Here is a 60,985-nt window from a genome sequence, read left to right as displayed (position 1 = left end):
ATTTGAGCAAATTGAAACCCAATACATTTAAAAGTGTAATTCAGTAATTTCTCTCAAAAAAATCCTGTCTTCACTGGTGCACAATGAATTCTGGGGTAGGCAAGGCTACAAAGGGTCCATTTTTTGTATCCTTCATTTCACAGGAAACGAAGGCTGCATTTGGAGGCCGAATTTGAAGGAGCTTTTGGATCCTACTTTCAGAATGTTTAGAAAATATTCAAAAGTAATGTTCCCATAATGTTTACAAAAAGATAAAATGGAATGTTTCAGTATCATTCACATCACCAAGACGAAAAAAAAAAAAAAAGTTCAATTCTTTTTAAAAAAACTGAACGTTTTGAATGTTCAGGGAACATTAAGAAATAAAGTTTTCATAATTTAACATGAATATTATCAAAATGTTCTTAGAACATAGTTTTGCTGGTTATTCAGACTCATGACTAATGCTTACACATTTCTAGATAACTGATCTAGTCACAGACTTAAAAAACATAAAAGGCCAAGACACTTCATCTTGTTTTGTGTGCTAGAACATTGCCTTTATGTCATAAATGAGCAAAAAAAGATCACTCGTGTACTTAGTCACAGTCAGACAACACTGCTGCTCCTCCTCAGGTCAAATGACTGTTAGTAAGAGGCTGTCTCAGCGTCTCTGAGGCAGAAGCACTTATCTACTCCTAGTTATATAAACCATAAAGAGAGGTCAGCTGAGGATGTATGCACTAAAGAGGACAATGTATACAAGGATTAGACAGATATATGCACTCTAATCTGTGAGGGAGTAATGAGATATAGCAAGAGGGAGGGGTCAGAGTAAAGGTTAAAACTGGTGTGGGGTGGAGGACGTTTGGCCGTGTGCCACCCTATCTCTTCCCATGTGGCGTTAAGAGGACGGAGTGTGCTGCTAATCCATCAACAATTCTTGGGGAGAGGAAAGAGAGAGACAGAGGAGGTGTTGTAGATAAAGACACGAGAAGGAGGAAAGGAAACCGGGGGCTTCAAAAGAAATCAGCTATTGATCTTGCAGCTGACACAAATGTGCACTGTGTGTGTGTGTGTGTGTATAAATTTTGATTCTGTGTATACATTACACTTTGTGTGTCTACAGTACATAAAAAATATATTTAAAGGTGGAGTCTGTAATTAATTGTGTCAATATCATCAGAATATGCAAAAAAAAAAAAAATGTAAACAGGTTTTTTGAACACTTCCCCTATCTTCCATTGGTTGGTCAAACAGATGGCCCCGCCCCCAAACTCATGTTATGCAGTAATGTTACTGTGTCAGGCTGGTCGGAGGCCCAAACAAACTGAACAAAATCAGATGAATACCCAAATTGTGCGGTATTCATTTCAATTTGAATGAACGGGTTTAGACCAATGTGGGTATTCTCAGGCCGTCAAGTTTTGCAGCTCTGCTTTGTTTACCGGGGTATCACTGTATTTCTGCTTTTATTTTTATAAGTGCCACATATCACTGCGAGTGACTTTGCATTTTCATTCAGCCCGTCTTTAGTTTTTTTACACATTGGTCTGAACAGACAAAAAAATGTAACCAAATTTTCTTGACAAATATTCGTGTTGGTGTGAACAGACTATGGAGTATTCACTTTAAGCTGGAACAGGAAAGTATTTTAACTCAGAAGAAAATGCAAAACATCATTGCGGTGCAAGGAAAACGGAAGGTGGTAAGTGTCAAAATTTCAATTAATAACAAACAGATCCTGCTCTGTTTAGTAGCGCAATATATTTGTTGTGTGAAGATTAATAATTGCAGAAGAGTGTCTTCTGCAATTATCTGAAATTTGCTGGCATGATTGACATGCAATATAAACAGTGTAATAAGTAGTGTCTTGAATTAGCAAAGCAAAATTGCTTTTGGATTTAGTCAGACCACAGCTAGTCAGTCTTCATGGGTGGGCCTTTTCAGATGACCTTGCATTTGCTACTTAGCATGATACTTTTGGTGCCTTAAATGGAGGAAGGATTTTCAAATCTGTTCAAATCAAATTAGAGCCATATCTCATCTGACGACACACATGGATCGAGACACATATCAAGACTGCTCTGAAGTAATGAAAGAAACTAAGTCAAACACATGGAGGACTGAAAGAGGAAAAAGGCGATAAATAGGAGATATGCTTGCCTGTGGCTCGGTTTAATACGATGACATACTTGGCCACTTTCGTCTATTTTGTCTAAGTGAAGGTCAACGTCTTTTCATGCATTTCTTGCCTTTCAGGGAATCAAGCCAGCCTCTATGAAAAACACAAATCATAGACATTTGCTTTTATCCACAGCTGTGAGGACGAGCTGTGTGTGGTTCTTGTCTTACAAACTCGACAGCAGAATCCCACCCTGCTAAATCTGTAATCTGTAATACGTTCAGCATTAAAGCCATTGACATTTGCCTCCAAGGAGTCAGACCCCTTCCTTCACGCACCGTTCGCCCGTGCCAGATGCGCAGGGAGGCTGGGACTGCCAGACCCGTTTCTCCTCTGGCCTGATTCAAACTCCTCTCCCTCAGAGCTAAGGGGGCTTTATGGAGCACGAAAAACAAATGTGCTCTCGAAGACCCCCTCCAGATGCTTCCCCTGATACTGAGGGCACATAAGCTACATGTGACCGACATCTGGGGTGACATCATGTAAATTTGACCGCTTTGCTCAATCTGTAATGCAGAGGCCACAACGGCATTGACATATGTCACCATATGGTTAGATGCCTGATGTTGTGAAGGGAAGGAGACATTGGTAGCATTGTTGATTTTCACACAGTTAATTGTTTTAGTCATCATCGTTTTTGTGTTTGGTCAATACTTCAAACCACTACTTGGTCAAAAAGTCAATACTTTTTCACTTCATATTCATACACACCAATTTTAGGGATTCATGATTAAGTGGTATCTTATTGATTATTGGTCACACTGTAATTAACTAAATTAAGTTAGATAATTTTACTCAAATATTACTGAAAGTTCATTGAACTTAATATACATAAGTTACATAAACTCAATAACTGATTATACCATATCAAAGGGCTTGTTCACCCAAAAATTCACACCCATCCTTTACTCACCCTTCGGTGTCGTTCCAAATCCGTAAGACTGGTTCATCTTTAGGAACACAAATCAATATATTTTTGATGAAATCTGAGAGATTTCTGTCCCTCCACTGACAGTCTACGCAACTACCAATTTGACGCTTCAAAAAGTTTATAAATGGATCGTAAAACTTATCCATATGTATTGAGCGATTTAGTCCAAATTTTCTGATGAGTCACAATTGCTTTATATGATGAACAGATTTAATTTAAGCTTTTATTCACATCTAAACATTCATCAATGCACACACCAGTTATGGTAAATGGAAGCTCCAATGTTGGCTTGACGCGCAAGAACCAATGGGGTTCAATCTCGTGTTTAGCAGCACATTTGGTTTGTTCTTGTGCATCAAGCAAGTTCGGTTGAGCTTCTGTTTATGTTCGCTGCCCAATGTTTATATGTAAATAAAAGCATAAATTCAATCTGTTCATCATATAAAGCGATCGAGACTCTTCAGAAAATTTTAACTAAACCGCTCAATTCATGGGTGGTTCTTCAACTACGGGCACTTTTGGCCTCGTGAACTTGATGTAAAAAAAATTGTTCAAATCAAAATGGTCACAGTCTAACAGTTAAATATAACTAGTCTAGTTTAATGATCCATAAGAGAACGCACTTACATTATAAGACAAATTGGTGTTTTTTGACATATTTTCCGATCCGCACTGAACAAATGTCATTTCCATCACATGCAAATATTTGATTATTATTTAAAATTCTTATGATATACATAATTTCTTAAAGGGGTCATATAATGGTACATGCACTTTTACAAGTTGATTGCACTGAAATGTCTGTTTGCAGTGCCTGTACACAACCATCCTATCATGATAAAAATCCATCCAGTGGTTTTGTTTTAATCTCCTTATATGTTTGACCCTCTCTGAAATCAAGCCGTTCGATATTGTGACGTCATAATATCCAACGCCCCTCCCGCTATTGTGATTGACAGCCGTGTTTCAACACAAGACCCGCCCTGAGCGAGCTGTGACAGCCGTCATAGTAGTCCGCCATTGTTGTTATGCTGGAGTAGAATGGCGTCTAAGCGATTGTGGTGTTCAGTTCTTAGATGTAATAAGGAACACAGCAGTCATTTGGATGTTCCTAAATCCGAGCCGTTGAAGATGCAGTGGCTGAGTTTTGTTTTTGAAGCGATATGCCCAAAGGATTGACGCGGGGATTCCCTCACGGGGATTCCACCAACCTGTTACTGCTGAACCTCCAGAAGATGTGAGTGTAATGTTTTATTAACCTTTATATTAGTATTTATATTAATCTTCGCGAAATTTGCAAGCCTTGCTGCAGGCTTCACGATGAATGCGTCTAAGGTTTACACTCAGGGTACATTACGGCATGTTTTCTATGTACGACATTCTCAATATATTTCATAATCCCACGTTTATAATGAACAACGCGTGGTTATTGTGTAATTGTGTGTAGAAACGGTGTACGCACAGAGCAGAGGGGCGGGGTGAGCAAAGCTCATTATCATTTAAAGACACATGCACTGAAACGGCGTGCTGAAAACAGAGCTGTTTTTGACCAGGTAAAATGAGTGTTTTCTTACAATACTAATGAGAATTTTTAATTAAAGTATATTACAAACTTTTAATTTAGACCCTAAAGAATCATATTAGCTTGCACAAAAATGGCATTATATGACCCCTTTAACAGTGTAAAACCACTTCCACACATAGTTTTACCAATTTATACCTATATTGCAATTACCATAGATTTGTGGATTAAGTAAATTAATTGTCATGAGGCCCAAACACAAAGCTTACATCCACCACAACCTGAAATATAATATTGCATTGGTTAGATACATTTCAGAAAAATAACTACTTGTGTTATTACATTAAGTGGAACATTATCCCATAAAATATGCAGAATTTTTTAATGAGTGATTAGAATTTTGTACATATTTTTAAAAAAGTTATGAGGTGGTGGAAATGACTGGGTGTTGTGGAAATGGCAATGAATGGACGTCCATGTAGAAAAACAGAAAACATTTAGTTGAAACCCATTTAACAAATCATTAGTCATTAGTCTGTTTGGTTCCATAACCAGATGAACAGTTACAGTCTTACTGTAAACAACTTTAAGCCAAATAGTGAGACCTTTATCCAGTTGACCTCCGCAGCATCTTAAAAATAGATGAAAAGGCATTTATATATATTTGAATAAATACATTAGTGTTGTACATTTCAATAAATAAAATATTCATATGTAGCCACTCAATCTAAGAATTCCACCTTGTAAGCATAAATGTCATTTCCACCACACCTTTGTCATTTCCACCCAAGAAGGTAATGTGGTGGAAATGTGGTGGAAATGACTGTGGTGGAAATGATAATCCTACAGTATTTTGTAAAAAAATCCAAGCTAGTATTACATATTAGCTATGAATTGGTAGTTAGCATTGCATGCATGCAAAATACATCTATTTGTGTTAAAAAATCAATTTATTTACAAACTCATTTATTGTTACGCCATGTTTGGAAATGACATACAATAAAAATATTTTCATTTTAAGCAACATTTACCTTGAGTTTTCTTATCCAAGTTGCTGAAGAAATTTAAAATCTCCTCCATGTCAGACATGTGCTGTGATGTCATTGTTCATCTCCATAGAAACTACCCAAACAATCTTTCAAAAAAACTTTTTAAAAGGACATTACAGCGTTGTGGTGGAAATGACGGCAATACTGTGGGACAACTACATTTTGTATATAAAATCACATTAATAGTTGTCTGACCTTAAATACCTCAATTATGTTTTGATTCTTTTACTGAAACTTTATTCAGTCATAATAAAAAAAAAAAAGATAAATAATTTTTTTACACTTCTTTTTCATTATTGAAGATCAAAAGTCTGGGTGAGGGACAAGCACAAAACAGCAATATTTGCATGTATAATGATGTTTAAAAAGGTGAAAAAATCATCGTAGACTACCGGTAAAAAGTTCCTAAAGTACTTTCATTGTAAATTTAACTATGAAAGTGTTAATTTTTCAAAATTAAATGTTTTTTATAAAATATGATCAAAGGACATGAAAGTGCCCGTAGTCTAAGAATTGCCCTCATATGGATTCATTTTACAAACTCTTTATGAACCTTTTTGAAGCGTCAAAGTGGTAGTTGCGTAGCTGTCAATGGAGAGTCCAGAAAGCTCTCAGATTTTATTAAAAATATCTTCATTTGTGTTCTGAAGATTAACGAAAATCTTACAGGTTTGGAACGACATGAGTGTGAGTAGATTATGACAGAATTTTCATTTTTGGGTGAACTAACCCTTTAAGTTGAATATAAAAATATAGCAGACCAAATAATTAATATAGCCTACAGCACTGGTTTTCAACATCAACACATTTGTAAGGGGGCCTCAGGATGTCTTAAAAGGAATACAAATAATATTTCCAGATGTACAAATCATGAAGTTTTTATTTTATTTATTTTAATAATATCTCCATGTGCATTTTAATAGATTTTATGAAAATACCTTTTTTTTTTCTAATTATGCCAAGCTCTAAAATATTATATCAGGTACAAACTGTGTGCAAACAACTGGAAATGTCATGGGCCCTGTAAATACTGTTGTGTCAAAAAGGAGTCAAAAAGGTTGAGAACCACTGATATTGGATGCTTTGAGTGAATTAGTTTTTAATATTTTAGTGCATTATTAATATATGACAGTTATAGCCATAGTTTTTGTTAGTATATAAAGGCTGTTTTTTGTTCTATAACGGCATACACAGAAATGGGAAGAAGTCCACAATAGAAACACAAGGTACACAATGAAGAGGCGAGGAAATTTGCAGGCTACTGGGTTCACTTTCTCTGAGCTTTCAGAATTCTTCTGTAGTAGCGCTAGCGCCTCTCCTTCTATTGAAATGTAGACATTGATATATTGGAGGGCTGCCTTTAGAAGTTCATTGCCAAACAGGGTACTAATGAGGGGACCGGCGCCTGAAGCACCACACGTTTTGTGCAGATCTAGAGGATGAAAACATATTCAGGTGTCAATCTCATGCTGATTTAATAAAACTCACAGGAGATGGCTCATTGTTAGCGCCTAGCCCTACATGGAGCGCCGCGGCCACTCACGCACTGCTGTTTCTATCCATTTCCTTTTCTCTCTCTGTCTCTTTTAGACCTGCTTTTATGTCTACGCTGTTTTTACAGTCTATCTCGCTCTTTGTCTCTCCTGAGGAAAGAGGAAGCAATCAGAGGCCTTTTATTAGACCTGGAGGCTACAGGGAAGGGGTGTGGTATGATTTTCCTCATTTCTGTCATAGAAGAGCTCAGCGCCTCAGAAACACAAAGCACCAGAAAACAGCACAGCGGGGTCTCCCTGCAGCAAATGAATAAATAAAGGCACATGAGAGAAGTTCAGTCATCAGAGTTGTTCAGGTATTAGTGACCAAGGGCAGGATGCCACTTACAACATCCAAATAACCAACAGAGACTTTAAAGTCAAAGTGAAATGTCGTTTGCCACCTAACTTACTTGTTTTCGTGAGGGAAATAGGATATTTACTCACAACATCATAAGGCGGGGCTTGATTTTATCCACTTGGAATTGACTGGATGTTGAAAAGTGCGTTACACACCAGATTTCATAGCAATTTGACTGTTGGCTAACATGGCCTGCGTGGCCTTAATGACATCAACAGAAAAGGACAGTTGTTTCAGAGGAAACATTTTGATTAAAGATTGTGCAGACATGCAGTTTCTTTGGAATAATGTGCACTGATAAATTGCTCACCTGGAATGTGTGTAAAAAAATTATAATTTCATGTCGAAAAAAAGAGCTACACAAAATGACATTATGGTCATGCTGCTTTTCATCTCTTTTACAGAGTTTTTACATTTATAATGATGTGCTTGGTTGATTCTTTCTTGCCAGAATGACTGGTGTGACAAAAAGGTTTATGTTAAATAGTTATCACCAAAACGAGCAGCTAAAAAGTCAAGTGCCTTAAACCTAACACAGGTTTCAAGTTCTAAAGATGGAACATATAAGAAATTAGTTGAGTCTGTTGTTTCTGCTGAAATTGACACCAGAAAATCTAAATGTGACTGTTGTGCAGGTCAGAGATAGGAAATTTAGCACTGGCGTTGTTTCAGAGTTGGCGTCATCTTGGATTTGGCGCCATCTCTTCACAGGTATTGGGGCATCTGAAATCTTCGTAAGAATCTGGATCCAAACTTGGGCTGGCGTATTCACTAGTTACCTCGGGGCATCCCGGGGCAGAGACAGAAAAGCAAATGGAAAAAATGATTAGTATAGCTGCTGTTCATAACATTTCAAGCAAAAGATAATCATGTGCATTTTATCTGATATAACTGGAGTACAAGTTATGAGGTGCATTATGTGAATGCTTGGCTAAAGCATGTGTCTTTAATTTAGATTTAAACTCGGAGAGTGTGTCTGAGCCTCAAACATTATCAGATACATATTCCAGAGTTTTGGAGCCAAATGCAAAAACGCTCTACCTCCTTTACTGGACGTAGATATCCTAGGTATTACTTAAAGTCCAGAGTTTCATGACCTTAAAGAGCATGATGGATAGTACACTCTCAGAAAAAGAAAAAAAAAGAAGAAAATAACAAAAGCTGTCACTGAATTGGTGCCTTTTCAAAAGGTGCACTTTGTACCTTAAGGGTGCATATTGGTACCTTAATGGTACACATTAGTATCTAAAAGGAACAAAAGTGTGCCTTTTGAAAATATACCGCCACAGTGACAGCTTTTGTATCTTTTTTCTGAAAGTGTAGGGCGATAGAAGATCAGTTAAATGCACAGGAGCTAAGCCATTTAGGGCCTTATGGGTCAGTAGCATTACATTAACAGTTATTATACAGTAAAGCATGTAGCATAAGATGAGCATGAGATATTTTTGTTTGGCTACTTCAGACAAACAAACTTGAGTCATATAAGCCACAAGAAAACAAGGAAATATCAAAATTGTTTTGAATAAACCAAGGCTCAATGGAGTATTTGAATTTCATTTGGGAATATTAACCTTAACTGGTGATGGTGATGGTGATGCATGAAAATGTGCTACACAACAGACTGTGTTGTAAAAACATCTTTTAGGTAAGGTTAATGAACTCATGGGAGTTTGTATGTGTGAATCATGAAGGGAGCCATCTCCTGTTTTGAATAAGTAATCAAGGAAAAATGTTTCTCAATGAATGCTGTAAACTATATAGGGAACCCTGTACATTACTATAATATTAAATCTTAATTCACCTCCCATATGTATACAATTGCAAATAAAAAATGCAGTTTTTCAAAAAAAATATATTATAATAACTTAAATAAGAGCACAGATATAATTATTAGGTAATAAGGTGGTTTCTCTGGTTTATTTTTTTTTTTTTTTTTTGACTAGTTGACCAGTTTACAGTCATTGCTTTCCTGAGGTAAATGTAATGTGACATGTTTTTTATAAGATTTATTGTTTACATCTTTCTGCGGTTGAAACACTGATTGAGTGATTAAATGAGACATGAAACATTTCGGTAAGTCGTATACTGTATCTTTCAACATTCCTTCTGATGTAAATTCATGTTTATTTTGTGCTATAACTAGAGAAACTTGAACTGAGGTTCAACAGCCATCTTTCACGCCACATTAAAGAGCACTAAAATTACATTTATTTTTTTAATTTTGTAATCAAATGAACAGAATTTGAAAGCTGAGACTTTTTTTTCACATCAAAAGTAACCCAGCATTCAAAAGCCATCATTTCACCATCTAGGTTAACTATAGACCTGATATAATCTAGTATGAGTAACCTTGAATTTGGTTATATGTCGTTTTTGCCAAAATAACTTGTGAGATGTATGATATTCCATCATGTAAGCAAAGTAAACTGTTATTACAAGGTGTTTGATTTCATTTCTTTGACATGTTCTCTAATTGATGAATAGTCTATTCTTGGGCTATGGTTTAGACGTCTATTCAATTTTCACTGACAACCCAAATTTTGCCTTGTTTTAGCCTAAACGTCAGGGCTGTGTTTGGATGGCTATTAGACGTCTTTTAAACGCAAAATTGCTTGCTGGGAACCTATTCTGTTTTGTATGTCACCGCATTGTCAGTGCCTAAGCCGTTTAATATATCAGTTTTCTTTCTGATGTGTTTTGAGAATTATTTTAACATTTACAGAACATGAATACAAATTACATTATGTAAAAGATTAAGAAACTTAGCGCACAGAACCTTAGTGATTTAATCATCATAGTAATAAGTAAAGGAGGTTCCAAGAATGTTTGTTGTTCTAAGAAAAATTGTTCTTAACAATATAAGAACATTCCTCAAGTTCAAATAACATCATAAGGAAGTTCAATGAACTTTGTTCAAACAATGTTTTAAGCCAGCATTCTGAAAACATTGAGAATGTTGTTCTAAGAACGTTTTCATTTAACATTTTTAGAACATTCATCAATTACAAATGAAGTTGAAAGGACGTATACATAAACGTTGTTCTCACAACATTTTATGCTAACATTCTAAAAACATTCAGAAAATATTACTAACATCATAAAGACGTTGTGAGAATGCTGCTCTAAAACTTTTTTCCCCACATCATGAGAATGTTCATTTAATAACATTTAATATTTACTTAAATAAAATAATGTTACCCTTTTATCCCAAGGTGTGTAAAAGTATACTTTTTCTGCAGAACAATAGTTGAATCTTTGATGACTGAATAAGTGCCTTTCACCTTTATTTCAAAAGGTGGCAATGTCTTATACACAATGATGAAATGTTGTTTCACTCATAGTTACTGCAGGCAGAAAACAAAAGAATAGGAAGTATCATCAGCAAAACTTAAAATGGCTTAGCGATTTACTGCAGAGCAAGTGCTGAACGCAATAAAATAATGTCACTGTCACTTGATGGTGGATCTGGTGAAGAAGCTATCAGCGATCAAAATAGTTTTGACAATATGTTTGAGATGGTGAATATGAGCCAGATGTTGAATGTACTGGGAATGAGCTTTGATGATATAAAACATCTGCTAAAACTGAACCCTAACAAACTCCAAAAGATAACAAAACATGCTTTATTTTATTCTTCTGTAAATGTTACTCTAATATCAGAAGAGTTTTATATTATAGTGACAGGCAGAGCTCCATGGGTGTTAGATATAGATATGTGTCGCTAAAGACCCGAATATGTAACAATGATTGTCTAAGCATTTATGCATTTAAGGATTCATTCATTAATTTACTGACTTACAAATGCAATAATGAAAACATCTCACTTCCTCATTTTAGGGGATTAACTGGATTATATAGGGTGCACAAGCACCTGTAACTGTACTGTAAGTTGTTATAGTATATGTGAGCATGATGGGTATTGTAGTTCTAGAGAGTGTGTGTCACACTTATCTTATTCTTATTTTTATTTTTATTTGAGGTTTATGTGTTAAAAACATTCAACCAGAAAAATAACATAAATCCATTTGTACTCATTATTTGTAATAAAAAAAAAACGTCTGTAGTCGAGCACACAAATACAGCCACTAAAAAGTGGCTTAATGGATTAAGGTACGGAATTCACACAATCGGGGTGCAGACTTAACATCGGGTTCAGTTGGTCATGCAAATTTGCAACTTGACCAACTGTGGCATGTTGGTGGTGTGAGAAGTGAGGAGAGGGTGCTCTTCTCATGACTCGACATGATCAAGTAAACAAGTTAAAATAAAGTCAAAGTACCGATCCAGAAATACAATCTCAATTAGGAAATTCTGTAAATGTGTGAGAGTAAAGAGTGAATCAGTGTGGAGTTAAGTGAGGGCATTTTGGCTAAAGTAAGCACTTCAGTTGGAGTGGCCTGGTTCCAGCCTGATTAATAAAGGTCAAGCAGATTGTTCTCAGTAAGAAAGTTACACATACCAAACTCAAAAGCTTTTGACATGAAAGGGAAGATGGAGAGCAGCCAGTAGTCTTCATCTGGTATGCCTCAAGTGAGGTCAGAAGTGGATTGGAGTGGAATAGGTCAGCGAGTAGATTGTGTCAAGGTTCTGAGTGACCAATGCTGAATATTTTGTTCTTGAAATGATGAACTCCTCAGTTGAGTGTAATGATATCAGAGGGTGAGAGTGAGATCAGTGAGGTGAGAACTGAAAGTTGGAGATGAAGGAACTACATGAGGGAATGTTCTTCTGAAAATCACCACTGGGTGAGATTTGAAATTTTCATGATCACAAATCTGACCATGAAATAAACACTTTGACCTGAATCTCTGGAGGTTGTGATAGCATGAGATACTGTCCATCCTCAATGGACTCCTGCAGATAGATGCCCTTATCTTTGTTTAACATGATATTGACTACTGCAGAGAGACTCATAGTCCGGTCAAATCTTAACGCGTTGGCTTTGAGGAGGAGGTATCTGCCTCTAAATAATAGGTTTGCTAAATACTGTTGTATAATTGTGGATAATTGGCTGTCAGATGTGGGAGAAGCAGCTAAAAGATTACTTAGAAAGAGATGTAACACTGAGCTGATTTCCTCTGACAAGTAGAGGCCATGCAAAAATAAAGATGCACACTGGTTAACTGACTGAAAACTATTTGTTTATATCAGGGAGCGCTGCTAATTAAAAGCCAAATGAAGACAATAGAGACTGGCCTGATTAACAACATAATACACTGACACACTCCCACGCAATATGTGTCACCAAGTGGAAAACAACACCAATGTTTAAAAAGGGCATACAATAAAGTGAATGTTAAAATATCATGAATATCCATATTATTTATGATTACAGTATGATTACAGAAAGGGTTTACAATGTGTGATCTTCTAAGTCTTGAACTACCAGCTAAATGTTTAATAAATATTGCTCCATTATGGTTTTTCGAATATTCCCTTTCATGCAGTTTGTAATATAGCTGTTTGTGAATGTAAACGTTCTGCAAATTTCGAGTTTTTGTCTCCCAAAAGAAAGAATCTACTCTGAACTGCCTTTACGAGTCGTTTTTGTTTCGAATCCTACTTATTTACGGTTCTACGCCACTAGAAGAAACATTTTCATATAATGCCCGCCTATGTTGTTCGTTGTCCGCCCGCGAACAACTTGACCCGCCCACAACACGTACTGACATCCGCTTCTCAAATCTGAGCGTTGAATGCGGGATTTGCAAAACACCTGCTCTTGAAAGATGGGTCAGTACTCAGTTTATTTGGACCAGCTTGCTCCTCAGAATCACAACCTGTAAGCATGATTAATTATTGATGTATATTTTCTACCGGGTGTTCAAAATATGTGTTTTATATTGTGTAGCCTATGTCTCTGGTTAACTCGCGTTATTACTGTCTTACTGAAAAACTTCTGCTAATCAGCACTAATACCTAAACTGTGTCTATTAATTCAGATTGTCTGTCGTTCTGACTACTTTGTGTAATGATAAAGGATGGAACAAGATTTGTTTTGCAAACTTTAATGTTACATCAGTAATTCACGTTAGTGCTCGGCTAACATATGCACCGCTACTGATACAGTTAATAGTTCCCGCATGTGCACTGCAATAAATTAGAAATACACACACACATGGGTTTATTGATGGACATACACTTGTTAATGCTGATAGTGAGGAATTAACATCTGTACCTCAAACTGAGTAGTGTTTCACTGTGAAGTGTCCTGCTCAAGTCGTCCTTGCGATTGAGGTTCGGGTTGAATAAGTTCTTCAAATGTTTGAGTGAGCTGAAGTATAGTTATGTATAGTTATATTCAAGGTAAATAAATAAAAAAAGATATAACTTATATTTGTTTGTGTTGCTGAGAATAAAGCGAACAAGTATAAAGTGCACAAAATCATCGTGCAGAAACAAAGATCGCTCAAGAATAATACAAACGCAACTACTAAACATTTATGAGAACAGACAAAGGAACAGATAGAAACTCAAATACAAGATGCAAACAAAGTGAACTAATGACAGGCTGAACAAAATGACTAATCAATGAGTAACCATGGAAACAAATGAGAACTAAGACAGGCTTAGTTAAATAAGATCCAACTCATTTTTTTAAGGTCAGTTTAATGTAATTTAAGTTGAAATGACTTAAACATCCAAGCTGATTGTACTTAAAAATTTAAGGTAGTATTTTTTTTTTTTTTTTTTTGTCAGGCCTTAGTTCAATTAGGACATTTATACGTGCCTTAGAAAAAAAAAAAAAAAGGCATTACTGGTGTGCATCTTGAGACAAAACAGTGCAGTAAAATCTTAATATTTTAAGATATGTCAGTGCACGTTGCTTTTAGTTAAAACAGCTCAAACATGCATTTTAGTCTGGGAATATGCAAGTTCTAGAAACTAAACTTTTATTTAGCCTCTTAAAATCACAATAACGTTCCAATCCACTCTGAAAGTCACTAACTTTAATGTAACTATTAAATTCATCCCTTTATAATTAAAAGCATGCCTGAATACATCCTGAGAAATTACATTTCTCAATGTTAATAGCATAAAGACTAAATTGATTTTTTTATAGTCTAGACCTTGACATAATCAGGCTTTGAAAAGCTGAAAATCAAACAGAGATTACATCTCTGGCTCCTTATTAACAAGGAAAAAAGTTAGTTTTGAAAATAACTTTTGAATGCTCACTCTTTAAGTCAATGCTGAAAGCACGCAACACGTTCTTTTCTCAAGACATTTGAGGCTAAAAAAAAACAGCATTAGAAATTCTCTCTGTGTTTCACTAGTTGGACTAAAATTACTGTTGTTAGCCTATGGGCTCCTCAAAATGTGCTTTAAGATTGCTGTGAAAGGCTTGTAAAATAGCTTCATTTCACAAATGGCTCACCGAGCGTTTAAAGCATGCTGTCACCAAAAGTGGGAACATTCTGCAAGTACTTTTATTTGGAAAGGTTAGCATCAAAGAATCAGGCTTGACCACTAAACCGCAAGAAACAAGAAATTCCGTGAGGAACCATAAGAGAAAGAAGTTTAATGATGTGCCCTTTGATTCACCTGTATTGAAATGCAGTGTGCAGATCAAGTCTTGTTTGGGTCATGTAATCATTTGCTGTGTGCCAGTACTTCTGCGGACCATTTTAAAGAAACTATGGAGTGTTCTAGAAGTATAGTGCGTGAGCTAATACAAGCACAGGCCCCAGAGATGCACATCACTATTGATATCAATATATATATAGGCCTATATTTTTTACTTTTTTCAAAGAAGGCTCTTATGGCTACATTTATTTGATCAAAAATTCAGTAAAACTGTAAGATTGTGAAATATTATTACATTTTAAAATAACTGTTCTATTTGAATATATTTTTAAATGTAATTTATTCCTGTGGCAATGCTGAATTTTCAGCATCATTACTCCAGTCTTCTGTCACATGATCCTTCAGAAATCATTCTAATATGCTGATTTTCTGCTTAATAAACATTTCTTATTACTTTCAATGTTTGAAACAGTTATGCAGCTTAATATTTGTGTGTAAACCGTGATACAATGTTTTGTCCAGAATACTTTGATGAGTAGAAAGTTCAAAAGAACAGCTTTTTATCAATGTATTTACTGTCACTTTTAATTAATTTAATGCATTCTTGCCGAATATGTCTTGCAGAATGTCTTATATACGAAATACTGAATAATTTTATAATTATTTTGTACAGTATATGTTTGTGTGAAATATCCCACTTCAAACACAACATGCAGACAGGATCTTAGCTGAAAGAAATAAATTGTTCTTATTCATTAACATAATATTGTTCAAAAACACTTTTAATTCTTAAAATGAAAAACATAGTTAAAATAAGTCAAATGAGCCAGATATGATGATGTAAAATGAAAGCCAAGTTCATTGTTTTCAGTGTACAGTAAGCCTATCTCACTCCGGCCGACAGGACGCTATCATTTGCCTAATGGGACCCGCACTCTCAACCAATCAAATGCAGCCTAACAGAGCAACCCCACACCATGGCAACAGCGGCAACGGTGGCCGTGGTAACAACAGGGAAGAGCTGTCGTCCTCAGTGCCAAAAAAAGGGAGCATGCTCAATAAAGATAATTACGCCTTTTTAAAGTGCTGGTTGCAATCCTTCAGCATAATGTGCTAATTGCTCAGAGATGTAAGGGAAAAAAAGCGGGATACAACATCACTTAAGCGAGAAAAAAAAAGAATGGGGGTTTGATTGGGGGGGGGGGGGGGTGCGAACACACACAGCTTAGCCGCGACACGGACAGGATACAGGACGACCTCCCACACTTCTATCGGAAGATGACAAGAGCCTGTCTGCTCTGAAACGCGCCACCTCCCCACCCCACCTCAACTCCGCATACTGAAAAGGTTACGACTGTCAGTCAAACGCAACTCTTTCTCTGTGTCTCTCACCCGCTCACTCTCTCTCTCTCTCTCTCGCAGCCATGCACATTTACTTAGGACAGGACAATAGAAGAAAACATGCCTTTGCAGCAACAAATGTCAACTGGAAACATTGAGGAATAGTTAAGGCAGCTAGTGAGAAGGGGTGCGACCTATAGATAATCTGTCACGCTTAAATCCGCGTTTTTAAAAAATAACCTACAGGTATTTTGCAGTGAGAACCAGACAAAAGAGCAGATTCAGACAGCGTCTGTCTCGTCCTAGTCTGCGGCGCGCAAACACGCCCTAAGAAGCAGCCTAAAACCTGGCAACAGAAAGCTTTTTTTAGAGCACATTTTTCATTTTCTTGACACACACAGCGTAAAGTTGTTTTCCCCTTTGCCGGTGTTTGTAGAATTCGATTGGCTGAAATGTTGCTAGCCAAAATTTCTCCTCACTCCGGCAACAGCCGAGCACCAGTCGCCCCATGTCCTGTAAAGGGGGGCTTCAGCGCCTGATTGGCTCCTTTATCGTGCCCACCTTCCCTTCTCGCTCCACCAGCCAGTGTGCTAATTTATTCCGAGTGTCACACTCCAGTCTGAGCTGTGTGTCTTACTCCGCCGCTCTGCTTTGGCATGTTCCTCGCTAACAGCAGGGGAAGGTGGGAAAGGTGTGTATGTGTGTGTGTGCAACCCAGTCTCACGGCAGTTCGTGACATAGTCACGAAATTTAATCTATTGATTCGTGTTCGTGGACACGATTTTCCCCATTTTTTCGTGTCACTCAGCACGACTTTCAATCTAATGTATTTCAATGGGACGTATTTTTCGTGCCTGCACCACGTTTTTCTTTCGAGAGCACAGTATTGTTTTTTTTCTCAATTGTTATTCATTTTGCAAACTTTAAGAGCTACATTACTCAATATTTAATCAATAGATTTTAATCCTCGTTTTTATTGCTTTATATTCGGTAGGCTACTCAACATTAATCTATTTATTCGTGTCCAAGGGCACAAATATCCTTATTTTTTTCGTGTCACTCAGCACGACATTCAATGTATTTCAATGGGACGTATTTTTCGTGCTTGCACGTCTTTCTTTCGAGAACACACTATTTTTTTTCTCAAATGTTTGGCTATTCCTTTTGCAAAATTTAAGGGCTACATTGCTCAACATTTAATCAGGAGATTTTAATCCTCGTTGTATTGTAGCCTATTCGGTAGGCTACTCAACACGAATTTATTCGTGTCCAAAGGCATTTCATTTTTTTCGTGTCACTCAGCACGACTTTCAATCTAATGTATTTCAATGGGGCGTATTTTTCGTGCTTGCACCACGTTTTTCTTTCGAGAGTTGTTTTTTCTCAATTGGTATTCATTTTGCCAACTTTAAGGGCTACATTACACAACATTTAATCAGGAGATTTTAATCCTTGTTTTTATTGCTTTATATTCGGTATAGGCTACTCAACATGAATCTATTTATTAGTGTCCATGGGCTCAAATTTTCTTCTTTTTTTCGTGTCATTCAGCACGACTTTCAATCCAATGTATTTCAATGGGACGTATTTTTCGTGCCTGCACCACGTTTTTTTTTCGAGAGCACCGTATTGTTTTTTCTCAATTGTTATTAATTTTGCAGACTTTAAGGGCTACATTACACAACATTTAATCAGGTGATTTTAATCCTCGTTTTTATTGCTTTATATTCGGTATAGGCTACTCAACATGAATCTATTGATTCGTGTTCATAGGCACGAATTTCCTTCTTTTTTTCGTGTCACTCAGCACGACTTTCAATCTAATGTATTTCAATGGGACGTATTTTTCGTGCCTGCACCACGTTTTTTTTCGAGAGCACGGTAGGCTATTGTTTTTTCTCAATTGTTATTAATTTTGCAGACTTTAAGGGCTACATTACTCAACATTTAATCAGGTGATTTCAATCCTCGTTTTTATTACTTTATATTCGGTATAGGCTACTCAACACAAATTGATTCGTGTCCATGGGCACGAATTTCCTTCCTTTTTTCGTGTCACTCAGCACGACTTTCAATCTAATGTATTTCAATGGGACGTCTTTTTCGTGCCTGCACCACGTTTTTCTTTCAAAACACAGTATTGTTATTTTTATTTTTTTTTGTGATTCATTTAGAAAACTTTAGGGGCTACTTTGCCCATCATTTAATCAGGAGATTTTAATCCTTGTTTTATTGCTTTTTAAATTATAATCGGTAGGCTACTCAACATTGTAAACCATCGTCAGTGCTTCCTTACATTAAAAAAATATGTATATTATTCCTGAATGCGAGTGCAAAGTTGAGTTACGGCTATTGCTTCTAAATATTCCTGTTTCTTTGCTGAAAAATACCGGTTTTCCATCGGTTTGGCGTGTCAAATCTAACAGTAACTACATTTCCCACGAGCCTTATCGACCGTTACTATGGATGACGACAGATAAAACTGAGGACCCGCCACCGATTCTCTTTTAATGATATCCTCATCTTTTTTCAACACACACGCGAAAGTGTGCTTGATAATTCAACAATACTATGTGTTATGGCCATCAGTTTTATTTGTTTCCAGTATTACCCATGATCATCAGCTTCCGTTGCTATGGAGACGGAGCCAGCCCGCCCTGTAATTGGGTGATTTCTTCAGTGATTTCTCATTGCGCTCAAACCACTTTCCAGGTAAGTTGCTAGGCTCATTCGTACGTAACGATCACGTTTTGCTATAAATAATTGATGCATTTGCCATATTAGATTCACATGATTTACACGTTAGGGCAACGAATTAAAGCCCGTCCAAGGTTTGCTCATTATCAGAAAAAAATCCTGTGAAATTAGGCTTGCTAAATGGATAGCCAACTTCAACATGCTAACTCTAACGTTAGTTATCTAAAATATGTAATTTTCTCTCGATCATCGTGGTTCACCCACAGTGTCACTGTAATGTGTCAGTAATAACAATATTATCACTTGGTCTAAACTTATACTGCACATAACGCTGCCTTTTAATCTGGGATGTCGAACCCCAGGCACATGTTACGCGCGCGCGCCTTTAAAAAAAAATTACGCGCACAGGAAATAGGAGCAACGTGAATCTGTATTTATTTATTTTAAGTATTTATAAGAAAATGGGAATCACTCACTATTAGGGTCATTAATAGGGTACATAAACACTACATAATCAACATTTTCTGTTGTTCTCCATGCAGATCCTGTCAAACACATCACCTGTCCGAACCTATAGCCACACCTGATTTCAAAACCCAAAGGCACTTTTAAGAGCCAACCTCAATCTCTTCTTTATTTTCTATATCTCACATTCTCTCTGTTCTCAATATCTATATTTCTCTCTCCATCTATCTCACAGTCTTTATCTATTGCTCGTTCTTTTCTCTCTGTCTGTCTTTGTCTACTTGTCTCTTATCCATCTTTGTCTGTCTGTCTGTCTGTCTGTCTGTCTGTATCTGACTGTTATAATGCCGGGGGGGTCTACAAAAAAGAACTGCCCTTTTTGTCAGGGCATTTTATTTTGTGCACAAAAGGTCTGTTCACACTGTAAAAAGGAGCAACCTCAGAAGCAGCGCCTCAAGAAGAAGCTTCAGAGGTTTGATGAGAAGCGAGATGAATGGGTGGTTGGTCGTAAGAAAAACCACAACATTGCATCCATCAAGGATGAAGCCAATATCCTGGTACGTACAATTTCATACATGACATTAAACTTTCCAGATCATCTAGGAAGTACATTCAGTGGTACCATTTGTTATTAAGTGAGCATGCCAGCGCAAGGTCAGAAAGACAGTATTTTTTGCCAATATAGATAAAGTTAAATTATTTTTTTCTAATGATACTTTGTCCTCCCTGTGTCATCAGAACTAATTTAAAAGTACAATTTAACTATCAAATTTGAAGGTAGATGTAATTGTGATTTTTAGTTTTTATTTTAGTGGTAGGCTAATACCCTAAAGTAAACACATCTTCACCATAACACATCACAGACCTTAATGATCTACCAGAGCAAAATTTGAACACACAGCAAATATAATTGATACTCAGGAATTCTTGAGTTCATAACAAATACAGGCATGTATTGTGACAGAATTGCAATATAATAATCAAACTTTCTTATCGAGTGGATGAGAAATAACAAATGAACTGCATTCATACTGTACTACTCAAAACAACAATGTGCACGTGTCTACTGTAAATATGTGCAGCATTCACCCATTTGGTCATGTTATCACTAAGGTTCTGCCTTTTTAAAATAAATCTTTAGATTGTCATTGTCCAGTTGCACAATGGCTACATAATCTTATCAACGTAGGTGCAAAACCCAAGCTCCTAATATTACAAAAAGTTATATTTTAACCTTATTTTCTATATATATTTGTTTTTTTTGCTTCTACTGTATGAGCCTTCCTGTTTGCACATACTTGGTTTTACAAAAGCAAAACTCACTATTAGGTTAAAAATCCTGAATGGCAGTAACCTGGATGCTGTCATTAATAATGTTATATTTTCTTAATAATTAATATTCCTAGTTATTTTTTATGTTGTTTTTCTATTTCATTAAACAGCAAAAATACACAATGTTGTCATTGCAGCTTGAGAAACTCCATGCCATTGGATACAAGCCAGTTCTGCTTCTTGGAAAGGAGACCAAAAAAAAAGAAATGAAGTGTGAAATATTAACCCCTCGCTGCACCCTCTCCGCCTATGCCCAGGACTACCTTCAGAAGATAGGTTCATTTTATGAATACCTTTGTGAAGGTGAGATGCATGCACTGTATCTTAAAGTCACAGTTCACAATTTGTGTTGAGAGCGCAAAAGATTTTATTATCTTAAAGGAGATTTAACATTGAGCTTAATTTTTTGTAAATCACAAAAATCTGGACATACTAATTGAACACATGAAATTCGCAAAGACACGTTTTGGTTACTGGGTCAATGAATTAAATGATAATATATATATATATATATATATATATATATATATATATATATATATATATATATATATATATATATATATATATATATATATATATATATATATATATATATATATATATATTCAATAAAACAATATCAAGGACGGCGCTAAAATGTAGAGCATTACCAGAAATAACACAAAGAAAAAGAAAACAATCAAATGTTGGCTGGATACACCAAAAACTTACACTGCTACTAACTTTGAGGCATAACCCAGACTGTAAACAAACATTATACTTGTCATTTTTTGAATAGATATTATGAGCAGTTTGGGTTTTATTTTCCCGACTTAAAGATATATTGTATTGGTTATAGTCATTGGAAATCAATCAAATATATTGCAGATATCTAATACATCCAGTTGACACTCAATAGTTCTCCTGCAATCAAAAGTGCCTTCAAATCTGGTTGGGCAAAATTTGGACTAGGCCTATATGATTCAAACAGATTAAAACTTAAAACAGGTACAGATCAAGCTTATGGTTAACCTCTATGTTTTAAATAAGCAAAACACAACACTTGTTTAACTTGCACAGGTTGGACCCAGGATTCCAGTGGCAATGATGATCAGCTGATTACGCTGCATCTCACACCCTGTGACCCATTGGAGAACAAGCAACCGGAAGAAGGTGAGCAGGCGAGCCCCGTGGAGGGGCAGGTGGATCAGGCGAGCCCCGTGGAGGGGCAGGTGGAGCAGGCGAGCCCCGTGGAGGGGCAGGTGGAGCAGGCGAGCCCCGTGGAGGGGCAGGTGGAGCAGGCGAGCCCCGTGGAGGGGCAGGTGGAGCAGGCGAGCCCCGTGGAGGGGCAGGTGGAGCAGGCGAGCCCCGTGGAGGGGCAGGTGGAGCAGACGAGCCCCGTGGAGGGGCAGGTGGAGCAGACGAGCCCTGTGGAGGGGCAGGTGGAGCAGACGAGCCCTGTGGAGGGGCAGGTGGAGCAGACGAGCCCTGTGGAGGGGCAGGTGGAGCAGACGAGCCCTGTGGAGGGGCAGGTGGAGCAGACGAGCCCAATGGAGGGGCAAGGTAATTAGAACAAATTTAAAGAGTTACAGTTTATATTTGTAAAGGCCTAAAGTGTTTGACCAATGGGTTACCTTGAATTTACTTGACTTCCAGTTTATTTCCCCCATAGAGCTTGATGCAGGTTAGGGCTCTTTTCAGCATCGACATTGCAATGTGTGCATGTGAAATAGTCACAATGCAGGATGCATGATGTCAAGTAGGGGAAATGAACTCAAACACACCATGCTATAACTTTTTTGCTGGTTGATAAATTAAAACTCACAAGGTTCTCATTTTCCATGGATAATCTGCTAGAAAAGTTGATCTGATATTACATAATTAGATGGTCTATCCGATTCTGTACTAGGGCTTTTGGAAGGAATTTTGTGAGTCTATTATAAATCTAAAAGTAAAAAAAAATGCTACTAATCGAATGCTGAAATTACTTGGCCAAAATTAAAGATTAAAGATATTAGGATAATTTGAATATTCAAAATAATTGGGAATGTCAGTGTCCCATGCACACTAAACTTGAAGGCAACATATCTCAATTTATCAGATTGCTATGAAATTTGATGAGCACATTTCATGCTCACAACCACACCACCATTTTCCCACCCCTTGCGTTCCTTGATCAAGTCAGCGAAGGATCAGCTCTTGTTGAAACAAATTAGGATTATCACAAACAGGATGGACATAAGCGAGAAAGTGAAACACGTGGAGTAAATGGAGCAACCTTAATTCAATCGCAATAAGACTACATGTACTTTACACCTATTAATACATGTACTGCCACACTTGTGCGACGTTGTGGTCTTTCAGTATTTTAAATAATAAGTTAAAGATTTATTTGGTATATGAGTAATTTTCTTTCTCCAAACCCATTGCTGTCTTCACAGGGTCAGCCAGGGGCACAGTTGCAAGTCGCAAAAAGAAAAAGTCAGGTATGTAAATAATGTTTGTTGGGTAATTATTGGTGGTTCTGATAACTGTTACCATAGCTCATTAGTCAAGCAGATTCTCTTAAAGGGTTAGTTCACCCAAAAATGAAAATTCTGTCAGTAATTACTCTCCCTCATGTTGTTCCAACATTCATGTTTACCTCGAAGCTAATACTCCCGCTAGCATACAATAGCCACATTAGCAGTTAGCTGCTGTTTGTTACACACAGTAGAGCAATAAAAACACAGTCTTAAGGCCCGTTCACACCAAGGATGATAACTATAAAGATAACGATAAAGATATAATTCTAAAAATCGTTCTCCATATTAAAGAATAACAGAGTTCACACCACAACTATAACGATAAAGATATGAGGAACGATATCATAGGGATCACTTTCAGAACGATTTTTTTCCAGCTGTCGAACGATAAAACACTGACAGCCAATCAGAATCCATTCTAATTTAAAGGTCTCGCGCATTTAAAATGGATCTGGATCATCCGGGCGCGCGCGTGCTTAGAATAAAAAGTCCGTTATCGGTCGCTGGTGTGGACACATATATAGTTATCTTTATCGTTATCTTTATAGTTATCGTGCTTGGTGTGAACGGGCCTTTACCGTTTCAATTGCAGGCAAGTCTCTGATTGTTGAAAATGGCCCCTTTTTCCCGAGCTTCGATGCCAACTTCGCCTGATATTGCCCCAAATTTGTGAAGGATTCCGGCGTAAAATGTTTAGTTAGCACAGACACCAAACGTTAAGCCAGTGGGAAGGGTTGTAGGAACCGCGTCATTAAAAATGAATTTAATCCACTGGTCCCTGATAGCTAGGTCCGTTCTTGGTAGAGAAAACACATTTACATGTTGATTCTGGCAGTCAACAACAGAGCAACTCACGTGTGCACTACGTTTCTGCATCTTTCGCGACTGAATTGAATATGAGGGGGTAAGGGGCAGGGCAGGCTTCCCGCGGCATAGGTCTGCGGTGTCCATATATGGTATATCCTGCCCCGTCATGACGTCAAGTCGGGGCTGAAATTAAAATCTCGTATTTGAGTGCGCGTGCACGCTTGCTGGTTGATGAATCCTGGGGTAAACAAACGCTTCACTTTTAAATATCGGCTTCCCGGCCAGTGTATAATCGTTAGGCAATCATAACATACATTGATTCTCGTGGAAAAGTGAAAATTACAGGTTATGACTCCTTTAAGATTGAGCAACTGGAGTCACTTGGACTATATTAACAATCTCTTTAATACATTTTCTGGGCCAGCAAGTTTCAATCCCTTAGTAGCCTATGGAAATGTGATCCAGCTCTCAGATTTAATCAAAAATATCTTAATTTGTGATCCGAAGATGAACGAAGGTCTTACGGGGTTGGAAGAACAACATGAGGGTGAGTAATTACTGACAGAATTTTCATATTTGGGTGAACTAACCCTTTAAGTAAATAAATGAATTACGCAAATAGAATTTAAAGGGGACCTATTATGCTAATTTCCAGTTCTATATTTTTGTTCTGATAGTCCACTAGAGTAGCTTTGCATTATCCTTAAAAAAAAATCCTTATTTATCTTGAACTGGTCCTTTATGCAGACCCTGTCTGAAACGAGTCGTTTTAGATGGAGTATTCTATAAGCCTACTATGATTACTATTCTAATGAGCCTCAGCCTGCATGTCATGTAAAATGTGGAGCCAAATATAAACAGCGTGTTTGCAGACACATTAACTGAAATAGAGGATGGTCTTTTTCCATATTTCAGGGGTCTCTACTCTCTAGACACACCAGGGAGTCAGGGACACATATTTATGTTGAAAAGACATTACAAAGTGCATTTTGTCTAATTAATGTAAATGTGTTTTTTTGTTTTTTGTTTTTTCTCACAGGGGGACCAAGGCATATGCCGGAAAGGAAAAGGTCACAAAAGAGTAAGTGCATTGCATGTAAATGCAATGATTGATACTTTGCTATACATTGCAACTTTTACCCCGGTTTATTTGCTATAGTTCCATTGCTTTTTTTTAACTACTTAAAACAGACAATTAGTCAAAATTTTATTTATTTATTTAATCATTTAGCAAAAGCTTTTATCCAAAGCGACTTAGCGACCCGCAACAGGGCAACAATATGTAAATGTCTTGACCAGTCCAGCTAGTCCAGCGTAGCACACATAACCATGATTATTCATAATAGATATAGAATAGTAATAATAATAATAATAATAATAATAGTAGTACATAATAGTAATAGTGAGATTAGTACAATTGACAACCTATAAAATCCAACAGGCTTAATTAGTCTAATTTGACCAAAATGCATTGTAGTAGTAGAAGCAGCAGCAGTGGAGTATTCTCAGTTGTGAGCTGTGGCTTAGCAGTAGTATGGTTATTCAAGCAAGCATACCACATTGGAAATTAGTGATTTGGTTCCATGGTACATGTTTTGATTAGTGATAAACATCACTTGTTGTCATCCTTGCAAGTCTGCTCCCTACTTAAAGGGATACTCCACTTTTTTTGGAAATAGGCTCATTTTACAACTCCCCCATAGTTGTACAGTCAAAATACAGTAATATGTAGCAGCGCCTGAAAATGGTCGACCCTAGTCTACCGAGCTGGGGACTATTTTCAGGCGCTGCGTCATATCATTACGTCTGCTGGACTCATGGTACGGCAGCAAAGTTTCTTGATTATTACGCAGGAATGAGAGTATAGTTCCTAGCCATATCAGCCTAGAAAATCACAAAGTGATTCATAGTTGTAAGTCTTCATAGTTGTGTTTATTTTGTTCCTAAACTAACTAATAAGTATTTGAAACGTGTTTTTGTTCACAGATTGCTCCTACCACACTCGCCTAGAGGCTTTCCCCATCAGGAGTGTAGTAAGAGAAAGAGTGAGAAAGGTTAGACAGTCATAAAGGAACTGCAGAGTGTAGGCAGTATGCAGAGTGCAATATAGGATTTAGAAACTTCCTTGTGAGTTGGCAAATACATATTACAGTATACATACCATAATTGTTAGGTAGATGCTTTTTATGTGTTTGGTCTTTTTTGAATTACAGTTTAGAAAGGAGTGTCTACTGAAAATAATGACCCATTGTATCAATGAAACTCAGTGCCTATAACCAGACATAATAGCCTTATGCTAAGAATGGAATTATTTATTTATTTTTCTTGATAGGGCAAAGCAGAAATGTTGGTTGACTGGGAGCCCTGTCCAGTATGGTAAGTATTTCTCTGTTCTTCTGCTTTATGAATTAGAGATAGGGGGGTTGGCTACAATACTTTTTCTATTAATCCGTTCTGTTTCAGATTAAACAAGCATTATAACAAGTGTAAAGCACACATCATTACAGAACTATAACAGTTTCATTTTCCATCTATGAAGGACCACCACCATTAATGCATGCATGAAGGTGGTGGTCCTTCATAGATGGAAAATTAAACTGTTATTCCCTAAAAATTCCCTTCTGTTTTTAGTGGTGAGCAGTGGGCCCAGTCCTGGCAGCCAAAGGATTCTCTCCGAAATAATGAAAATAAATAAAATGTATGTTTTGAACTCCATTTTGGTTTCAGCGTATTTATTCAATTGTTTCTGTTTTGCATTTGAAGTCGTATCTCATCTTTCTGTAGTAATGAAAAGGTGAAAATCTCCAAGAATGTGACCTGGAGTTTAATCTCGAGAGGGCTGTACTAGAAATGTACTTAATCCAACTGAATTTTCTTCTTCAGATGTTATTCAAAAGCATGTTTTCATATTTCATGATTATACATTGCACTTTTATTTTATTACAGTTGACGCGTAACTTGATTTCATGTTCTGTTGTCTGTGCTTTTCAAAGTTCACTTAACCTCACTGTGCACTGTTAAGAAATACAGCCTTATGGCTTGTTTGACATGAAGCTTAAATATGAAGTTCAACAAATAAGACTGACCTTCTTTATACTCACTCATTACTTTATATCTTTTACATTCTCTCTCACTCTCTTCTACTCCAAACTCATCAGCTGACTGGGCGTTTTACGTCTTAAACCAAATGTATTTTCTTCTCAACCCTCTTGAGCCAATCGTGTCATAGGTCCCTCCGCTGTGCTCATCAGGAGAAGAGCTCCACATTCATCCAGATCTCAGCATTGCTACTCACCCCTTCACCACCACCAGTGTCGGCTCCATGTAGGGGATATCCCTCTTCATATCATGCATTTCTCTACAGTACACCTTTAAAAGAACGATGTTTCGATGTGTTCCAATTGCCAAAGACTATATAGTTTCTACTTGTCATGCACCTTGTCAATAAATTTGTTTGATCACCCTTTAAGCCTCTTGTGAGTAATAAAGCAATACATAAGCATTTGGTGTATTTTCACTTATATTTTTGTGAAAGACCACAAATACACTATGATAACACTTGCAAAAGATGATAATTTTTGTTTTTACTTTTCCATACATCAAATTCAAAACAATATGATGATGTGGTTGAGACAAAAGAAACAACCTTCATTGAGTATATTTATATGTGGAATTTGTTTAACTTTACAAGTGGATTCTTTTTAAATGAAAATGTAGCCTATATATAATTTAATCAGGGCCTTCAAGTTTTATAAAAAAATTGGAGTGAGGTTACATTTGTTTGGGGAGGAGCCCCTCAAATATTTGAAACAGTGACCCCTCGGCCCCAAGTTTTTGCTTGCAGTTCAGTTTTATCTATTGTTCATAATTGACCAGCACAAACAAATTATAACAATTGGTAAATCTGATGAAAAAAACATGCATATTTAATCCAAATAAAATAAATGGTTTTATATATTTCAAAAGATAAAGCATAGAACTGTGCGGAGCCGCTTGTTGGCTGAAGTACCAGTTCCATCTGTCACACTTTGATCTCTCTCACACACGTGATCTCTCTCTCTCTCTCTCTCTCTCTCTCTCTCTCTCTCTCTCTCTCTCTCTCTCTCTCTCTCTCACACACACACACACACACTGATTTAATTATAAAGATACATGGATCACCATGATTTTAGCTTCTAGAATAGAACAGTTTTTGTCACTAGTTAAAAGACAAATATTGATTTATTGTGAAGGTCTTGATCTGGACAGTATATCGCACATTTTGTCTCCTAATGCTGACATATTTATACACAGCAGTTTATTACATTCATCAGGGCAGGGGGCAAAACAAACACGTGGAGGCCATAATTAAATAATAATAATAAAAAATTAAAGGTCGCTCTTTGAAGGACTAAACTCCCGCCGACAAACTCGAATTCATTTCTACTGTAGGCTACAGCCTATAGCCTACCAGCTAAAACCACAGATGTTAAATCCTGGCGATTTTGTTTCACCCTGATCATCTAAATGCAGCATAATGTATGTTTTGGCTGTATAATGTATGTTTCTTGATATATATAATAGTAAAGACACATTTTTATAACCCTGGTCGGGAAACCAGAAGAACTACAAGTATGGTGGCTGATTTGTACACTTTGTAAGAAGTTCTATGGCGCGTCTCTTGTGGGAATTGTAGTTTATAAATAGCGTACATTGGAGATGGCCCTGATGGTTGTCCTACAACTACAATATCAGTTAAATATACTTAATGACCTGAGATCCTAGCGATTTTTTTTTATTTTGATCATTACTATCACTATATACACAAACTGTAGTTTTTTTAGGAGCCATGTAGAATCTCAAAAACAAACACACTCTACAATACACACTGGTGAGATAGGCTACATGCAAACCAATACTACAAAAACTAATGCGGTAATACGCAAGCGATGTTGGTTGTGGTTCTCTCCTTCAAAAACGTTTTCACATGATGAACACAACAAAAATTCAAAAATTCAAAAATTCAAACACAACAAAAATTTTTTTTTTTTCATTCCTTAATACAAAACAATACACCAAATAACACCAATAAAGATGATTCTGCTCCAGCATCCCATCTTTGGTCCTAACCAGTCATTGGGGGTAAAATCCCCTGGGACGCATGAAATGAAATGTGCAGGCAGACTTCTTCCAATCCATCGTGTCCTACAAAATTAGAAGCACTGATAATGCATCCTTTTTATAAAATGGAAGCATATATCTGTATGTGAGGCAATTTGATGCATTTCTTTTCATTAAAGTAGTATAGTGCAACAGCCACCATACATGTACAGTATGTGTAGTCACAGCACAGAGTACAGCACTCAAAAGTTACAGTAGAGAGCAGTCTGACCCCTACTGTACCTTTTTTCCTCCCTGAAGTTTCTGATACAGTTTTTCTTGATTGTTTACACACATTTTCTGAAAGCATGCCTCATATTCTCAGAACTCTACACACAAATCAAAAAACACACACACAATGGGCAAAACCCCTCAATTCTCCTGCAAAATGAAACTTTACATTCAAAACAATGTTATTTCTTCTCAAAATGGTATTTTGTTTTCAAATGACACACACAAACCATCATATGAATAGACATTTATAAGAACCAGTTGAACACTGATGTGTTCAGTGTAAAACACTATGATGAATGGAAAACACTTCTTCTCCATCCATCATAATGACTTAGGTATTTTCTTGTTCAGTGTTACACTTACTACAGACAGTACATACATAAATGTTGTAAAATATCTGAGAATATTGTTTTTATACTCAGAACACACAAATACACGGTAACAAATACATTTTATTGTTCCCACAAAAACAATGTACACAGTGTACATCCCAACCAATTAAAAAGTTGTACATAGAGTTGTCTACATACAAAACAACAGAAGAATTGCCTGTGTACATTTACAGTAAAAAATGTTGGCATCCATTGCCCCATTGAAGAGCTGACCTGTTGCTCTTTTATGCTAAAGCTCTGATTGTTAATTGTAAAACTGTGTGACGGGTGTTTGCCCATATGAAGAGTCAGTGTGCATATTTGAATGGCAGTGTGTTCCTTGTGAAAACAAGAGATTTTCTGCATGAAAATTGTGCCATAAGCAGAGAATTGTGTGTAGTGTTTTGAAAATGGTTTTAGAACTGCAATTTGAGTGTAAAGCAGGAATTGTCCTTGTAGTTTCGCAGAATTGGTTCAGGGGGTTCGTGAATGCGTTACATGTTGTGCTCATTGTGTCTCAAGTACCAGTATTTGTGTGTAAACAATTGAGAAAAACTGTAATGGAAGCGACGGTGAAGTGACTCTCAAGTTTGGCTGTACTCGTCGCCCAGCCTCCTTAGTCATAGCCTACCATGGACAAGAACATGGTCAACTAAAAAGGCACAAATCTCATCTGAGACTGCTTGTCTTTTTGCCCTCCCCCTTCTCCTCCCCCTCTCATCTTATCCCTTTCATCGATATATTGAAGGTTCTCGATTGCTGTGTGACCAGTTTTGACTCTTTGTGTTTCCTCCTGGGTGATTGTGTGCTAATTGAGCTGAAGCTGTGCTGAATGCTAGTGCTTTCTAAATTACAACATTGTGTACGGCAATGATAAATGAAGGGATATGTGTGTAAAGTTTTGCAGTGAAAGTTCAAGAAATCTTACTCATGTGTCAAAACTGGGGAATAGTGTTTATAGTTTGGGGAAAAGGGTGTGCTTTTTGATGAATGGTGTTATGGTTTTGAAATTTTAGGGTTAGGGTTAGTGTTTCAGCAATCGAGTAAAACTGTAACATGCCTTAACACACCTTAGATACACATTACTTATTATACTAGATCGATCTTGTTTAATTACAAGCCAGGTTGGTTTGAAAATAAGTAAAAAGACATGCATTAAAGTAATGAATTAATAATGCAGTGTGATGTTAAATTAAAAAAAATTCCACATATAAATACGTGATGTTTTTTTTCTCCAGCTATTGACTTTTATCAACCATAAAAATATAAAATCTTATTTTTCAATAATAATGGATGAAAAAGAAAAAAACATAAAATGCTCATCTTTGGAAATACTTTATTTCTTGTCTTTTACAACAATACTACTGAAAATACACCAAATGCATATTTGTCAAACAAGCCATAAGGCTGTATTTAAAAAACACTGGACTGTGAGGTTAAGTTCACTTGAAAAGCTCCAGCAGAAAAGAGAATCAAGTCATCTGTAATAATATACAATAAAGAATAATCATAACAAAAAAACAGTGTATTTTTCTGTTACATACTATAATGCATCTGTGCAGTAATATAAAATTACACAACAGTTATATCCTACAGTATAATACACTCAATCAAATAGCGATCCATAGGCAGCCTCTGAAAAAAAAAATGACATAGACAGACACAGACACTGCTGCTGCACCGCAGAATAAGTAAATGTGGAGAAATGCAAGTAATCAAGAATGAGTTTTTACATCATGGCCTAAATGTGATGATAAAGGAATGGTCATGAGGTCACCAAAGTCATCATGTGCTTACAAGATTTCATGGCAATCTGCACAATTAGACAATATCAAATACAATGTCAAATTTTACATTCTGGTCTAATGGTTGTGCTACAGGGAATGTCATGAGGTCAACAAAAATGACATGATTCATTGCTCAGCAAAATACAAAAATTGGTTCATAACATTTGTTGTATGCAAGTCAAAAGTTTGGCCTGATGTTGGTGCAAAAGGAAAGGTCACAGGGTCACCACAATCAAGGGGAGTCTCTCTTAAAAGAGTATGAATACACTACCCAAATATCATGTGAGCCCAGTAATTACATCTGGTAATATCATACATGCTAAGTTGACATTTTTGGCTAAGATTGGTGCACCTATACTGGTAGGTTTGTGCATCTTCATTGAACTGTGCAATGTGCTTACTAAATTTAGGACATACTAGCTTTGGGACATACTACTTTGTCATCTTAATGGACAGATCTGTCGCGTGCATCATGTCACCGTTAACTGCCCTGTCAATCATCTTGTTAAAATTCTCCATTCAATCTAATTTTATTTTCTACCGTTTCGGAGAGAAATGTAGTTGCACGTTGATCTGCCAGTCGTGGGTCTTTCATGCGGAGACTCTCCTCATGTGTTTGCAATTTGAATATAATGATGTAAAAGTTAATGGCTAAAACGTATCTTTACAAAAGTCCACAATGCATCTGCAGATGCAATATAATGTAGACAACACTGAATAAATACATTTTCGTCAGGTTAGATACTGATAATTAATCACTCTAACCCCTTTATCTAAACCTCTCTACATAACCGCTGGATTCACGCGTCCTCCATGTCTGTAGTTTTTTAACACTTTTCACTCGTGTTTGTAGTTCTAACCGAATCCTCGTCCAACGCGCGATGGGTTGTGGGCAATATTAGCCGTTATAGTGTGCATCGATCTGCACTTCGGATTCTGACCGGAAATAGTAGACCATCCGGGTATATTTGGAACACTCATTTCAACGATTTGGGACGTACTAATTCTATTTTCGAATGCTATTTAGGATGGATAGTATGCGAATTGGGACGCACCTACAGTTTGAATTTTCAACAAGATATAATGCACACAGATTTTGATGAGGTAAATCAGCATACTAATAATACACAGATATAGGGCAAGTCCATTTCCTTCAACACAGTCCTTCGTTCAGCTTCCATCTGGGGAAATACAGAAAACAATAATAAGAGGCTGAATTTCAGCTGTTTTAGCATAAATAAAATACACAAATAAATTACTAAGAATAACAGTATTAGGGGGTTATTCCAAAAACTAACAAACATACATATTAATAAATAAATAAATGACCTAAATTGTGTTTTCCTCTTCATCCTCACTGGTGTCTGGACTACTGAGGCCACTTTGATCTTCCTCTTCAACATGTAGAAGGACAGAGGCCTCAGGACCTAAGGCAGTCTTATACTGTTGGAGGACCACTTGGAACCTTTCTGACACCTCTGACAGTCTTCTTCTTAAGAGACAGCAAAGTCCCTCATTTCCCTTGTCTACGTCTCAAAATACAAAAGAGATTACATTAAAGACAAACTATGTTAAGATTATTCAATAAGGCCAAAGAACTAACCTATTAAAATCTACATAGCAGGATGGTTGCCATTTTTATGTGTATCGCTGACATGGGACCAGGCTAGCTTCTGTATAAAACGACTTGAGGCAACATGACGGCTCACTGAGATGACTTTATGGAGGGAGGCCCAAAGCAGCATATAAGCGTTTTGTGCCCATGTCTGATAGCTGTTTTAAGTTAACAGTTTTCTTCTTCACTACAGTTATGCTGAAGTAACACATTGTGTTAGTTCCTGACCATCAAGGTTTTCTATGTTGACTGGAGGAAATAATAATAAGATTAATCTTGATGTTATGCTAACCCCATGTAACATATCAGGACACAAATTACAATGGTCAAAATTCTTTTGTTCATTTACGCTTTCAAGTAACAGCCATAATACAACATATCTGCACATCTTTCAAGCATCAATCTTTACAACCTTACTGACTTGTTACCATAGCTACAGTAACAATTGTAATCCCCATTTTATGTATATCCCAAAGGACCACGGCAAAGAGAGCCATAACCGTTCTACTCCATCCAAGTTCTGTGACTGATGTGTTTTTTTGTATGTTTTTTTTAAACACATTAGATGGACAGGGTTTTAATTAAACTTACCCTCCTCAGCCAACTTGTTCTTGAGAACCATTGCCAGGCTCTGCAACCACGTGCAGTGTTGTGCCATCTCCAACACCAAAACGCTTGTTTCCTCATGCAGTCGCCTTGTTAACATCACTTGGTCGTGCACTCGTTTCTTGATCGAAATATTTGCTAAGAATCAATAACAGTTACATGTATCCATGAGACAATCTTGCATAATCACTGCAAACATTGACTTTTTTTTAATCAAATCGATACATAAGAAAACTGAAAATACACCATTAAACTAAATTAATATTACAACACTCAATATGTAACATGCATGCCTTAGTTCAGTATACTCTATAAAGCAGAACTGTAAATAAATTCCTGTGAAGCATCTACAAACAGACATACCACTGCCATGAACCTCCCACGGCCATATTTGAGACACAGTACTCTCTCCAGTTAGGGAATGCTCCACCACAGCTACGTCAATGTTTGTTGCCGATTCTAGTACAAGATCATTGTATTTCTGTATCTCCTGAAGAAGGAGTTTTTTGTCTTCTGCCAGCTTCCTTCGAAGGCGATGGCGAAACTTGCTGCTGTCTAGAAAGACATGAAGTACAGAGGCAGAGGTTTTTGACAGAACTCTTCAACAATAAAAAAATTATAGCACCAAAAAATTGAAAAGCAAAGCTGCAGTTATTGAAAACATAATGAAATACAGTATGTGAAAATTATAATGTAGACTGACATGGGAAACAAATTGTCCAAGGTGTAACATTTAGGGGGGAATCTATTTGCATGATTTTCATGATTGCCTGAAAATAATAATTGTGCATTAATTAATTTAGAATTGGCAGTTTTTTATCTAAATACGTTCCCCTTCCACGGAGGCCTCTATGTTGCACCTCCATGTTCCTACAGTAGCCCACAACGGACAAACAAACACTAGATAGTACCTCTCACATTTTCTCGTCGGCTACCGTAGCTTGGAAAGATAGAGGTGAGGGAAGCTGGTTGCAATCGTCAAACCTCACTGATAGATGCCACTAATTCCTACCACTAAATCCTACAGACTGGTCATTTAAAGAACAGAATTCAACGATTGAGCTGAACTGTGCTACTACACTTATTTGCTAATTCCATGTTGGTGGAGTAGGATGCATACAGTAGCCTGAACTTATCAACCTATTATATTATATTATATAGTTATACCATTCTGACGGTAGAGGGTTCGCTTCCGGTGCCTCACACTAAGGTAGAGCCCCTCAATTGACTGCTGAAGTCCTCTGTGTGTGGTGCCTTGACTGGCACGAGATGTATCAGGTGTCTCTGTAGAAGATATAACGAAAGCAAATTCACTGTTAAAACAACACAGAACCGTTTCTCTGCTTGAATTTCATGTAAAACCTTTTAATCAAACTTATTTAAACTTTGTATGTGCACTTCCTGCAGGAAACTGGAATATACTAATAAACCTGACATCATAAATGTGGCATCACATTAGATGATGATCAACCTACTATTTTTTGCTGCTCTTTAATATCAAACATAAAATTTAGATTGTAGAAAGGGATGTTTGTTGTTTCTTTTATCTGGTCATGCTTACCACCAGCTGCCCATTCCTTTACATCAGATAGCCACTGTGACACCACTTCATCTGTGCAATCTAGCTCTGTTTTTAGGTCAGCTAGCCTTGCAGTCTCATCATGGAGTCTCTGACAAGTCTGATGAACAGTGTTATACAATAATAAGGATTAAAACTTGATTAACAACAGGCCAAGTAAACACAACAAAAGGACACACAAAACAATTAATATGAGACTTACCTTCACATATCTTGTGGAAAGTGCCTGATGTAAAGAGATATTTTTTTTCTCGTTCCACCCCATTGCATGCAACGTAAGCATGTCCACCCGTGCTGTTGAAAGCAAATAATGAGGTTATGATGATCAATCTAAAAATTTTTTACAAGAATATTGCAAACTCCGGTCACCTGCTTTGGACATATATTTGGTCGTCAGGGCACAACGTGAGAGGTAGCTGTTCACTTGCTCCACCTCCTCACCAGCGGTAGTCCCTGCTCCTTCCTGGTTCCTGCCACTCCAATTAATCTGTTAGTAAAGGGTGGAAGAAATTCAATTTAATTTTATTTATATAGCCCAATATCACAAACCACAATTTGCATCAAAGGGCATTACATTCCATGCAAGAAATGGTTATGCAAAAACACAAGATAACATAGTGTAGCTTAACTTATATTTAATATTATTAATGTGCTTGTAAATATTACAAATGTACATAAGATGCCAAAATATTATACACACCTCACACTTAGTAGCATGGGCTCGAGCATGCATTACACTGAGAAAGGGTTTCATAGTGGTCAGTTCCTGAAGAGCAGGAAGGACACTAGCAACTTTCTCCAGGTATGGCCAGTATTTGCATGCCACGTCCATTGCGAAGAATTGTGCCTTGGCTGGCATGAGCTCCTTCTGAAGGTACAGAGGGTAGGCAAATATCTCCCCCCTGTACATATTAAGGGCTTTCAAAAGGAACCCATGGCGACACACAGCAACCTCCATCCCCTCTTCATCCAATTTTGAAGCCCTCCTTGAAGTTTCCCTCGCTGCTGTCCACTGGGAGTCCCCACATGTGCCTCTTCCCTGTGTCTATGAAACACAAAACAAACACGACAAATCAAATAAAAGCAATGGTGTCATTCAATATATGGCATTTTGATTTTGTAATTGATATGCAGGAGTAATTGAAGTGGGGGTTACGTTTATTATTGTAACAACTATTTTGTCAACTTGCATTTTTCACTGCTTTCTGTATGGTGTCGACAAATCTAGACACCGCGCTGTCTTCAGCCACAAAGAGCCCCTCAAAAAAGCCAGGATCATCAGAGCTGAGGAAGAAAGAAAAATAGAAAATCCATTCATGAAATATATGAAGTAAGAAAATAAATCAATAAAAAGACTGGAAGAAAGATCACCTTCCGTTTCGGCGAAAGCGATATAGCTTTCTGTTTCCATCTGCTGAAACAGCCAACATTTCTGGTGTGCAGGCTGGGCAGGTGAAAGGAGCACTACAGCAGAGCTGGTCTTCCTCAAATGATGCATACGAAAGCTCTAAGAAGCTACGCTGCAGTGCATCGCCGTTGATAGATCCAGACTGGAAAATATATAGAATGAAATAGTATTTTGATATTGTCTGCTTATGGAATTTTTTTTATAAAATGGTAATAACATTTACACTTACTCTTCCTCCACACTTAGTGCGATGTTCCAGCAGCTTTGCGAAGGCTTGTCTGGAGAATCCCGGAGAGATGATCTTGAGTTCCTGAAAGGAGCTCAAGAGGTCCAGTGTATAAAGTGTGGAATTGGTGACGGAGGCTGGCCAATATCCACTTCTTAGGAGGTCTTTAAAGTCAGGGGTCCACTGCTGCTGGCATGTTTGACATTCATACAATGGCTGATGCAAGTCAAAACGCCCTTGGAACAAAAAAAAATAATTAAAAATATAATACACATTTACCACATACTTAATTTTACAACACTTAGTTCATTATGCACATTGTGAATGGTTAAGAGACATTGCGCAAGTTCCTATAATCCCACATTTATATTTTCAAATTCACTAAATTCCACACTGCTGTGTTGATTGGACATCATGCTGGAAAGATGCTAGGACAAAAAAAAAAAAAAAAACATCTGTCTTTGTTTCAGTTAATAACATTACCATGTGCTATTCCATATTTCTGTCACTTCTGCAATTGTAAGCACAATGCCACAGCACAATAGTGTGAAAAACATCACATCTACAATATATATATATATATATATTTTTATTTTATTTTTTTTACCATTGATGGTAATTAAAATCACTGGTTTGCCTGGTAACACAGTGAAGTTTGTGCCTCCACAGGAGCAGTCTGGCACCTTCACAGTTGGCAAAATGCAAGCTGGCAAAAAGAAGGAAAACCAATCATTTAGATTATCTGTAACTGTCTGCAGACACACATTGAACAGCAAAATTAAAGCTTTCGTGAGAACGTACCTTGCTCATGGGTGCAATATCCATCCTCCCCTTTAATGATGCATGTGGTCGGAGGAATGGCTTCAAAAAAACCACGAATCATGCATTCCCTGTTGTGGAGTGGATGTTTTTTGTGATGCAATACATCACAGTCCCCACAGAACCACTCCTCAGGAAGACACTCCCTGCACCTAAGGAGAAAATTATATATATAAAATTAATATTATAATATAATACATTATTATATGTTATATGAATAACTCATATAAAGTACTGTACACTCTATTTAAGCTATTTACCTTTTACTAGGTTTGATTTTATTGTATAGGATTGCATAGTGCCTCAGTGTTTAGCACTGTCACCTCACAGCAAGAAGGTCCTAGATGTACTTTTCTCATTAATGTGTTTTTCATCTGGGTATCTAAGTCTTCTCCCATCCCAAAAGACATGCATCTTAGCCTATAAAGCAGGGCACTCTGCAAACCTACCCTGGGTAATTGAAGTTTGATATTAATGAAAACCAACCTAATAACAGCAGGCTCGTTGCAAAGGCAACACAGGGGATGACCAACAGCCTCTATTGAAATAAGGCATTTTAGGTGGTATGGTCTTGCTTCTTTCCAGCGCTCAGAGGCTTTCTGCTGCCGAAAAGACCATGATGATGCAGAGCTACTTTGAGGCTGAGCAGCAGAAGGACATGACGCCAAAATATCAGAGAGCCTCTCCATATTTTTTTCTGTAAAGAAAATCCAAAAATAAAGCGGTAAGGGATAATTTAGATAAGGAACAATTAAAAGTCAACTGATCAGTATTAGAATGAACACTTTTTTTATACTGTGCAAGCTTAAATTAATCACTGTGAATTACCAAATTCCCCTTGAGGATTTAGTTTTGTTGAGATTGCAGTAAGTGGAACCTCCACACTGGATGACAGGGAGCCCTCAACCGTGGGGTATGTGGCTGTAAAACAGCACATAGAAGAATAAGAACAAGTTAGGCTATCACACTCTATTCTTGTTCTTCTTTTCAAACTATATACTAAACAATTTATGAAATCAGACATATTTTTGTTAAGTACTTGGTAGTGTCTTCTACAATAGTGTCACTAATGTTTTTTTAGTTATTTGAATATCTTAAACTCTCAATAAACAATTACAGTGTTCTAATTTGAGTTGGTCCAACATTATCATTGTAAATTCCTCCTACAAATGTCAAATAATTCAGATATAACCTGTAGCGGAGGCATGGCGTCGCCCTCCTCGCCTCCCCCTCGGCTTACCACGTCCTACAGAGTCCCTTTTAGAGGTGTGTGGAGGGTCTCGTACACGTTTCCTCTCATCAGCTGCTCTCTGTGTATTGGAGTGAATATTTCTTGTAAGACTGATGTTGATAAAAGTACGGTAACCAAAAGGCAGGTAACTTGTGAAAGGAAAACACAACATAGTGTGTTAGTAAGGTGTTGAACAGCTTAAATGAGCCTTGGAATAGATTCTCCAAGTCTCTGTAACTCAGAGGGATGGAACTGCATATACTACTATTATTATTATTATATTCCCTTATTAACACGTCACAGAACATGGCAGGATGCATCATGCAATATACCTGTATAAAATCTTCTGCACTCATCATTCTTACATATTCCTCATCACGTTTTACTTTAATTTATGTTTGTTTTTATAAAATGATTGAGGTGTACAAAAACTCTAACCTTGGCTTCAGCTAGAATGTGTTCATGTTTCAGCTCCAGAGCCATGCGTCTCCCCTCTTGGTAGTGGGGATCCTTTGAATCAAGTTTATGCTTGGTGGCCATTGCAATGCAGTCAGATACAGACAGACAGTCAGATACAGACAGACAGTCAGATACAGACAGACAGACAGACAGTCAGATACAAACAGACAGACTGACAAAGATGGGTAAGACAGACAAGTAGTGCTAGACAAAGACAGACAGGGAGGAAAGAAAGAGCAATAGATAAAGACTGTGAGATAGATAAAGATTGAGGATGAAAGAGAGGATGTAAGATATAGAAAATAATGAAGAGATAGAGGTTGGCTCTTAAAAGTGCCTTTGGGTTTTGAAAATCAGGTTCGGATAGGTTCGACAGGTGATATGTTTGACAGGATCTGCATGGAGAACAACAGAAAATGTTAATTATGTAGTGTTGTTGATATAAGATTTAAAAAGTGTACCCTAATAGTGAGTGATTCCCATTTTCTTGTAAATGCTTAGGATAAATAAATACAGATTCACGTTGTTTCTATTTCCTGTGCTACTGTTAAAAGTCGCGTAAGTTAACATTTTTTTTTAAAGGCGCGTAACATGTGCCTGGGGTTCGCCATAAAGGCAGCGTTATGTGCAGTATAACGTTAGACCAAGTGATAATATTGTTATTACTAACACATTACAGTGACGTTGAGTGTGAACCACGATGATCGAGAGAAAATCACATCATCTAAATGTCCCCAATTACTATTCCCCCAATAAATTCTCAATAAGCAGTTACACGTCCAAAATATATGTGGACTACATCATGTGGACATGATATATATATCACAACATGTTTTTTTTATGTGGAAATAGGCTAACGTTACTCATAATTTTATTTTGTATATATACATCTACAGCTATATATCTAGGCTTAGAACATGTTTTTTTTTTTTTTAACTCGTAATTTTCTTCATTTTGGACGTGTAAATAATGCTTATGAATTCATCTTGCTTATTAGACTGTTGTAAGCGACTTACCGTGGTGGAATCGCGCTGGGCAATGGTTTCTGCGATGGTCGCACACAGTGACGTGTTGCACAAAATTGCGCCAAAATATCAATCATAATTAAAAGTACAGTCTTAATATTTTATATCCGTGCTCAATTTTAAAGGGGTCAGCATAAATGTCCAAGTGAAGGAAAAACGAGTATGTAGCCATTACATTTAAACACATATCACTTCCCAGAATACATCCATCTCTTTGCGAAAGGATATGTCCATATAAAGTAATATAAACATTTCTGCAGTAGGCTATATAATTAATTTATTACAACTGCATAAACAGTATTGAGATGAAAGTTCTATAAAAGTAGGCTATTCTTTTTTTCTTTTTTCTTTTTTGGGGCGCAGAAAAAAAAGAAAAGTAGGCTCACTATAAGCCATTGCAATTTGAAATAACATCGACAATTATAAAATATCCCACAATAAATTAAGGCATGTTTTAAGCCTACAGCAAATATGCAGTCCTGCAATTATGTCGTTTTAATGTAGTCCACAATAATATAAAAAAGAGGAAAAATCGTGATATTACCGATTTAGAAAAGGGTTTCAGCTAGCTACCCTCAACGTCGGCTTATGGACGTGAGGGGGAAATTACCACAATATGTGATCGAAAATTATAAAATATCCCACCTAAATGAAGGAATGTTTTAAGCAAATAGAAAATATACCGTCTTGTAATTATGTAATTTTAATGTAGCCCAAAATTATATAAAAAGAGAGGAAAAAGAGTTAGGTTTAGGAAAATAATAAAAGTTCAAAATTCAAAGATGAGTGATTTGCACTCAAATCTATCGGACGACCCTCTCCGTTGTCAAGTGACGAATAGGGGGTACCCTCAACGTCGGCTTTGGACGTGAGGGGGAAATGACCAAACGGCATAGCCTATGCTGAGCCTATGTGACGAATAGGGGTGAGACCATGTTGCAAAGAAAGACGTGGTGCAGGCACGAAAAATACGTCCCTTTGAAATACATTAGATTGAAAGTCGTGCTGAGTGACACGAAAAAAAGAAGGAAATTCGTGCCTAGGGACACGAATCAATAGATTCATGTTGAGTAGCCTATACCGAATATAAAGTAATAAAAACGAGAATTAAAATCACCTGATTAAATGTTGTGTAATGTAGCCCTTAAAGTCTGCAAAATTAATAACAATTGAGAAAAAACTATAGCCTACTGTGCTCTCGAAAGAAAAACGTGGTGCAAGCACGAAAAATATGTCCCATTGAAATACATTAGATTGAAAGTCGTGCTGAGTGACACGAAAAAAGGAAGGAAATTCGTGCCTATGGACACGAATCAATTTGTGCTGAGTAGCGTACCGAATACAATACAACGAGGATTAAAATCTCCTGATTAAATGTTGAGTAATGTAGCCCTTAAAGTTTGCAAAAGGAATAGCCAAACATTTGAGAAAAAAACAATAGTGTGCTCTCGAAAGAAAGACGTGGTGCATACGCCCCATTGAAATACATTAGATTGAAAGTCGTGCTGAGTGACACGAAAAAAAGAAGGAAATTCGTGCCCATAGACACGAATCAATTTGTTTTTGAGTAACCTACCGAATACAATACAGAGATGATTAAAACCACCTGATTAAATGTTGTGTAATGTAGCCCTTAAAGTCTGCAAAATAATAACAATTGAGAAAAAACAATACTGTGCTCTCGAAAGAAAAACGTGGTGCAAGCACGAAAAATACGTCCAATTGAAATACATTAGATTGAAAGTCGTGCTGAGTGACACGAAAAAAGGAAGGAAATTCGTGCCTATGGACACGAATAAATTCGTGTTGAGTAGCCTACCGAATACAATACAACGAGGATTAAAATCTCCTGATTAAATGTTGAGTAATGTAGCCCTTTAAGTTTGCAAAAGGAATAGCCCAACATTTGAGAAAAAACAATTGTGTGTTCCCGAAAGAAAGACGTGCAAGCACGAAAAATACGTCCCATTGAAATACATTGAATGTCGTGCTGGGTGACACGAAAAAAAGAAGGATATTTGTGCCCTTGGACACGAATAAATAGATTAATGTTGAGTAGCCAACCGAATATAAAGCAATAAAAACGACGATTAAAATCTCTTGATTAAATATTGAGTAATGTAGCTCTTAGCAAAATGAATTACAATTGAGAAAAAACAATACTGTGCTCTCGAAAGAAAAACGTGGTGCAGGCACGAAAAATACGTCCCATTGAAATACATTAGATTGAAAGTCGTGCTGAGTGACACGAAAAAATAGGGAAAATCGTGTCCACGAACACGAATCAATAGATTAAATTTCGTGACTATGTCACGAACTGCCGTGAGACTGGGTTGTAACCATGGGTGCTTCTCAATACCCCCACTCGAATCCTCGCTCCTCCATCCTATGACTAGGGTGACCACCATCAAACAAACCAAATGTGGGACGATTACTAAGTTTGTGTGGGAAATTGTGGGACGTTACCAACACTGAAACATAACCCGAAACTGTTATGTAATGTCTAACTTGATAAAAACATTAGTATTCTGCCTTTCAGCTGATAAAAATACTTTGTTCTTTAGTCCCTTTCAGAAAACACCATTAGCCCGTTCTCATCCCAAGGCGTCATATACTGACGCTTTTGACATTTCGTCTACATCGAACGCACATGGCACCCTTTAGCGTCAATATGAGACGCAGATAGAAATGGGCCAGAAGGCGCCTCCTAACCCTAACCCTAGCGGTCTAACCCTAACCCTACACCAGACCTAAACCTAACCATATCCAAACAAAGCTCTGTGCGTCTCATATTGACGTTAAAGGGTGCCATGTGCGTTCGATGTAGACGAAATGTCAAAAGCGTCAGTATATGACGCCCTAGGATGAGAATGCGTTGTTATGTCACAATGTAACATAACATTCCTTTATTTTACATGTCATTTAAATTCACCATCACTGAGCCCAAAGGCAGAAGGCATCATGCAGATAACTATTTTTGAACATTTTCTCCTTTTTGTTGCCATTATGCCGCCTTGTAAAAATTTACTTTACCGAATTATCCATTTGTTTTTTGACAGGGAACACATGGAACGAATCACAGCTTCAAATTTTGATTGACAGCCGTCACAACCTACTGGTGACCGTGTTTACTCCTTTCTTTTCAACCATTGGATAGGATTTTAAAAACGGCTGCTGTATTTGTACTTCTGACAAAGCGCTGTTAAAGATGAAAAACTACTCCGCAAAAAGAATAAATAAAATGCTTTCTTAAAGGAGAACTCTGCAACTCTAGCGAACTCTAGGCACTTCTTCGCTGATTTTCCCTTGTTGTCGCATGTTTTCCCCACGAGCTCCCCCTACAGCTGTGGGGTGGCGTATATTTCACAACACGGACGTAAAAAACTCACTTGCGGCGGCCTCCTCCCCCTCTCTACCGCTGCTCATGTACGTTTGTTTTGATCGGAGCAAGCCAACTGTATCGCGTGGAGCTATGTCTACCGAGGTGGGTAATCTGGTAATACATCATACATGCGTGTGTGTTTATGTCGAATTGCCGTAAAGCAATTTGTGTTTCGCGCTCGTTCTCGTTCTCGCTTTCGCTTCTCACGAGACTTCCAATTTCTGTCTTACCGGGACGGTAGTCCCCAAGTTGCAAGGTTGGTTTTCCACCTGGGAACGCTGGGGGGAGCAGAGAAAGTCATCAATATCACCAGAATAGGTTGTTTAACCATCCAAATGATTTCTAGACCGTTTTATTAAGTTAAAAAAGTTACCAAGTTCTCCTTTAAAAAGGCAAAGGAACACATGCACGTTTTCTTTATATTATAATTAAAAACCAACAGACTGACGAAAATGCAGGACAATTTCTCAATATGCGACGTGCGGGAAAAGGGGTGAAAATGTTGTGCGGTACAACGCAAAGGTAGGTCACCCTACCTATGACCCGGAAACCGATCGAGCTCAGCCATCTTGAAGGACATCTCGATTCTCTAATTGCACCGCGAGGAGTCGAGGATAAGAGTGAGGAGCTTCCTGAGGAGTCATGAGCGAGGATACACGGGTGTCTCCTTTGCGGAAGAGTTTTATCGACTAATCGTGAGACGCATGTATAAATTCTCCTCCCCCTTCACATCGGTCACAATCATTTTAATTTATACTTTACCTTTGCAGTGTAGATAAACCACACATTTCACATGTCAACAGGGTATCTTGCTTTATTATTATTTATTATGAATTTCTTAAATAACCAAACTAAACCAACATAAGGGCAGATCCTTTGAGCGCTGCGGATGATGCTGTGAAGTGATGCTCAAGTGATCAAGTATGCCAATGTACAGTCTAAAAAAGCTTTCATTCAACTCCTCTGTCCTCTTTCCTTGCATCCTTCCCTCGCATACTACAGGGGTGGAGCTGAGACGCCAGGAAAGGAAGCGAGGAAAGGAAACGAGGATGCACAAATAAGAAATGAGAAGCACCCCATGAGTTTCAACACACTGCTAACTAACTCAATCAGGCCCCGCCCCTTTATTTTGCACATGCCTTGAGCAAGAATTATTTACATGAGGAATATTGTGACGTGTTCGTTCGTGGAAGAAAACTCAATTGAGGCATTTCAGGGAGTTCAGAAACAGTGACACTGATTTAGAGGAAAACTCCCGCTGGAGTGACTTTGTGCTTTGTACTTTTGCAGACCTTTTTCATGCTGAAACAGCAACACACTAAAAGTTGAATGTGAAAAAAAACACAATAGGACCCCTTTACGGCTTTCATCTAATTCAGATATATTTTAGATTTATTTCAATTACTGAAAACATTTTTTTTTTTTGTTAACAATAACAAACACTGGTTCTGTGTCTCAATATTCACATGTCTTAAAACAAACTCACAAGTGTGTACTATCGCCAATGAGGTCCATGCTTTTAGTATTTAGTAGAATTTGCAAATTGGTGTACAGCGAGTGATTCACCCATCTAATTTTAGGGCCACTGACTGTGCGAAGCCTGGGCTTATAACCTAATTATACTTGTCAAAGCATGTCTATGTTTTAGACTTACTATTATTCTGTTAAATCAGTGTCTCAGACACAGATCAAAATCTAGATTAAAGTGTTCAAAAAGAAATCTCAGTGCTCATTCACTAATTTAACACTAGATTTGGCTTGCCGTATATGATGTGAAACTTTGTTTTCGTGCATTGATTTTAATGGTGCACTTTGAAGTCGTGGCATATTGTTTTCATCTGAAATTTGTGCGTGGTGACCGTCATGTGACATGTAGATAAGCGACCCTGCTGTTTGATGTTTTGAGTCAAATGCTGTGTGATATTTAAATGCTCAGCTCTCAGTGGACCAGCCTCAGCAGAACACACTGATTTCTCTGAGAAAGGAGCGAACGCTGGGCTGGATGTGGGTGGCACAATCATACTAAGGAGAATGCGTGGGTCCAGGGCTTATTTCAGGATCTGATCAGCACGGCAGAGGAGCACGGATTTAATGAGCGACACTTTACTAACTGCCATTATAGAAGGGACAGATTATCACAGGCTATCAAAGTGATGTTGAACACAGTCATACATCATTATTATGGGGCTGAGGCCTACAGCAAACATCCATCAGGCAGTGTGAGAGGTCAATGGGATGAGGAAACATGCTAATGATGGTGACTAAACCTGTATAATGCGGTTCCATCACATCCCGTTTGCTTCCAGCTTTTTCTTTTGTACCTTTACATCTGAAGAGAAATAAATCACACATGATGAATACAGTGCTCAGATATCAGGAAAATAAATGGCCTCACCGTTTCTCTGCTTAAATTCAGTGCTGAAATGTTGCAAGCCTTATTTTATTAACTCAACAAAGACGAGACGTCTTTATCAAGCAGTGTTTTAGAGTATATCTAAAATGCAGATTAATTTATAGCATCTCAGACGTTCTCTTACACAGTCATCCACAATAAACACATAATTATAAAATCATATATACATAGATTAAACATTTCATGATTAGGCTAATTCATACATGCATACTTAAACACTTCAAACTGCAATTTCACAACCACTCTCACAGCTGCAAACACTTTTCATAACATGAGTAGTGTTCTATAAATATCATATGTAAAAGCATCAGATCAAGAAATAAAAAAATAAGACTTTCATCCGCAGCACTGATGTTGTGAAACTGACAGGTGCAAACACAAAGCCGCAGAGAGGCCTGACAATGATGAATCTCAACCGGCGGCCGTCAGCCATCAGAACCAGGAAAGCGTCTCTCATTTGATTTCTTACTGAAGCAATATTCAGAGGGACCTACTCACTATGAGTGGGCTGTTATGTTGCCATGGTAATGATTTTCTTCCCACTTATTCCCGCTACTTAATAAATTGTGTTTAGGGTGACACCTTGTGGGAAACAAGAGGATCTACATTCAATCAACAGCTATTAGAAAATTGCCCAGTTTCACAGACAAGGCTTAAACTAGTCCCAGACTAAAATGCAAGTTTGAGCTGTTTTAACTGAAATCAACTTGCACTGACGTATCTTAAATTATGTCAGTGCCGTTGTTTTGTCTCAGATGCACATCAGTAATGTTTTTTTTCTAAGGCCCGTTTATAAAAGCGACTTAAATGTCCTTATTGAACTAAGGCCTAATCCTGGCTTAATCTAAGCCCTGTCTGTGAAACCAGGCCAATAAGTTGTATAGGTAGTATACTGAATTTGGTCTTTTAGCAACTGTCTTACTACATTAATCATGCTAAGCAGTGAGGAAACATGTTGCCTTAAAATTATTAAGTAAGTAAACTTAATGAGTAATTGAAAAAATGGGAACCTGACAAGTCCAAGTTACTCTGACAAGTAAAAGTTAATGAAACAAAAGAAAGTGTGTTGTGATAACTTTTTATTTTAAGTTGGACTAACTTAATTTTATTAAATTGCAATTCTTAAAAAAAATGTCAATCTACTTATAGCTTAAAACTAACAAGTTTTGTTCTGACTACTTACTTAATTTGAGGAAACCCGTTGCCTTGAAAAAAAATTAAAACCCTTAAAATCAAACCCATGACCTTGGCGTTACTATTTAACTAATTTAACTATTATAAAAAATAAAATAAAAAATAAAAAACTTAAATTGAAATGTATTATTTTTGTTTGATATTGACAGCTTTTTGGGGAATTATTTTATGGTGCCAAAATGTATTTATTTATTTTTTACTTTCCTGTACTGAAAGGCTTAATAGGTAGGCCTCTGGGTAGGCTAATGTCTACTTCTAGATCAAGATCTAAAACAAGTGATTTACTCTGATTTCAGAATCCTTTTTTTTTTTTTTTTTTTTTTTTAACAAACCATTTTCCAGATTTGATCCAACCCGATAGCCAAAATGCGATCAGATTACTTTTGAACAACTGGGTCCAGGAGATTCAGGTAAGACATGAACCAAAGCCTGAGACAGACTGGAGTTACTATAGCAACACACTGATAGACGTGTGGTGATGGAGACCTCGTGTGGTGAACTTGAGTAATGACAGAGATCATCATTTCAGTAATGACAGGTGACTTTCAGTACAACTTGGGGCTCTTTAAAAAAGTAAAAAGAAAAAACTGTTTTTGTATAAAGCTTTAATACACTTTTAAGCATTACATCCAGGCATTATAAATATCCTTATGCACAGTAAAAAAGTTGCTGCCTTAAATTTTCAATACTATAAACTTGGATGTTTAAGTCATTCAAACTTAAATTACATAAAACTGCTTAAATTATTTGGCAAGATTTGATAATAAAAATTAATTATATGTGAAGCAATGGTAACTGGTATTTAACTGTCTGTCTTTCCATATTTGACTCACAGCACAGGCCATTGTGTCATGTGTCCCTCATATTTTAGTTTCAGTGGTTTAATGACAGGAAAATTCTTAATTTGTGTCTCCACATGGAAAAAAAAACACCAGAAATCATATATAAAATGTGCAAAACAGATGTTTTAGTTAGTCAGCGATGGTTTTTAAACTTTTCACAGCCAAATTTTTCTTTCGGTCGATACTTGCTGAGTGTTAATTCTAGATCCTGTGGTTGTGAAAGCAACCAAGGGGTGAAATCAGCTAACCAAACCAAACCAAAATCAGCTAATTAACATACTAAATGATGTCTTTTTAAAAAGTGTAAAATTGCAGAAGCATAAGTCAATGGAAAGTCCCTATACCATTCTAAAAAAGAAAATGTATTTGCTAGTTATTTTTGTACCTTGTGCAAGACCTCAACTGATCCAGTACTGTTGAATGATCTGAACTTCCTCTTCTTTCACGGAAAATGAGTGATATTCTTATAAGTATATTGTGACCACAGATGCGTGTCAGTAGGACTCTTCTTCTGTCAGAATGAGAAGTGATCGTGTGACTGAAGCTTCATCCACACTCTTCTGTTAGGATTGAGCTCTTCTGGACTTGAGAGAAATGATGCTCATCTTTGGACTGATGCTGCTGCAAACTGCTTCATGTGAGTCAACTTTCAGCTCAAACTGATGGTATGATGCTGTTCACTCACTGATGATGTTTTATGTAATCTGAATCTGATTATAATTCATGATGAGAGGTATATAGTATTATACCAAGGTGTGTCAAAATTCTTGATTCTGATTGGCTAGAAGGTGTATGTTAAAACTGTTTAATGCACAGGTAGTTGTAGTGAGTTTAATCACCATTCTTCATTATTATATATTATCTCAATTAGACACAAACACTATAAAAATGTTATGTCCTACAGGCCAATTTGCACGTTTACATTCTCTTTTCAAAATTGTTAAACTTACTGTATAAGTTCAAAACCATCATAACACAAAAATGATTATGACAGAAATTTGCACCATTTCTACAGTGAAACCATATTGAAATATATTCTGAATCTAAAAATTAGATGTAACTGAAGACCTGCACGTGTTAGTCTTTCAGTTTCATTACCATCGATTCAAAAGGGAAACTTAGAAATAATTTAGTACTGTAATGTAAACATGGACGATGGACGTAACACATAGGCTACTGCAGTGAATTGTGAGCAGAAGACAGTGTCATTGTTTTGGAAAGAAATATTACAAAAGAAAATATAGCCTAGTATAATGCCGCCTGATGTTAGCGGGTTTTTTTGGTCTGTGTTTATGATTTTGAAGTATTGTGAAATGTGCCCTAGCGATTGTGAAAAACTAATGCACTGCTTTCATCATTGAAGCACATGCCTGCTCATCACTCGCACACAGAGATTGGAGAATATGTTAATGCACAATTGTCATTGGACGATCCTTTGACTCTGTGTGTGTGTGTGTGTGTGTGTGTGTGTGTGTGTGTGTGTGTGTGTGTGTGTGTGTGTGTGTGTGTGTGTGTGTGTGTGTGTGTGTGTGTGTGTGTGTGTGTGTGTGTGTGTGTGTGTGTGTGTGTGTTGTTCTTCAGGTATGGAGTTTAACTGCAGGTTTGATCAGAAAGATCCCTGTTACGCTGCTCTGGATCACAAACTCAATCTGCAGATGGTGGATGCTGGAAATTATAAACTGAAGATAATAAAGAGAATAAACAACAACCATGATGATCCAGTTTGTAGAGTAAAGAATGACAGTAAAAGTGTGACCGAATGTGATCTTTATAATAACAGACCTGAAGTGACAGTCATTAATGGGACTCTGATAATAAACCGTGTGATCAGAGCAGATTCAGGGAATTACACTTTAGATCTCGAACACTCAGACGGCAGAGTAACATCTGCAGATCTTCAAGTGAAAGTTGAAGGTACAGTAACTCTCATCAGACTCATTACAATCTCATGATCTACAACGATCTCACTCTCATGCAAACGAATCAGTGGAATCTCTGTGAAGGTTTTTCATTATTGAACATCTGGAAGAATTTCATCAAAAGCAACTGCACTTTGTTTTCTATTTATTTAGATATTTGATTTGTCACATAGATATTTATTTAGTCTATATTAAAAAACAAGCCATGTTTGTTTGAATGTGTCTGTTTGTCATGTGACTGTCATGTGTCCCGCCCTCCAGCTCCTATTGGCTCAGTGGAAGTGTCAATCATCTGCTCCTCCAGTGGGGTGAAGTCAGTGTCCTGCTCTTCTGACGGGGATCAGCTCATCTACAGCTGGACTCTGAATGGAGATCCACTGATGGATGGAGACACCAGCGTTGAGCTGACTGACACAACTCATGGAGACATCATCTGTAGTGTGAAGAACCACGTCAGTGATGGACAGAAGAGCATTAGTGTAGGACAATGTCCTGGTGAGCTTTTCATACATGAATCTCCATGTATTTACTAAACTACAGTAAATACATGGGGAATGTGTGTGTGTGTGTGTGTGTGTGTGTGTGTGTGTGTGCGCGTGTGCATGTGTGTGTCTGTGTGTGTGTGTTTGTTCTACAGGTATGGAGTTTAACTGCAGGTTTGATCAGAAAGATCCCTGTTACGCTGCTCTGGATCACAAACTCAATCTGCAGATGGTGGATGCTGGAAATTATAAACTGAAGATAATAAAGAGAATATTCAATAACACAGTTGATCCAGTTTGTAGAGTAAAGAATGACAGTAAAACTGAGAACGAATGTGATCTTTATAATAACAGACCTGAAGTGACAGTCATTAATGGGACTCTGATAATAAACCGTGTGATCAGAGCAGATTCAGGGAATTACACTTTACAACTCGAACACTCAGACGGCAAACAAACATCTTCAGATCTTCAAGTGAAAGTTGAAGGTACAGTAACTCTCATCAAACTCATTACAATCTCATGATCTACAATGATCTCACTCTCATGCAAATGAATCAGTGGAATCTCTGTGAAGGTTTTTCATTATTGAACATCTGGAAGAATTTCATCAAAAGCAACTTCACTTTGTTTTCTATTTATTTAGATATTTTATTTGTCACATAGATATTAATTTAGTCTATTTAAAAAACAAGCCATGTTTGTTTGAATATGTCTGTTTGTCATGTGACTGTCATGTGTCCCGCCCTCCAGCTCCTATTGGCTCAGTGAACGTGTCAATCATCTGCTCCTCCAGTGGGGTGAAGTCAGTGTCCTGCTCTTCTGACGGGGATCAGCTCATCTACAGCTGGACTCTGAATGGAGATCCACTGATGGATGGAGACACCAGCATTGAGCTGAATGACACAACTCATGGAGACATCATCTGTAGTGTGAAGAACCACGTCAGTCACGGACAGAAGAACATTAGTGTAGAACAATGTCCTGGTGAGCTTTTCATACATGAATCTCCATGTATTTACTAAACTACAGTACATACATGGGGAATGTGTGTGTGTGTGTGTGTGTGTGTGTGTGTGTGTGTGTGTGTGTGTGTGTGTGTGTGTGTGCGTGCGCGTGCGCGTGCGCGTGCGCGTGCGCGTGCGTGTGTGTGTGTGTGTGTGTGTGTGTGTGTGTGTGTGTGTGTGTGTGTGTGTGTGTGTGTGTGTGTGTGTGTGTGTGTGTGTGTGTGTGTTGTTCTTCAGGTATGGAGTTTAACTGCAGGTTTGATCAGAAAGATCCCTGTTACGCTGCTCTGGATCACAAACTCAATCTGCAGATGGTGGATGCTGGAAATTATAAACTGAAGATAATAAAGAGAATAAACAACAACCATGATGATCCAGTTTGTAGAGTAAAGAATGACAGTAAAAGTGGGACCGAATGTGATCTTTATAATAACAGACCTGAAGTGACAGTCATTAATGGGACTCTGATAATAAACCGTGTGATCAGAGCAGATTCAGGGAATTACACTTTACAACTCGATTGCTCAGACGGCAAACAAACATCTTCAGATCTTCAAGTGAAAGTTGAAGGTACAGTAACTCTCATCAGACTCATTACAATCTCATGATCTACAAAGATCTCACTCTCATGCAAATTAATCAGTGGAATCTCTGTGAAGGTTTTTCATTATTGAACATCTGGAAGAATTTCATCAAAAGCAACTTCACTTTGTTTTCTATTTATTTAGATATTTTATTTGTCACATAGATATTAATTTAGTCTATTTAAAAAACAAGCCATGTTTGTTTGAATGTGTCTGTTTGTCATGTGACTGTCATGTGTCCCGCCCTCCAGCTCCTATTGGCTCAGTGGAAGTGTCAATCATCTGCTCCTCCAGTGGGGTGAAGTCAGTGTCCTGCTCTTCTGACGGGGATCAGCTCATCTACAGCTGGACTCTGAATGGAGATCCACTGATGGATGGAGACACCAGCGTTGAGCTGAATGACACAACTCATGGAGACATAATCTGTAGTGTGAAGAACCACGTCAGTCACGGACAGAAGAACATTAGTGTAGGAAAATGTCCTGGTGAGCTTTTCATACATGAATCTCCATGTATTTACTAAACTACAGTAAATACATGGAATGTGTGTGTGTGTGTGTGTGTGTGTGTGTGTGTGTGTGTGTGTGTGTGTGTGTGTGTGTGTGTGTGTGTGTGTGTGTGTGTGTGTGTGTGTGTGTGTGTGTGTGTGTGTGTGTGTGTGTGTTGTTCTTCAGGTATGGAGTTTAACTGCAGGTTTGATCAGAAAGATCCCTGTTACGCTGCTCTGGATCACAAACTCAATCTGCAGATGGTGGATGCTGGAAATTATAAACTGAAGATAATAAAGAGAATAAACAACAACCATGATGATCCAGTTTGTAAAGTAAAGAATGACAAGAAAAATGAGGCTGAATGTGATCTTTATAATAACAGACCTGAAGTGACAGTCATTAATGGGACTCTGATAATAAACCGTGTGATCAGAGCAGATTCAGGGAATTACACTTTAGATCTCGAACACTCAGACGGCAGAGTAACATCTGCAGATCTTCAAGTGAAAGTTGAAGGTACAGTAACTCTCATCAGACTCATTACAATCTCATGATCTACAATGATCTCACTCTCATGCAAATGAATCAGTGGAATCGCTGTGAAGGTTTTTCATTATTGAACATCTGGAAGAATTTCATCAAAAGCAACTGCACTTTGTTTTCTATTTATTTAGATATTTTATTTGTCACATAGATATTTATTTAGTCTATTTAAAACACAAGCCATGTTTGTTTGAATGTGTCTGTTTGTCATGTGACTCATGTGTCCCGCCCTCCAGCTCCTATTGGCTCAGTGGAAGTGTCAATCATCTGCTCCTCCAGTGGGGTGAAGTCAGTGTCCTGCTCTTCTGACGGGGATCAGCTCATCTACAGCTGGACTCTCAATGGAGATCCACTGATGGATGGAGACACCAGCGTTGAGCTGACTGACACAACTCATGGAGACATCATCTGTAGTGTGAAGAACCACGTCAGTCACGGACAGAAGAGCATTAGTGTAGGACAATGTCCTGGTGAGCTTTTCATACATGAATCTCCATGTATTTACTAAACTACAGCAACAAGAGTGAATCTCACAAAACCTGTCAAGAACATGTCAGTCACATTTTAGTCAGACACAGCAACACCAGTGATGCGAAACAGTGAGTTCTCTTCAATGGACACAGTTCAGTCTCGCAACGTTTCTGGCTGAAAATTAGTTTATTTCAGCCCGATCTCAGCAGTGATTTGTGTTGAAGTGTTTTCAGTTTCGGTGATTACAGTGATGTTTTATTACAGGAACAACTACTGCAGCTGTGACCTCTCGTTTGACCTCTACACTGACCAATAGCACACAGACATCAGGACATGTTACGAGTTTTAAAGAACACGCTACAGGAAACATGATGGATTGGTTTTCTTTCTAATTGTTGTTTTCACTGTGTTCAGAGTCTGTGGTGTTTGTGCTGGTCTGGAGTTTTCAGATGATGGTTCTGTTTGGTCTGTTAGGAGGGTTTCACATCTACATGAGACACACGTCAGGTGAGAGACATTTATCATCATCATTGAGGATTTAACATGCAAATATTAAGAGATGGTGATAATGTGATGCTTTTAGAAAGAAAACAGGACGATCAAAAACTGAGAATGAGAAGATTTGGAGAAGAACATGAACACACAGCAGAAGATTCATGAGACCAGCGGCAGATCTCAGCACATCTATGAGAATCTCCTCCTTTTGCTTTCCTGTTTCTACAATGTTTTCAGGCGACGCCAACAATTGCAAAGATTTCAGATGATGGCAACTTTGGATCGACATGCCAAACTTTCAGATATTATCCTATAATATTTTAATATTATCATTATATTGTAATCTTTAGCACAATTTGTAATAGCTGCCTAACATACGCTGTGTCAGCTTAACTGAAAACATGAAGTTATCTAACTAACATGTACTATATTATAGCTGTAGATTACTGCCACATTACTGTGCACACTCATCTCTGGCTGATAAAATAATATTTCCTAAATTGTAACGTAAAAACAAGCATTTTCTGTAAATCTGCTTTGAAAACATGTATCGTGAAAAGTGCAAGAATTGACTTGAATTAAAAAAAATTGCTCTTGATCATGTCTTGGTTTTGTGGTGTGGTGTTTTGCTATCCGTGCTTTTACACTTCAGCTTGCAATTGCAGGGATTTTTTGAAGATGTTAAACACGTTTAGCCACATGCGTGCTGCAGCAGACCTTTGGCAGGCCCAACTCTCGAATCCACTGCGGACGTGTTAAGATCCGAGAAAAATTAAGGCTCAACCCGTAGATAGCTATACTATTCAGAGAATGGTGGTGTTTATTTACAAGTGCACGAAAGCCCAATAAACCAGCTGTGATCCCAAGTATAGATCTCTGAAGAAGACTAATAGGAGTTACCAGATGGTTGGGTGGGGGTCGGTTGAAGGGCATCATTTTCATTGCATGATTTATAAACACCCTCCAGTTTAAAAACACCCACTTTTGTTCCGCAGAGACCCCATACTCAGTGAAGACACAAGTGTACAGTCCCGTAAAACAAGAGTTGGCGAGTTGGGAGCACAAATCACAAAATCTTTTAGTGGTCATGACGATGTATTCAGATATAGCATATTAATGATGACTGAGAATAAATGAGCTTGTGTTTGACGGCACAGCCCCCAGTGACCCGGCTAACATATAACTCACGATTTTACAATAAAGCATGTGTGATAGACTGTGTGTGATATGTCCGGAGGGAATAACAGAAGGGAATGTGGGAATACTGCTGTTCCCAGCGGTGAAGATCATACAATATCTACACGTGTGCATTAAACTTTACCAGATCTTTGTCATTATAATATTGATAAATATTCTTTAAGAATTGTAAATTAAGTCTGTGTTGACACTGTTAAGATTAACTTTTTGGTATAGAATTAAGTAAATGAAAATAAAACTGTTATATGCAAGCTCATTTGACTTTTATATTTATATTTTTTTTATATAATTTTCATTTTAATTAACAGAAAGTGCACATTGTTCAAATTTAAACACTTGGAAGTTTGCCATATAGGCTATATAAAAAATGAAAGGCACACTATGTAATTTTTCACCACTAGAGGTCGCTTTTTCTAAACAGAGGCGTAGCTTGATGACGGCTTGATTTCGCGGGATCATGGGAGTTGTTGTCTTCACTTTTACAGCCGGTGGAGAATACGACGGGACTCAGGCAGAAATCATATTCATGGATGACCAGTAATGTATTAAAGATTTATTAACGTTATGAAAGCTGTTGTAGCGGAACGAGGCCGCTGGAGAGATTACTAATGAGAGACGAGCGCGACACACGGCTCGAGAGCAGAGGAGCTTTTATTATGACACACGCTTCCTCTTCTTCTGGTCAAGAGTATATGTGGGGAAACGCTGTTTTATCATATTAGATTTGAGTGTGTTGAAAGTTGTTATAATGCTAGTCTGTGTGTTCGCTCAGCGGCTACTATATGAGACATTTGTTGCACACTGCAGTGAGCTAGATCGATATTAGACATGGTAAATAAATATGGCACTTGCGGTAAATCAAGAAAATGAGATTTAAACAAATAGACTAACTGTGTAAAGCTGTATAACAATGATTAGTTTTCTGTCAATTAATGTATCCAAACAGTTGCTCACCTGTCTAATAAAACACATAATATATTAAAGCATCTTTGGTGTTTCCATGGTTTATACAGTATAAAACCAGAAATGATAGGCGATGCACAGACACGATCCGTGTCCTGCTTAAAACTGCTACATTTAGGATAAAGTAAGTAGCCTACACAAATCAACAAAATATATAACATTGTTCTAGTGATTTTTGGATATGTTGATCTTCTGTCTGTCTAGCCAGACTTGGTGCAATTGGATGCTTCTGCAGAGGTCAGGTACGAATGCCCTTCCCATATGTGGATCTCGAACACGAGATGATGAAAGAGAACATTGTTCTAGTGATTTTTGGATATGTTGATCCAAAAATCTTACATAGTGTGCCTTTAAATAGATATCAAATATAAAACAATGTATTTTAGTAAAAGAGTCCAGCTGTAACTCTAGTTTCCTCCTGCAGATGTCGCTAATAACCAGGAAAATGTCTCTGACACTTATTTGTTAAACATAAATAGATTTTTATTACAGTGTTAATTTTAGTAAAGTTTATTTGTTTAAAATTGCACTAAAGAGCTATAGGCTATCATCCACCATCTGTGTGTGAAACATGAAATTGCATGTGATGTGTGGAGTAGTTTGAGTCAGTTGTGCTTCTTCTGTACGGATGAATCTGCTGGTTTGAGGAATCGTACTGGTTAACAATGATCACAGTATCAGAGCGGATCTGTCATGTTGTATCAAGACCGCTGACACTAAGAAAAGTGTAGGCCTATATCAAGATGCCATATGATCTAGTGTGTATTATTTTTGTCGCTGTGGGTTATTCCACAGGGGTTATTTAGAGACCAGTGTTTCTCAGCGGGTCGCAGAGTGAAAACATCGACAAAAATACGAGTAAAGAAAGAGAAGAAGAGCCCTCAGTCAGAGATGCAAGAGCAATGTATGAGCTTGCCAATATTCCTATGTTCAGATCAGGAAAGAATATGTTAATCATGTCAAAAAAATATATTTGATAAGAATCAGCTCTGGTTTCTTGGTTTCACATTCTGCATAGCTAAACATTGCAGTTTTAACACTATAGAAGCAAAACGAGCCAAATAAGCCTTCATGTCTGAACTTTATGCTAATACTCTCTGTGCCTTAATTCTATAAGTGACACCTTTGCTATTACACCGGATACCAGACTTTGCAGGGACATGTTTCAACTTTTAGCAGTGACACAGCGAACCAAAGGTCTGTTTGAATAGATATATGTGAAGATAAGTATATGAACTATGAGTATATGATATCAAAAGATATAATAGACCAAAATATCATTCATAAATGGATTAATACAAGAATAATGTGTTTAGGATTAATAAAAAAAAAACAATCATGATAATCATAAGCATATATTTTTTTACACCACCTTCCTACTTGCTGTTTTAAATGTATGATTAGCATTTTTACACTTATTTTTGGAACTGTGCCTGAAAATGTTACGTCTTTTTACACCTTTCTAGTTTCACTGTCTTTAGTTAGACTTGGTCTATTTCAGTGCACCCATCATCTGCCTTCCCCCATATGAGGAAACTTCCTCTTTTCTCATGAAGCGGTCAGATATTTCCTCATGTGTCAGTCCAGAGTGAGTCTCTCTGTGAGGAGCTTCATGAGAGCCAGAACACAGACAGACTGAAGTCCAGACACTCATGTCCCCATCTGAAGCTTCATCCACACTCTTCTGCTGCCGCTGGGCTCTTCTGGAAACTGGACTTTAGAGAAATGATGCTCATCTTTGGACTGATGCTGATGCTGCTGCAAACTGCTGCATGTGAGTCAACTTTACAATGCTGTTCAGTCTCATCAATCTCTCAAATAAAAACACTGTAATATAATATTACATTAACAGTGTTTCCAAAACAGTCTGCAGTGATCTATAGTCTTAGTGTTACTGATCTTATTCATAGTGTGTATTTGTGGAGGATTATTAAAACGTGAGAGTAAGTGTGTTTGTTTCATAGTGTCATTTTACAAAAAAGTTTCATGTTTTGTAAATGTAATCATTCATTTATATTACAGTTTTTTACAATCACTTTGTCACTATTTTCAGAACCTTGATGTCATTTTCCACAACTCTAGACACAAAACTCACAACCAATGATCAAAATGCACATTTTTCAAAACTCTAACCCTTTTCTCAATTGCTTGGATACAATACACATACAACTTAGATCATTTGTTCATTCAACAAAAATCACCTGTTCAATATGACACAACTTAACATCAAAGTATTACTATTTCAAAAGGCAATTCACACATTACATTTCAAATGAGTGTCTATTCATTTCCTTACATTGATCTAACTATCAATTGATACAACTGTTCAAAATGATAAGTAACTATTGCATTACTCTGAATGCATAGTTGTATGGAAACAGACAAACAATCTTCCATGTTTACTGTAAATCATGAGAGTTTCAAGATAACGAGATTCATTGTCACTTATTAGCGTGGATCATGAACCAATTAGACTACAATATCCATGGATGTAGCCTAATATTTGATCATAATGCTTCATCAGACACTGTCTATGGTCCCAAATACTGTACCACCTTTTCAGACTATTTACACAGTATTGACACTAGCACTGCACTGTATAGATAATCACTCCTGTTCTGTTTCTTACAGTACAAGCAAGCAAGTTGAGGAACACTGCATTTGATGTTTTGCTGTCTTTTCTTTTCTATTTCATAGCTAATTATTTTTGCTTTGATTCAAATAAACCTATGCTGTGGTTGTACTATAGTGTTTTACATCAATATATTACAAACTTTGTTCAATGATTCCACTGTCTGTAGTATCATGCAGTACTTTTACAGAGATGTATTTACTGTACATGTAGTACCATAATGAAACCTGTATCACCTATTTTGTTCTACAATATTTAATAATTGTACGAACAATGACACAATGAAACTATCGGTTGCTTGTGTGTGGGTGATCTATAGTTATGTTTCAATGGTATTTCACAGTAAATTTGTTTTTTGAACCAATGATTGTGCAAGTGCAAGATTTCTTTAAAGATGTGAATGCACAATGCACTGTTTTGAACACCCAATTAATCCCAAATTTTTCCCAGACACAAAAATATCCAAATCATGTGTCATTAGTATCCCTTTGAAACAATCAATCATAATTTTTTGAAATTTTCATGGAAAAGTGTGTGAAAAAGTGTGTTTTATGGTCGGTCACAATTGTGACCGGTGGGATACTGTGTTGTATCAACCATTGTATTGATTTAATATAGGTCTATTTGACCTGTGCAGTGTGTTTGTGTGTGTTTTTGTGTGTGTGTGTGGAGATCAGACATCAGAGGAGACGTGACCATGTGTGAGTGTGTGTGTGTGTGTGTGTGTGTGTGTGTGTGTGTGTGTGTGTGTGTGTGTGTGTGTGTGTGTGTGTGTGTGTGTGTGTGTGTGTGTGTGTGTGTGTGTGTTTGTGTATGTGTGTTTTTATCTGTGTGTGTTTCTGTGTGTGTCTGTGTGTGTGTGGAGATCAGACATCAGAGAAGACGTGACCGTGTGTGTTTGTGTGTGTGTGTGTGTGTGTGTTTGTGTGTGTGTGTGTGTGTGTGTGTGTGTGTGTGTGTGTGTGTGTGTGTGTGGGGAGATCAGACATCAGAGGAGATGTGACCGTGTGTGTGTGTGTGTGTGTGTGTGTGTGTGTGTGTGTGTGTGTGTGTGTGTGTGTGTGTGTGTGTGTGTGTGTGTGTGTGTGTGAGTTTCTGTCTCTGTCTGTGTGTGTGTGTGTGTGTGTGTGTGTGTGTGTGTGTGTGTGTGTGTGTGTGTGTGTGTGTGTGTGTGTGTGTGTGTGTGTGTGTGTGTGTGAGTTTCTGTCTCTGTCTGTGTGTGTGTGTGTGTGTGTGTGTGTGTGTGTGTGTGTGTGTGTGTGTGTGTGTGTGTGTGTGTGTGTGTGTGTGTGTGTGTGTGTGTGTGTGTGTGTGTGTGTGTGTGTGTGTGTGTGTAAAATTAGGTATAAAGTATAGGTAGAACAGTTAGCCTATGTGTATTAGTAGATACAATGGGTTATCCCACCGGTCACTATTGTTGCCGTTGACATGTTTGTGAGTTCTATGAACACATTAAACAAAGTTGAGTAATTGCAAATGCAAATATCAATACTAGACACCTTAAACATGATGTGTACCAAAAATCTATGTCCTATCTTTATGTTAACATACCTTACCACCCTTTTCTTTGGGAGCTTTCTTGCTGCCATCATCTTCTCTTGGCGCAAACAGGAAATAAACAGCTCTGGTCATGTGA

The 60,985-nt window shown here is 37.4% G+C and overlaps 3 protein-coding genes across 7 annotated transcripts; 2 read left to right on the top strand and 1 right to left on the bottom strand.

Moving 5' to 3' along the window:
- Positions 1–17,483: 17,483 nt before the first annotated feature.
- Positions 17,484–27,055, top strand: LOC308686482 (uncharacterized protein). Of its 4 annotated transcripts, XM_081394903.1 has the most exons (9): positions 18,455–19,139; positions 19,667–20,146; positions 21,059–21,224; positions 21,984–22,466; positions 23,345–23,389; positions 25,275–25,316; positions 26,222–26,289; positions 26,568–26,611; positions 26,867–27,055. In XM_081394903.1, the coding sequence occupies exons 2-9, from the start codon at positions 19,934–19,936 to the stop codon at positions 26,928–26,930; spliced, it is 1,125 nt and encodes a 374-aa protein (XP_081251029.1). In that variant the 5' UTR covers positions 18,455–19,139; positions 19,667–19,933; the 3' UTR covers positions 26,931–27,055. The 4 variants fall into 4 exon arrangements, with proteins under 4 accessions (XP_081251028.1, XP_081251030.1, XP_081251029.1 ...); XM_081394902.1 differs by having other exon boundaries at positions 17,484–20,146; XM_081394905.1 differs by lacking the exon at positions 26,222–26,289 and having other exon boundaries at positions 26,867–26,949.
- Positions 27,056–31,298: 4,243 nt separating this feature from the next.
- On the bottom strand, positions 31,299–42,195 carry LOC308686483 (uncharacterized protein). Of its 2 annotated transcripts, none has more exons than XM_081394906.1 (18): positions 39,689–42,195; positions 39,212–39,329; positions 38,848–38,940; positions 38,506–38,716; positions 38,002–38,171; positions 37,808–37,906; positions 37,204–37,436; positions 36,938–37,116; positions 36,757–36,850; positions 36,267–36,611; positions 35,936–36,053; positions 35,769–35,860; positions 35,549–35,666; positions 35,155–35,271; positions 34,351–34,542; positions 33,973–34,125; positions 33,096–33,298; positions 31,299–32,947 (listed from the first exon to the last, which is right to left on the bottom strand). In XM_081394906.1, exons 1-17 carry the CDS (start codon positions 39,788–39,790, stop codon positions 33,096–33,098), a joined length of 2,637 nt encoding a protein of 878 aa, XP_081251032.1. In that variant the 5' UTR covers positions 39,791–42,195; the 3' UTR covers positions 31,299–32,947. The 2 variants fall into 2 exon arrangements, with proteins under 2 accessions (XP_081251032.1, XP_081251033.1); XM_081394907.1 differs by having other exon boundaries at positions 33,096–33,292.
- A 6,891-nt stretch (positions 42,196–49,086) lies between these two features.
- On the top strand, positions 49,087–55,160 carry LOC308686481 (uncharacterized protein). The gene is made up of 11 exons (XM_081394901.1): positions 49,087–49,202; positions 50,147–50,479; positions 50,746–50,979; positions 51,122–51,454; positions 51,720–51,953; positions 52,211–52,543; positions 52,809–53,042; positions 53,232–53,564; positions 53,828–54,061; positions 54,477–54,569; positions 54,646–55,160. The coding sequence occupies exons 1-11, from the start codon at positions 49,160–49,162 to the stop codon at positions 54,720–54,722; spliced, it is 2,481 nt and encodes an 826-aa protein (XP_081251027.1). The 5' UTR covers positions 49,087–49,159; the 3' UTR covers positions 54,723–55,160.
- The last annotated feature ends 5,825 nt before the right edge of the window (positions 55,161–60,985 follow it).

Source organism: Scardinius erythrophthalmus, assembly GCF_964197995.2.
Source record: "Scardinius erythrophthalmus genome assembly, contig: HAP1_SCAFFOLD_312, whole genome shotgun sequence".
NCBI classification, from domain to species: Eukaryota; Metazoa; Chordata; class Actinopteri; order Cypriniformes; family Leuciscidae; genus Scardinius; species Scardinius erythrophthalmus.
This window is presented reverse-complemented; position numbering and strand designations above follow the sequence as displayed.

What these genes read in the sequence shown, in the direction of transcription:
- LOC308686483 (XM_081394906.1), bottom strand. Translation starts at nt 39,790, where the DNA reads ATGGCCACCAAGCATAAACTTGATTCAAAGGATCCCCACTACCAAGAG. An exon ending in AACGAGCCTGCTGTTATTAG is followed by an intron (nt 38,172 to 38,505) that starts GTTGGTTTTCAT and finishes TTTTCTCCTTAG; the next exon opens with GTGCAGGGAGTGTCTTCCTG. An exon ending in ATATTGCACCCATGAGCAAG is followed by an intron (nt 37,907 to 38,001) that starts GTACGTTCTCAC and finishes TCTTTTTGCCAG; the next exon opens with CTTGCATTTTGCCAACTGTG.
- LOC308686481 (XM_081394901.1), top strand. Translation starts at nt 49,160, where the DNA reads ATGATGCTCATCTTTGGACTGATGCTGCTGCAAACTGCTTCAT. An exon ending in TAGTGTAGGACAATGTCCTG is followed by an intron (nt 50,980 to 51,121) that starts GTGAGCTTTTCA and finishes TTTGTTCTACAG; the next exon opens with GTATGGAGTTTAACTGCAGG. An exon ending in TAGTGTAGGACAATGTCCTG is followed by an intron (nt 54,062 to 54,476) that starts GTGAGCTTTTCA and finishes CACTGTGTTCAG; the next exon opens with AGTCTGTGGTGTTTGTGCTG.
- LOC308686482 (XM_081394902.1), top strand. Translation starts at nt 19,934, where the DNA reads ATGCCGGGGGGGTCTACAAAAAAGAACTGCCCTTTTTGTCAGGGCATT. An exon ending in AGGATGAAGCCAATATCCTG is followed by an intron (nt 20,147 to 21,058) that starts GTACGTACAATT and finishes TTGTCATTGCAG; the next exon opens with CTTGAGAAACTCCATGCCAT. An exon ending in AAGGAAAAGGTCACAAAAGA is followed by an intron (nt 25,317 to 26,221) that starts GTAAGTGCATTG and finishes TTTTGTTCACAG; the next exon opens with ATTGCTCCTACCACACTCGC.